General features: G+C 35.4%; 2 protein-coding genes across 2 annotated transcripts; both read right to left on the reverse strand.

Moving 5' to 3' along the window:
- Positions 1–21,221: 21,221 nt before the first annotated feature.
- LOC149851471 (bidirectional sugar transporter SWEET14-like) lies at positions 21,222–24,453 on the reverse strand. Its single transcript, XM_090008486.1, has 6 exons — positions 24,408–24,453; positions 24,230–24,266; positions 23,915–24,125; positions 23,180–23,341; positions 22,643–22,762; positions 21,222–21,515 (listed from the first exon to the last, which is right to left on the reverse strand). Exons 1-6 carry the CDS (start codon positions 24,448–24,450, stop codon positions 21,222–21,224), a joined length of 867 nt encoding a protein of 288 aa, XP_089864612.1. The 5' UTR covers positions 24,451–24,453.
- A 4,960-nt stretch (positions 24,454–29,413) lies between these two features.
- Positions 29,414–49,275, reverse strand: LOC149851472 (bidirectional sugar transporter SWEET15-like). Its single transcript, XM_090008498.1, has 8 exons — positions 49,230–49,275; positions 49,052–49,088; positions 48,737–48,947; positions 48,021–48,182; positions 47,448–47,567; positions 46,193–46,483; positions 29,567–29,702; positions 29,414–29,520 (listed from the first exon to the last, which is right to left on the reverse strand). Exons 1-8 carry the CDS (start codon positions 49,270–49,272, stop codon positions 29,414–29,416), a joined length of 1,107 nt encoding a protein of 368 aa, XP_089864624.1. The 5' UTR covers positions 49,273–49,275.
- Between the last annotated feature and the right edge of the window lie 11,673 nt (positions 49,276–60,948).

Here is a 60,948-nt window from a genome sequence, read left to right on the forward strand (position 1 = left end):
GCAGGGTAAAACTCCGTTAATATTTTTTTTTCAAAACTATCTTTTTTTTAAAAAGTTTTATATAGCTTATTTAACTAATAATCCTCAGCTCCACTATCGCTGACGAGAAGGTGTTGCGTGATCTCCTCAAACACGCACTGTAGCTACAATGCGTATTTCGGGTCCTGACTGAGCGCCACGTGAAGCTCAGTCGGGTGCACCGTACACCCGACTGAGGGCCACGCGGCACTCAGTCAGGACCCGAAATATGCACTGTAGTTACAGTGCATGTTTGGGCGGTAGGGAGGGATGGATATAACCTGCCCCCATTGCTGGCTATCCATCTCAACATTTCTCCAAATGAACAATGCACCCATACCACGTTAGATAACAGTCATGACTACCATGCATGAGTATGGGCACAAAATCGATACGCTTTAACCTTGAATTGGTTATTTTTAAAAATATAAAAAAACTAAAAAATAAATTTTAATATTATTTTAAAAATTTAAACTTTTGTCAAGTTATGATTGATACATAATATTTTTATTATTATTTTATGGTCGATATAGAACGATTCACTTGAGTATCGATAGGGATGGCAGTGGATCAGGGAAAAATGGGGTCCCATCTCGCTTCACCCTGTTTGGACTGGGGATGAAGGTGGGGATGGAGGTTAAAATCAAAACCCGTGCAAGGATGGAGGCGGGGATGGACTTATGCTTTCTGCCACCCTGCCTTGTCCCCGATTCCTGTAGTAAAATAAATAAAATTCCTTTAGAGATGGCAGTGGACCATGGAGAAATGAGACTCCGCCCCGCCTCGCTCCGTTTGGATCAGGGATGGAGGCTATGAAAAGAGGATGAATAAGTGGCCCAACTATTTAGGGTCGATACTGACTAACGTTGAAATCAACTTTCAAACCTTCTAGTTAAAACTCAGGAAAATCAGATCTGATCCCATGGATGCGTCAAAAATCAACCATTGAATATTTTTTTTGTAAAAAATATAATTTTATTATTATTAAAAAAATGATATATTGCAGGCTATTGACCTCTCCAATTTGTCAGTAACATTGTGAATCGCCCTGGATCAGCCAATTCATATCATATCGGTAGAAAATCGATACTAAACCAACCTGAATCTGTTATTTTTTAAATAAATCTGAAAATAAATAAAATATTTTATTATTATTTTTTGATGTGTCTTTTTGTAGTTAAAAGTTGACCGAATCAAAACGAATGAGCCCTGAATCAAAATCACCCAATTCCTTTAAACGATTTGAAATCAACTCAGGGTCCTAAACCATTCTTGCAAACATTTAATATTTCAACTCTCTAGAAATCCAATAATTTTTTTTGGACAGCTATAAAAGTTGGGGTTAGGCAGACCCCTACCATTTATACAGCCATACCATTTGGGGTTCGAACTTTCAACATCCCAACACAAGGTGACGTGCACTAACTGGGCCTGCCAGACAAGCGAAGCCTCAGAGGCAAACACCCATTATTCATGTTCAACTTGCCAAGCCTATTTCACAAGTTTCAATCAATTCCTTACAAGTTGAACACATGGGGAGGCTCAAGAGAAGTTGAGGCCCTAGGCATATTTGATTGGAGGCCCATATTTTTTTTATTGGACCCATCTAAGTAAAGTATCCTACTATGGTGTCTGGGTTGCCATTAATCACATAGATGGTCGGGTTTCAGATCCCAAAATATACTGGGAAGTAGAGTCAGTTTGGATCCAAGACAGCTAAATTTTTGCAAATCCTTCTTCCCGGATCCGACCCATTTGAAACCCTAGTTTTAAGTAGGGCTGTCAACGGGTTGGGTTTGGTTCGGACCCAGGTAGAACCATACTTGGACTAGATTTTTGAGTAATAGTATCAGGTCCGGACCTGGGTCTAATCAAATCCACTATAAAAGAGGCCGTACCCAGACACGATAAGAACTACATGAACCAAGCCTGGTAAAACCATATTTTTTTTTTTATCATTTTTACATTTAAAATTTGCTGATCTTAATCGAAACTCGGGTCAGGTCCGGGTCTGATATAAAATTTCACAAACTGTTCCCAAGTCCATGTATTAATCGGACCCGGGTCTTAATCTGATCTTCTTATTTATCACCATACCCCGGACCCTATAGGGTTTGGTTCGGGTCGGGTTCAGGTAAACAAGGCCCAATGATACCCCTAGTTTTAAGTGGTTGAAAATTGAAACAAACTATTTTCCCTAGAATGTCCAAAAGAAAAAAAAAACTATCAATTACAAAAGATTCATTGTTACACTTTCTCAAAGCTTTGAAATCTTTTTGGTTGGTAATTTTAGAGCTTATCAAAAGGGAACGAGTTTGAAGATAAATCCTCACAACCAGCTGCTGCCACCTATACAGGTTGCCTTTTAACTACACCAGCTGTAGATTTTCCCAGGTATTGTGATTCCCACTTATTTGCTGGTCCAATTCTTTATAGTTTGATCGTACCATATGGAAAAGTCACCAAAGAGATGAGTACGGACAGACATAGACTTCGATTGTTGAACCAAAGAGTTGTTTTTTCTCTTCCTGGCTTCCTCCTGCATAAATGTGATTCCGTTTTCAAACTATTTTTATTTTAATTTGATTCCTTTTTCAAACTATCATTATTTTTTTTCTTTTATTTTAATATGATTCCCTTTTCAAACTATCATTATTTTTTTCTTTTATTTTAATATGATTCCCTTTTCAAACTATCATTATTTTTTTCTTTTATTTTAATATGATTCCTCTTTCAAACTATCTTTTTTTTTTTATAAGTTTTATATGATTTATTTTTTAACTTGTAATGCAGCTCCACTACTGCTGACCACATTTCTTCAGATGAACAATGCACCCATATCATGCCCGCCATGCAGCGGCGCTGCATATAATGTGAAATCTTTTGAGAAAATTTTAACTACCCTTGTGGTCTCAACTTTCTAACCTTCTAGTCGAAAGTCAGGAAAGTCATTCTCACCAAATCTCATCCCATGAACTTGTTTAGCATGGTCAAAAATAGTAAGAATCAACCGTTGGATCCTTTTTTTTTGTAAAAAAATAATTTTTTGATTATTAAAAATTTGATATATTGCAGGCTATATTGACATCTCCAATTTGTCAGTAACATTGTGAATTGCTCCTGAATCAGCCGATTCATATCCTATGGGTAGAAAATCGATACTAAACCGATCCTAGATCTGAAAATAAATAAAAATATTTTTTAAATATTTTTCAACATGTGTCTTTGTGGTGATGAGCGGCTACGAGCAACATCGCTGATCATGACGTCTCGTGCGCTTTGATGGTGGGGCCCACAGTTTGCACAATGGATGGTGGAGATGGAAACAACTAATCGTGGCAATTTACGATAAAAGCGACGAACGATGACTTGGCAAATTTCCGGATTCGATCATGCATCCTCCTGTCCATGGGAATATAGGTCAGGAAAATGAGCCAAATGAATGGAACAGAGGGTGTTCAAGTTCAGCTTGTTCTTGTGGCAAGTCAAGCCAAGGGCTACCAACGGGGACTCAAGGTGGTTGGTAGGAACTGCCAGTGAATGTCTCCTTGTGGTGGGACGTTGGAGGTTCAAAAACCCAAGGGTACTTTCAATAATAACTGGTGGGGTCTGCCTAACCCCAGCTTGACTTAAAAAAAAAAAAAAGTCAAGCCAAGGGCTAGCGTCAAGCAAGTCGAGCTTGAGCTAGTTTTATTATTAAAAAATAAAACATCATTCAAAATTGAACATAATAAAATTTGAAATGTAAATCTACAGAACCAAACTCAAGCTAACACATTTACAAAATAAGTACAATATTATTCCCAAGCTTAATAAATAGGATTTGAACTCTATTCTATGATAAAAAAAGATCTAGGGTTTAGGGGTTTTGTCCCTACATTTTTTTTGTTGAGCTGAGGCAAACACCCGTTATTTGTGTTCGACTTGTTAAGCCTATTTCACTAGTTTCGATCAATTCTTTACAAGCTGAACATAATCAGAGCCACGAGCAGTCTGTTTTGTTTTTCAGCCCTAGATGGGACAATCGTTTGTATATGCAAATGACTTAGCAAACTTTCTTTTATTATTATTTTTTAATTAAATGACCTCATGGATTCTGTATACATGCTGTTTTTAGTAGAAACTGGCTTTTAAATCGCTGGAACCCGACTTGTATACAGGTTTTTTCAGGCAATACAAATCGATCGGTTGTAAGTGGATTGATTCTTTCCGACTTAAAAAAACTTGTTTTTGCATTTAAAAATCATGATCCAAGGGTTGTTTTCCCACTAAATAGAGCATGCTTTTTTGTTGATGGGAAAGTTGGGGTTAGTCAGACCCCACCAGTTATACATAGTACCATTGGGATTTGAAATTGCAACATTCCAACACAAGGTGTGCACTAACAGCTCCTACCAAACAAGTGGAGCCTCCATGGTACAATAGAACATGTTGAACACATCTACAAGGTGAGATCGAGACAAAACAGCTTCTGAGATTCCAACAAGATTGTACTTACAATCAACTGTACTAAATATAAACTCATTATATATATATATATATATATATATATATTAGTGGGCATAGTGGTAAAGTGTCCATGCTTCTGCACAAAAAACAAAAGAAGAAACTCAAATATATAGAACCAAACACGCAGATGGTACAAGAATAACACGTTTTTATAATATGATCTCCTGTCCTTCGTTCAACCTAATTTGTACTTTACTCATATACAACTTGCTGAGCTGAGTCAAACACCCATTATTCATGTTCAACTTGTGGAGCCTATTTCACAAGTTCCAATCAATTCCTTACAAATCCAACACAAGCTAAGCAACGAGCTGCTTGTTTTGTTTTCTAGTCTTAAATGGGCGGCACAATCGTTTGTATGTGCAAATGACTTAGCAAACTTTCTTTTTCTTTTTGTCCAAATGACCTCATGGATGTGTTCTACATGTGGGAACCGGTTTTTCAATCGTCTAAATCCGACTTATATATACAGTTTTTTCCAGAGATACAAAAATGGATTGTTGTAAGTGGATTGATTTTTTTTTACTTAAAAAAACATGGTTTTTAATCTAAAAAAGCATGAGTCAAAAGGGTTGTTATTCGACTAAATCGAGCATGCTGAACACATCTACAAGAAGAGATTGAGTGCATTGTGAGATTCTAATTAGGTTGCACCTACAATCGACTGTATTAATGTAAACCCATTGCTTACAGGATGTATCTCACTGCTTTCTGTAATCAGTTTCAGTACAGCATGCACTTCAGTAGATTACAGGGGGTTTATTTCGTACAAAGGTGGGCTTGTCACGTGTCCCTGGAAAAGTAAAAACTTTGCCAACACTAAGGCTGACCTACCTGTATCATCTGTTCAATCTTTTTGCAATGTATCTGATTCGATGTATTTGGTGTTTAATTACCATATTTCTCCACCACAAAGCATGAGAGTGCAGCCTTTTTTTTTTTTTTTTTGAGTTTTACTCGGAGAAACCGCCCCGGGCGCAGAGACCTAGCCGTACTGACTCGGCCTGCCGTACATACTATGATCTCTGTACATGTTGGCATAAAACTCCAAGGGCTTACCTCTCGACTCTAGGAAGTCGCCAAGCTTCGGCTTACGCAGGGGGGTGATGCCCATGAGATTTGAATCGTAAACTGTCCATATAACAGTCTAGGTACCATCTCACTACGCCAAACCCCTTGGGTCTGAGTGCGGTTAAGATGTCACAAATCTATTCATTCAACCATCACATTCATCTCCTAACAAACTTGAGAATTTCACAAAGTCAAGCACTATCATGTAAGAACAAGGGCTCCCATGCATAAGTGCTCCATATGAGGATACATGTCAAGTTGTGATTTGCTCTGTTCTTGATAGAGAAGAGGCGCTTATTCTTAACCTTATCTCCAAAAATTAGGCACTTCCAATAATCCAGCTATTAAGAGGAAGTGGAACAACTGATTAAAGACAAGTTGGTCAAGAAATCAAAAGGAAGAGGAGACAAGAATGCAATCTTACCATAACTTTTGAAAACAAGTTGGCTAAGAAAGGAAAAAGAGCAAACAATTTCAAGCATTTTCATTATCTTCTTATATAGTACTATCTGAATTATGATTGCCAACGTTATCATTTTTTATCATTATCCTTTTTTCCTGTCTAGGTAATTATCCCTTAAACTCATATATTATGATCCAAATGACTATTTTGGTGTTTTTATTATTATTCTACTCCAATATTATTGTCTTAGTTGTCTTGATCACGAAATATAATCGGCAATGGTGTAATTCTTATTGTTATCCAATTTATCAATCACCATGATATATTATCCATATTCTTTATATTATGTTGGAGACAGCTATTTACATGGATTTTTATGATTATCTTCTACCTGGAATTGCGTTTGGACAACTGCTCTTGGTAACCATCTCTCTCTCTCTCTCTCTCCAACAACAACAACAAAGTATGTTCAAAAGAGCTTATCTATGATAAAGAAATGATTCTTTCAAAAAGTAGCGTTGAGGAGGATGATTACATAAGCCCATGTTCTTGGATGAATCCATATCATGAACAGGCAACCACTAATGGGGCAAATACTCCAAATTCATAGAGTGAAACATAAGGGAGATAATGAATGTAGACTATTAATTAGTATATAAATAATGCATTTCTATATGACTCTAATCGACTAAGAGGTACAAAGTCTGTATTTTATTCTGAAGGAAGCCACCTTACTTGCCCTCAAAAGCCCCAAAATAACTAAAATATTGTGTATATAAACGGGTTGGATGCAGGCTGGGTCATGGCTGATCTGAATCCAGTTACACACTAGTTCCAATGGGTTAATTTTCCAATCCGAGTTTTTTTAGATAAGCAGGTTCAAATATTATATGGTAATACTAGATCTGATAAAACATGGCTTGAAACAAGTTTTTTTTAAAAAAAGGCAAGCTGGGGTTAGGGAGGCCCCTACCAGTTATACAACTATACCATTGGGTATGTGCACTAGCAACTACAAGGATGAGGGTCAATAGCGGCAACTCTTTTTGAGGGAGAAAAAATCACGTCGCTATTGATAAAGTAATAACAACGAGATTTTCGTCTATGCTAATTGATAGGTAATAGCAAGGACATAAATATCTTGCCGTTATTACTTTACTACGATCAAGAATCTCACTATTATTAGCTTCTCAATAATGGTGAGCTGAATATTCCCTTAAATGCCTTACCACTGCATATGTCTCCCCATTAAAGACATATATATATATATATATATATATATATATATATATATATAACAATGAGATTATCTGGCCATTAGATATTGCCATTAAAATACTTTATGGTTATTTTTAACAGCAAAAAAATTTTATTGTTATTAATCAATAATAGGGAGATCTGGATTTCACCATTATAGGGTTTTACTCTATAATGACAATAGTTATGACATGGTTATAAACATATGTATAACAACGAGATTTTCTAGAAGTTAGATATTGCCGTTAAAACACTTTAACAACTATATTTAACTGCCAGAAGATTTTGCTATTATAACTTAATAATAGCCTAATCTGAATCTCGTAGTTATAGGGTTTTACTCTGTATTGGTGACGGTTATGTCGCTATTATAGAGCTATGTCTATAAAATAGGCTCGACATACCCTTGTCATCTCTCTCTCATCCCCTTACAATACTCTCATCGTAAAGCCACCACTGTCGGCCAACCTTCACACATCAGACTACTGTCGGACTGTCGACCACCACTTCCACTCCTCCTCTAGGTTTGCTGCTTGCCTCCATCGATCTCCCTATTCCTCTATCTCGTTTGGGCACCCCCTCTGTTGTTGAGGCCCTCTGATCTTCCTGTTTCTCTCTTTCGTTCGACCACCCGCGCCAGTGTTGGAGCCTCCCCCGATCTCCCTATTGCTCTCTCGTTTGGGCATCTCCATCGACACTGAGGTCTTCTTATTCCTCTTTATTTCATTTCAATTCATGATTTTTTAAAAATTTAGGATATTGATTTGGATTCTTACAAATAACATGAGTATTTAATTAGGGTTTTAGGGTTTTTTTGTGCGATTTTGATTCCCTAGAGCATATCAACATGTTGGTATAGTTTTCTTAGGGTTATCTCTTGATTTTGATGGAGCTAAGTTATATTAACGTGGTTTCTTGTGTTACTTGTATCGAGTTGCATAGTTTGAAGATATTCTTCTTCATTTAAAGTGTGGTATGTACACCACAACAAAGCAGTGGATTAGCGACAACCATATTCCATCGCTATTCCATTGCTAATCCGTCGCTAATCGGATTAGCGACGACGAGGCGATGGTATGCTTACGTCACGAATTTTTCGACGCTAACTGGCGACAGAATAAATTCGTCGCTAGGTCCGTTGCCAATTGCGACAGATTAACGAGCGATGTATTCCGCCGCCAATCCGCCGGTACTAAACGACGACCTCGGCTTGGCGACAGATTTACGTCCGTCGCTAAGCCGTCGCTAGATTTATATGCATAGCGACAGATGGTTCCATCGCTAATCCGTCACAAACACGAAAAAAAATAAAAAAATTTATTTAAAAATTAAATACTAAGAACGGTACAATTTATATTTTTTGTATAATTTATATTTCCTATAAATAAAAAACAAACCACACAAAAAATTCCATATAAAAGGAATCTACAACAATTAATCGTTCCACCTTAAAATTAACAAGTTTAATTATCAACAATTACATTTAAGAAAAAAAAAAAAATAGAACTTCTTCAACACAGTTCTCTAATCATCGCCAAGATTTTGTGCGTCTTCTTATTCATTGCCTTTATCTGTCCCTTCAGCTCCGCTATGCTGATTATTGCTATCAGCCTACAAAAAAAAAGAACAGTCAATATTGATAAACAAAATATAATGAAATAAATTACACACTATATGTGATTCTATCATGTGCTCATATGTGTTCTAAGGCAATAAAAAAACTTTATATGTGATTCTATCATGCTCATATGTGCTATAAGGCAGGCAAAAAACTCTATATATGATTCTATCATGAATTATATGTGTTTTAAGGCATTAAATTTTTTTTATATGCGATTATATCATGCTCAGATGAGTTCTAAGGCAGCTAGAAAAACTCTATATGTGATTCTACCATGCTCATATGTGCTTTAAGGCAGACAAAAAGCTATATATGTGATTCGATTATGCTCATATGTGTGCTAAGGCAGTCAAAAAATTGAATATGTGATTATAGCATGCTCATATGTGTTTTAAGGTAGGGAGAAAACTCTATATGTGATTCTATCATGCTCATACTTGCTCTAAGGCAGGCAAAACAAAAAACTTTATATGTGAATATATCATGAATGATATATGTTCTAAGGCAGTAAAAAAACTCTATAGGTGAATATATCATGAATGATATATGTTCTAAGGCAGTAAAAAAACTCTATATGTGATTTTGGCATGCTCATATGTGTTCTCAGGCAGTCAAAAAACTGAATATGTGATTATAACATGCTCATATGTGTTCTCAGGCAGTCAAAAAACTGAATATGTGATTATAGCATGCTCATATATGTTCTAAGGCAGTCAAAAAAACTTTATATGTGATTCTATCATGCTCATATGTGCTCTAAGGCAAACAAAAAACTTTATATGTGATTATAGCATGCTCATATGTGCTCTAAGGCAGGCAAAAACTCTATATGTGATTCTATTATGCTCATATGTGATCTAAGGCAGACAAACAATTATATATGTGATTCGATTATGCTCATATGTGTTCTAAGGCAGACAAAAAACTGAATATGTGATTATATCTGATAGGGACCTGCAATCGAAGATCCCCTGTTCAGCACAAGATTGTTGATCTCATATCGGAGAAAGGGGGCGACTGTGTCATGAAAATAGTCATTCATTGTGTCCTTAATGATCTGGCGTACATCATCACTAGAAAGAATAGGCTGCTGCTTGGAGCTTATGTCGGCGAAAGAAGTCTATGAGCCGTAACTGGAAGAAGCAATAACTAGTGAAGTATTCAGATTACTCCCAAACCCGAACACGCGACCTTTTTTGGGTTCACCTGCTGCAGTCACCCATGCTGTAGGATCAAATGATGGATGCTGAGTAGCGTCATCGTCATATCGCTCTACCATCTGTTGCTCATATTCCTCCTACAAAATAATGTTTAAAGTATGCATTAATAATTAATGATAACATTATGATAACTTTCATATTGCAATGATTATTAATAGAATAAATACATACCGTTGTCGTTCTCGCCTTCTTTGATACGAAGACTCTCGTGGTCTTCCATTTATGTGTTTCAACAAATACATCCTTATATGGTACAATGCCTCCTTTTTCTGCTTTCTGCGAAGTTAAAGGACAACAGATTTAGTTTACAAGTTTAAAACAATACTTATAAAGTTAATATTATATATTGATGAGTTACCATTTTCTTCAGGTGGCTCCCAAATGTCTTAGATCCACCTGTGTGTAGATGAGCTTCGAACATTTTTGATCAATTTTGTGCAGCCTTCGCAGAGCGATTTCGAAATGCATCTTTCGCCCACTTATCACACATTTCATCCCAATAATCTCTCCTGATAGTAATAGGACCACGGCCCTTCTATTGTAGTGGATCATCTATTACGCCAGATGCTTTTTTTGCTATAGTCTTCATATTATGCAGCATGTCTGCAAATCGATTGGTAACCACCTTCTGCCACACCTTTCTTGCATCATTTTCTTCCACCGTAGTTGCGAAGCGATTTGAAGCCTACAAATATTTTTGGAAAGTTAGTAGACATTACTTAAATAAATTAAATATGAAACACATTAACTATGAGGAATAACTGTATACCGTGAATGAGGACCACAATCTGTCTAACACCTTCTTTGGGTACTCTTTTCATTGAGCAACCAGTCCTGGTAGATCTTGAAGAAGTGAATTTCTAATCTTCCGTACTACTTCTTGTGGCTCAAACCTCGTGCTACACATGAATTGTTACACAGTAAATATAAATATAAAATATTTATAAGATATACAATAATTGAAAATGAAATACTTATGGTCGATTATCGATATATACTATTCGAATGAGTCTTCTTGTGCCAGACTGAGAAGACCCTGCTTCCTGTGTTGGCTCATGACTTGTGTGATCAACTGGTGTAGGTGGGTTGTGTATAAGCGAAATATCATCTGTAAAAAAATACGTTAGACTTTCTTAGAATGCGCATTTGAACTAATCAAGCATCCAATTAGTTAAATGATATACCTATCACAGAAGCCCGTGAAGATGAAGGTTGAGCCTGACTACTACTGGATGAGCGACCACTGTAACCTCCACGAACCATATTCTAACAAATAACATATGTCATACAATACATTCAAATAATTCACATCAAGTATTATAATACATTCAAGTCATTCGCATCAAGTATTACAATAATTCAAATAATTCGCATCAAGTATTGCAATACATTCAAATGATTCATAATAAGTATTACAATATATTCAAATCATTCATATCAGGTACTGCAATGCATTCAAGTCATTCACATCAAGCATTGCAATGCATTCAAATCATTCGCATCAAGTATTACAATGCATTCAAATAATTCAAATCATTCATATCAAGTATTGCAATAATTCAAATCATTCGTTGCATAAATTACAATACATTCAAATAATTCAAATCAATTATTACAATGCATTCGAATAATTCATATCAAGTATTACAATACATTCAAATAATTCAAATAATTCATATCAAGTATTGCAATGCATTCAAATCATTTGTATCAAGTATTACAATACATTCAAATAATTCAAATCATTCACATCAAGTATTACAATGCATTCAAATAATTCGTATCAAGTATTATAATACATTCAAATAAAATTTTTAATCATTCACATCAAGTGTTGCAATACAACTCATTCATTCGCATTAAGTATTACAATATATTTAAATAATTCAAATCATTAACATCAAGTATTACAATGCATTCGAATCATTTGTATCAAGTATTATAATACATTCAAATAAAATTTTTAATCATTCATATCAAGTATTGCAATACAACTCATTCATTCGCATCAAGTATTACAATACATTCAAATAATTCAAATCATTCACATCAAGTATTGCAATGCATTTAAATAGAGGTTTGTAGTACAAGATTTTGCTCACTAGCTTAAGAATTCTTCCTCGTCATTAGTTTGACTTTCTTCTTCTTCATTGTTTGCCCATTCACTTGGTACATCATTTGGATCACATTCCCTTATGAATGTTTCATCGGCCAATTAAGATATGACATGCATATCATGCTCAACATCGTGACCATAAGCGAAGTCATAGACATCATCTGATTGATAGTAATCTCTGTCTTCAGCTAACTCATCTTCCTGTAACTGATCATACTCAGGGTATAGTTTGGACTTCACCTTGCAAACTGCCCACCATTCATTTCTATCTGACTTTTTTATACTCGGATATGAAGTATAATAAATTTGTTGAGCTTGCGAGGCTAATATGAATGGTTCATATGTTCCAAACCTGGATTTATGATTCACCTCCACAATGCCTGAAACTTTGTCGAGTCTTGTTGCAGTTGGATCAAACCAATGACACTTGAATAAAGTTACCCTGTTATTTATGCCTAAGTAAGTCAACTCTATTATTTCCTCTATAACACCATAATAATCATGTTCATTTTCACCGTAGCTGCTACCCTTGACACACACGCCACTATTCATCATTGATTTGTTTATACCAAAATCTTTTGTATGGAATCAATAACCATTTACGATGTACCCGTTGTAGCATTGCACAACTTTGGTCGGACCATTTTCTAAATCACCTATTCCTTGATCTTTAACATCACCATGGAGGACCTATGCACATATATAAACAATGATTGTGATCACGATCAATTAAGTAACTTAGTGTTGTTTATAAGTACAAAATTTATGTTAGCTTCTTTACCAACTGTTTCAACCACTCCACAAACTTAATTTCACGTTCTTTTTATACTTCTGCATCAGTGTGATGTTAAACTTCTCTTTGCAACTCTAGATCAAATCGTCTGCAAACCACAAATACTTATATTACCGAGCCATGTATCCACATATAGAACATAAAAGGATTTATAATTGTGTTGCGTCTACATATACTTACTTGATGTATGGGTCGATCACTGAGCAATTAAAAAGAATATAGATGTGTGCTACGTCTTGCTCTCGATCTGTCAAGAGCCTTGATCGACAACTACCAAATGCATGCCCAAGTGATTGAAATATTGACAGCTTGTCAGCTACGATTACTTGTTCTCCATCATCGTTACTAGGCGGGCATGTGTAACGTGCTGGAATATGAGGTTCGAAGTACGTAGATGAGAAATTTGAAATCTCTTCTAAAGTGTACGCTTCACAAATAGAACCTTCTACTCTTGCTTTATTACAAACCTTTTTTTTTAGGTCAAACATGCATCTGACAAAAATATACATTTCAAATTTTAAATATCTGTCATTAAAGAGACAAATATAAAAAAACATATACCTTTCAAATGGGTACATCCATCGATATTGCATAGGGCCACCAACCCTTAGTTCATATGAAAGATGTATGATCAAATGTTTCATAACATTGAAAAATGCTGGCGGAAATATATTTTCTAGCAAACAAACAGTGGTGATGACAGAGTCCTCGAGATTCTTTACATCTGATACTACGACCTCCGATGCGCACAATGTTCTGAAAAATCCGCTCAACTCAGACAATACCCCCCCATATAGGTTTGTCTAACATATCATGGAATGCTAGGGGTATCAATCGTTGCATAAAGACATGACAATCATGACTCTTCAACCCATATAACTGTCCATCGTCAATCTTCACAGCCCGAGCAATGTTAGAGACATATCCATCTGAAAATCTCAATTGTCTCAACCATTGACATACATGTTTTATTTGATCAGGTCCAAGCACGTACTTTGCTTTTGGTTTCAGTACTTTGCCATTATACTCTTTGAGTTCCAATTCTGGTCTTTTACATATTAATTTTAAATTCATACGGGCCATTGGATTATCCTTCGTTTTTCCTTTAACATTCATTACTGTATTGAACACATTATCAAACACATTTTTCTCCACATGCATCACATCCAAATTATGTCGTATCAATAGGGTCAGCCAATATGGTAGTTCCCCAAAAATAGATTTCTTCGTCCAATTGTGATCCTTCCCAAATCCACGGAAGGGTGTAGGACTGCGGGCATCTGTTAATACATCTGGAAAGTATCACAATCTTCTTAGAATCTCTATGCCAGACAATCTTGAGGATGGACCTTCCGTTTCAGTTGTGCCTGCTTTAAACACATTCTTTTGTCGTCAGAATGGATAATCGTTAGGTTGAAATCGACGATGGCACTCAAACCAGCAAGGCTTCCTTCCATGCCTCAATCTAAAAGCTTTGGAATCCTCCATACAGTACGGACATGCCAACCTCCCATGTGTGCTCCAACCAGATAGCATACCATATGTAGAGAAGTCACTGATTGTCTATAGAACAACGACCTTCATGTTGTAATTTTGTTTTTTATGGGCATCATACGTGGTAACACCATCATCCCACAGTACTTTTAGTTCATCAATCAATGACCTTAAATATACATCAAGATTTTGGCCAGGTAAGGTCAGACCAGGGATCAACAAAGACAAGAAAAGATTTGGACGTTTCATACACAAGCTTGGTGGAAGGTTGTATGGAGTTACAAATACTGGCTAACATGAGTATGGAGTTGATCTACCCCCAAATGGATTAAATCCATTTGTACATAGACCGAGTCTAACATTTCGCACTTCCATTGCGAAGTTCTAATGAATACGATCAAAGTGCTTCCAAGCTTCAGCGTCAACAATATGCGTGATCTTGTTTTCATTGTGTCAAACTTTATTTGCATGCCATCTCATGTGTTTAGCTGTCCTTGAAGACATATACAATCGCTGCAATCTAAAAATGATAGGAAAGTGGCATAGCAACTTGTATGAAACTTCCTTTGATCTCGTGCTACCATTGCCTCTTGTCTTTGGCTTGAACCGAGGATGCCCACATGACGGGCATGATATGTTGTTTTCATCCTCCTTGAAATACAACATGCAGTGATTTGGACAAGCATCAATCTTTTTGTAACCCATACCTAGAGCGTTGACCATAACTTTCGCACAATAGAAATTTTGTGTCAATTTCTCATCTTTGGGCAACATACTCTTCACAATCATGCACAAACGGTCAAAACATGATTGACTCAAATTATACTCAGACTTCAAATTCATTAGTTGAAGAACTGCAGACAAGATAGTGTGACTCTCGCAACCGTTCCAAAGTGGCTCATCAACATCTCTAAGTAAATCATAAAATCTACTAGCTGCATCGTTTGATGATTCTTCATCTACGACAGTTCTTACATCACTAGAACTCATTGCAGAACCCAGTTCTGTTCCTGCGACATCAAATATCAAATCCGTATATGAATTATTGTGCACCATATTCACCCGTGCATCAAAATCGTTTCTAAATTCTTCTCCATGAAACGTCTAGTTCTGATAATCACTCACAAAACCTTTTCTGTATAGGTGATGTCTAACACTATGAGGTTCTACAAATCGATTATTCTTACAAATCTTGCACAGACACCTAATCTGACCTGTGTGATCCACTGTACTGACACTTGCTGTTGCAAATTCAATAAAACTGTCAACACCATCCATATATTCATGCGATAACTCATTTTCCACTATCCTACGATACATCCATTCACGGTTTGCAGTCATTTTCTTATGATGTTACGAATAATAGCCTAACGAATTAAAAGAGAATAATCAGAATGCTACGATGAAGAAAATATCAAATTTATCATGCAATATATGATGTCATACAATAACAAGAATTTTGATGCATGCATTGATAACTTAATATTTTCATGTGAAAACTATTAATGACACGATACAATCATTTGAAACATGCTTTCAATATACAATTTCACATGGAAGTCATAATCAAATTGAAAGTAACTACATGCAAGAATGAATACAATTAAATCAAACATTGCAATACATCATAATCATTCATATCAAACAAATGACAAACATGTACCTGCAACAAACACACTTTAATATCTCACTAACTACTACCATGCCTAGCATGAACTCCATACTCCAAAAATAAGAACACTTCAATATTCATACATTAAAATCATGCTCAGCATGATCTCCGAACTCCAACAAACCTAAATATCAACAACTAAGTGAGTGTGTGAACAATAAAGTGTTACATCTAATAAATTAAATAACATGTGATACGCTTGCATCACTTACTCACCACGGGTATTTACCCGATTTGCATTATTTTTGACACTTACTTACCACAGGTGGCTAAGCACGAGCTGGTTCCGTTGAAAAATCTGCACAAAAAAATACTATTTTAAAATAAAGTCACCACGAAAAAAAAGGCTGTTTCGACAAGGGGTCGAATCCCCTGCTGTTCCGGCAGAGGGTCGACCCCCTTACGAAACATAGGGGGTTAACCCCCTTACAGAACATAAGGGGTTAACTGACCCCCTGTTCGGGCAGGGGGTCGACCCCCAACCTTTTCGCCAGTGAGTCGACCCCCTGCCGGAACAACAGGGGGTCGCCCCTCTGCCTGAGCAGGCAGAGGGTTAACCCCCTACCCGGATCGACCCCCTGTCTGTTCCGGCAAGGAGTTAACCCCTTGCCGGAAATGCAGGGGGCCCCCTATCGAAAAATGCAGGGGGTCGACCCCCTGCCGGAAAACGCAGGGGGGGGGCGTCCTTTACCTGTCTCCGGGCGGTGGGTCCTGCCGACGATGGAACCGGCGGACGGTGGGACCGACGAACAGTGGGAGTGGGACCGGTGAACAACGGGAGCGGCGAGAGCAACGAAAGAAGAAAAGGAAAAGCTGCCTAGAATTAGGGTTATTCGAAACTTAGCGACAGAATTAATCCGTCACTAAGCCCATGTAAATCAAATTTATGAAACGAGCGACAGACTATATTCCGTCGCCAAGTCCGTCGCTAATTAGCGTCGGACTAGAGTTTATCGCAAGAGTCGTCGGCAAATGGTGCGGTCGTAACGACAAAATAGTATGTCGCAAAATCCGTCGCTAAGTAGCGACGGACTGAGCGACCGACTATATTTCGTCGCTATTTTCGTATGTTTCATTAATTATAGCGACGGATGTTTGTCACTCGTTAATCCGTCGTTAACTAGCGACAAAAATATTCCGTTGCTAACAACGTATTTTCTTGTAGTGGTATTTCTATTTGGTTTATCTAGTTCCATTTAGTAGGATACATGGTAATTATGAAGTGTGCTTCTATGGCTGAGGTATCACATTAGGCTTATTGAAAGTTCATCCTTCAGTATGGTTAATAAACTTAATTGAGAAAGTATTGATCTCATGTGACCCTTTCCTCCCACATCTCCCTGCATATGAAAAGCTGTCTAGATGCTATGGTTTCCTACTTAGAAAGAATGTTAGGTGAAACTCATATTGGGTATAAAAAGAAATCTTGTGGTCCAATATTTGCCATGGTATATTACATTTAATGTAGTTAATGGAGAAGCAAAATGGTAGTGGTGTAGCAATTTTGTCATGGAAAATGGAGTTCATAGTAGTATAGCTTTTTTTCCCATTTCATGGGAACAATATGGTAAGCTGGTTGGCTTTGATCAACAATGTATTATGGCGGTGTGGTGCATGAAGCATGTGAAACATTTATTTTTGCTCTATTGATTTGATTGATATTATAATTTCTTCCTTTAATTGGACTGCTCATCTTGATTTTGAAATTTAAGTTACAAGTTCTTTTCTTTTTTTCTTTTTTTATGTAGAGTTTATGCGATCATCTATAAAACAACCATTTAAGATTCAGGGGTACATCTCTTTTACTTGTCAATTTAAATTATATGGTTTCCTGTGTGATCATCATTGTCCGTAAGTCTCAAAGAAAGAGAAATGTGATGTAGATTTAACCTAGCAGATGGAGGCTGTTGATTTAACTAAACGGCTGAATCGTACAACTAAACAATTAGCCATTTCATAACTGAGTTGAACCAATAACATTTTTGTCAAATATCTATCTTGCAGGGATTTTTGTATAGTTAATTACTCATGAATTGGAATGTGGTTATCCTTGCTAGTTTCATGTTACATTTGTAATATGGAGAAATGCTACTGAGATGCTCAATACATTATCTTTTCTTTCAAAATTCATGTTGTTTTATTTCTTTCTTGCTCTTCTTTCCATTTCAATATTCTTCAATGTGTATCCTATGAAACCAGAAAGTAGTCAATATATTTCCAAAATTTGATGGGGTGCTTTTCAAAAGTTCAGTTGAAGTGTAACTTTCTTGGATTTTCAACGTACTTTCAGCTTACAACCTTCATGGTTTCAATGGATTCCCCCCCAAAACCCAAAATCCCCAAATCCAAAAAATTTGGCCAAAACGAGTGCAAGTTTATGCAGACTAATAAGAGCTCTTCTCCAAGCATGTTTAGCCTCGTCATTGTCACTAGATGCCATCACTGTTTGCACATTAATCAAACAATCATATGATGCTTAATGGCACCAATGGTGTTATATCATGTCAAGACTGGTGTGCAAGTCTAAATGAGGTATTCTTTAACATAGGATGCGTATTCCTTTTGGGATCACATGGTAACAATGGTTACTTTCTTTCACGAGTATTTTGAATATTATGTCAATTATTTGATTTGGAAGGTGACCATAACTCTGTCGTCTGGAATTGACCAAAACTCACACAACTTGTAAGCTTGGACAAACCTTAGAGTTTTAGTTTCATGCGAGATGAACCATGTAACTATTGTCTATTATATGTTTTTGGAGTTGGTGTTATATTCTCAACATGTCTCACCGAGCATACCAAGAGGATAGTAAATATTTTTGTATGATTCAATTTTAGTGTAGTATGATATAATATTGTTTGCATAAAATTAACAGATATCGACGTATTCACGGCGAGAACAGGGCATTTTTTTTCCCTCAAGATTGATTCACCACCTACCAACCAAGGTGAACATGTAGACTAGATCGACTTCAGATCATAGATGGGTGATAGTTCAATGGAGGAAGATGTGCTCTCCCACACACCACATGCCACTGTAGTTTTAGAGCAGTTCACAACGACTTTAGGTAAATATTTCAATAATTTTTTAGTATAATTAATAATTTTATTATTGTCATTTCTATTAATAATTGTTTATTACTATAAATTAGTAATTGCATAATATTCTCAATGCAAACGTGAGAAGAACAAATGTGTAAAGTATTACAAGTAAATCAAACAACGGAAAACTTGAGTAACTATCAGGGCTAAGGCACAAGTTATTACGATTGAGGGTTTCTCTACATTCTCTAAGAAGCTTTCGTGCATCATCAATGAGCGTATCATACTCACTCATAACTCGTGAAAGAAAGTCTTAGACAATGTATTATGATAAATAAATTAATCTATAAAAATATATTATGATAAATAAATTAATCTATAAAAAAAATATTAATAACTATATATTGTTAATTTGGTACAAACCAAGTTTGATTTATACAAGGATATACCTGAATAACTAATTTTAGCTTGCGCCAAAGGGATATGGTCCAAACCTACTACATCAAGAAACAATTTTGAAAAATAGGCGCCAAGCAGCTGTCAAATGCTTGCAAGCTATGATTAAAGTGTTTGCCTCGAACTGAGAGCTAAAAGCAGTTTACTCAGGAAAGAATTTAAAAAAAAAATACGTATGGCAAACATAAAAATTATTCATCACAGGTCTGTACAATGGTTGCAAAGCACTGTACCTGTTGCTAGTCACAAACTTATGAAATGCAAAACTGCACCGACCTCTTTGTCCAATTATAAACCCTAGTTACGACGAGCAGGAGCAACCCAATGGTCAGTTGAAAATGTCCAATAAAAAATTAGTTCTCGCAGCTATCACGCAGATGATCCTTTCATAGTCGTACTATAAATTAGGACTTCAAGTTAGTACTAACAGTAGTAAAAATGACCTTCACCACAAATTCAACTGGAAGGGAGATCGAGAATCAATTTCATTCACGTTCCCCAAAGCTGTAAAAAGCACATCGGAACCAGTATAGAAAGGGCAAGCGATACAGGTGTAACATACCGTGTGGTACCATAGTGTATCCTATTGTAAGATGCAAGCTCCATTTTAAGAATTACAAAAAAAATCAAAGGAATACACAAAATATCAGAAAAAACTCAAAAAATTAGAAAAAAACTAGGAAAATATAGGATGCAAAAAAAAAATCAAATTTATGCATTCTGATCGATTAAAAACATAGATATGCAGTACTTAAACATATGTAACGATATGCAATAACTAACAAAACAAAATATTTACTATTAAGGGCTACATTAAATTAAAAAGAAGAAGAAAAAACATTCAAATCTCCTGAATTTTGTCGATCATATAAAAAACAATAGTAAAATGGCTACAATAAAGTACGACACATCACTATATTGTACAATACAGGATGATACAGTTTGATGATCTGAACCTCGCAATACTTGATATAGTTTCATATCAGTCTGAGGCTGATATAGCAACAACTATAGCCACTCGCCATAGAGTGGTTACAATTCCCATAAACCTTTGAAACAGTGGATAGGTGTGCAGATGTCATCTGGTCATAAACGAAGACAACCAGTGATCCATGTGAAAAGCGTGCTCACTAGGACAAGGATATTGTATTGTTAGGTTGATCAGCAAGCCAGCCGTTCCCATCTCAACCTGGTTTCTTGAATAGGCCGAGCCTTTGTACCATCAATTTTTCGAGATGGAAATTGCGACCGATTCGGACCATGGGCCAAAAGTGAGCCAGGCCAGCCATCATTTCAGAGAGAGAGAGAGAGAGAGAGAGAGAGAGAGAGAGAGAGAGAGGTCCTTTTCGATTGTTGAATAACAGAGAGAGGCCAGCCAACAAAATGACCGGAAAAAAACAGAGGATCCAAGCCAACAGCACTTGCACATTGCTACATACCCAAACATCACAACCCTATAAAAAACACTCCATATCTGATTACAATATCCATCTTGGGCACCAAGGAAAGGACACCCACAGAGAGAAAAGCTCATTATATGTTAAGAATTAAACCAGGTCATCTCCTCTATGGGTAGGCACAGTTCCAGCCTCAACATCATGATCAACCTCTTCTTTATTAGTCACAATTTCAACCTCAACATCATGAGCCTCTGTCACTTTAGTATGAACAGGATGAACCTCTGAGCCTCCAGCATTAATGGTACTTAGTTTCACAATGTTTACAACTTGTTCAGGCAACTTCTGGTCTGTTGTAGTGATGGCTTCTATCTTCTTGTTCTTGTAGATTGCATATAAGATGATCTGGGCGATTGAAAGGGCGAAACCCAACACATTTGGAATCTGATTGTACACAAAAGGAAAAAAAATGATTGGTATCAAAAGAGAGTTCTTGATGCATATGAGGTAGCAGTGTGACAAATATCGGCGATATTTTGAAAATATATGTGATATTTTAGTCGTGATTTAGAACACCTAAAGTATCATGATATTATCGTTTTATAAGAAAATATTACCATATATTACATGAGTATTTTGTAGACAATGATATATATATATATATATATATATATATATATATATATATATATATATATATATATAATGCAAACGGGTCTGATTTGGTTCAGATGTAGGCTTTACTGAATTTAACCTAATAGGATCCAGCGTAATTGGCTTCAGATGGAAAAGGGCAGTATCGAGTCTGGACCTGTATTACAATAGCTAAATTGGGTATACTTTTTGACATAATCAGATTAGGATATCCGTAAGATTTGGATTCGGAATCAGTAGTAAAATCATATACTAAATCTGAATCTTAACCGAATTAAAATCTGATTAAGTAGATTTAAGTTTGGTCAGATATTTGACCCAAAACCGAATCGTAGACATCCGTACCTTTTCAGGCAGAAATTTTGTCCAAGGATTCGTACAAGTGAAGTTGGTTGCTCTATTTAGGCCAAGATGTGAAATAAAGAGCCTTGAATAGACCCAAATTTTGACTCAAGGCTCCATGTCCTTGCCAACTCAACTTGGCTTAAGTGAAGATTCAAGAGAAGTGGGCATGGACCAATTTGGTCACAAATCGCGAGATGGGTTGCCCCAATCAAATCGACCATTTTTCAATTTTACCAACAAAAATTAGTCAGACTCAAGTCAAGAAACATGTTTTTTTTTTTTCTGAAAATTGCATTAGGAGCAAATTCTTTAGAATCATAATAACCAAGTTGAAAGGATGTCGCAGATTTGAAACCCGGCCAGGGGTGTTCATCTCATGACACAAGGTCGAAGCTGGGTGTACTTGCTCGAAGATGAGAGACCTAAGGCTTGCGAGTGAGTGAGGTGGTTTTTTCTCATTATCCAAAAAACAAAAATAATTTCTGAAGGCCGAAAAGATATCACTTGGATTTCATAACCTTTTATGTTCTTGAGCAAAAGAAGGGGAAAAAATAGTAGTTTTAGGGAATTACCGCAACAAAGAGATCACTGATAAGCAAGCCATAAAAGAACCACATGACAGCACTTATGGTGAGGAATAAGGACAAGTAAAAAGGCATAAACTCCACGCTCTTAGTGCGTATCACCTGCCTCTGCAAGATTAAAAAATAATAGGTATTCCCTTCATGAGTTAAAAGGATATTGCAGGAAATCACATGCACCAAAACCCAAAAAAATATACATCTTAGTGCGCTGCTGCACCTGATAACCGTTCATTTTAAGATACATTTGTCAGCTGTTGGGCCCAAGCAATGATGGAGGGAGATCAGGTGCAGCAGTACACTTAAAGTGTGAACAGAACATTACACGTGTTCCTATGTATATATATGAACGTGCACGCACACCGCACGCACCAAAAATACATGAAAGATACTATTTTGTCGGCCCAAAGATAAGTACCTTTCTCACGTACGGACAAAATAGTATATGTATATATAAAGTTTTTTACCATAAGAAAGCCAAAAATGAAAAGGGTCGCTTTCTATGTATGTATGAACATAAAAGAATACCATAATGAACAAAGGAGCTGCGGAGACGCTGACAGCGAAGGCTGAGCAAATCCATCCCAAGATCTTTAAGCGATCGGCACCTTTGGACAAGAAGAAAGTAGGAAGCAGAATGGCGCAGAAGACTCCCACGTTCAGCAACAGCAGCAACCTCACTGCCTTCACCTGAAAATTACTCACATAACCCAATCACCACAATTAGAGAGCTACTTCATCAACCACCTCTCTCTCTCTCTCTTTTGCGTTGGGTTACTTGGTGCAGTGTTGTAGAAAGTGTTGATGATATCTTTGGCAGAGAGAGATGGTGCTGACCCTTTCATCCCAGGTTCAACTCCCATTGGGTGTGCGGGTGCTTTTAAATAGCGGGTTCTATAAAAGGCTTCTGTATCGGTGACCCCCATTCAGGGTTTTCCTGGCTGGGGGCGGGCCCATTAAGTAACCTGGTTCTCAGCGCTTCATAAAAAGAAAAAGGCAGTTGATGATGGCTATGATCATTTTTTTTTAGGACGAGGAAGCCGACCGGTCACCTAATGGACCTGCACCCCTGCAAGGTAAAACCCAAATTGTGAACACGACCACCCAGCCTTACTCGCGCCATCCACGATAAAGCTGCAGAAACACCCACACTCTCTAAGGGTGTGATCCAGCGCCCTCATCTTGACAGCCTCATTCATACCCTGCTGGCCGCGTTGGGGGGGTTGATGTTTATGTTCTCATGATGATGATGATTTTAAGTACCTTAGCTTTCTTTGGTGCATAGTAGATGAACATGATGATGTATATGGACTCGATGACGCATCCCACCGTGTTGATTGTGATGAGAAGAAATGCATTGGCCTTGAGAATGGCATAGTAAATCCACAACATGGCACTAAAGAGAGCCACCACATAAGGGACTTCTTGAAACCCTGAAGTGGATTTCTTCTTGAAGATCCTGTAAAACGTTGGCCTGCATGCAAAATTCACAGCATTTCTAGTCACCCTCATTCAACTCAAACCTCCCCACCAAAAAATCATTAAAAAAAGAAGAAAAAAGTCAAAATGGTAGCTTACGCTGGAGCAAGATACACCATGAATGATATTATATTTCCTGGTTTGTAACAATTGAGAATAAAAAAGAAAAACACATTAATAAGATGCAACATGGGGTTTTAAACACAGAGAGATGTATCAAAAAAGGGGAAAAAATAAACAAAAATGGAAAAGGTAGATGAGAGCATCATTATTCTACCTAGGAGGCCAAAAGTTAAGGACAAGGGATGTGCAATGGCCATTGCTGCAACTCTCAAAAGTTATGAACCAAAAAAACTCCTACTGCTTTCTAGGGTAAGAGTAGTGCAAAGAAGCACTCTCTAAGGTCTCTATACTACAAATCCTCTTGGTGTGAGGGCTTGGTTTGGTGTAGATCTTGCTTTGTATTTATAGGCATTCTCTGCATCATGTGTAGGTGGCATACCTGTGGTGAGAGGTGACGTGTTTTGAAGTTTTTTTTTGTGTTTGGCTCTTGTTCTTTTCTTTGGGGAAACCTAATATGGCTTTCAGGAGAGTATTTTGGCATTGGCCCACACCAAATTCCTGTTTCATGCAAAAGGGAAACCCCAAAAGGTCCTCGGACGCATTTAATTGTTATGGATGCAAAGCGGCTCGGTTTGGTTGTAGCCCTGCAGGCTTTACTGAATTTGACTTAGTTAGGAATTACCTAATCAGATTCATAACCAAAACATTTTTATAATAAAATAAAATATATCCAGAATTTTGCTTAAGAGGGAGCAAAAAAATTTATAATAAAATAAAATACAAAACTAAAATATAAAAGGAGCAATAAAAATTTTATAATAAAATAATAAAGATTTCAACTAGCAAATATTTTCCCTTTGATTTCCAACTAGGGGTTCTTTACCCCGAGGGTAGCGAATGCAATGTGTGTGTGAGTAATGTGTTGTTTAGGCCGCCTTTTTTTGTTAGGTCCACTAAAAGCATCATAGTTTTAAGTATTTTTTTTCACATCTAACACCGCGGAACTCTGACCTGTATATAAGATCTAGTGATTTAAAAATCAATGGCTATGAAGACATGAAATTTTCCTGTCTCATAAAAATACATTCTTTCATTGAGAAACACGATTTAGGAGTTGATTTCAAAGTCATTGGATCCACACTAGATCTCTTTAAAAAATCATCATATTTTATGAATTTTTCTTCCTTTATCAGAGTTTAACTTGAAATTAACTTAAAATATATATCAATGGCCATAGTCAGAATATATTGAGAGTTAATTTCATTTCAAACTCTATAAAAACACCAAAATGTGTTTTATTCTTCATCTGAATTTAAATATAGATTATCTTATAATACATTTATGACCATAGTCACGAATGTATTATATCTTTAATCCTATTTTAATTCACTTAAAGAATGAAATATGATTTTCAAACCCCAATTTCAAATTCTTTTTAATTCATTCATCATTTAGGATAGAATTATATCATATTCTTAAATTATTTCAAATTATTTTAAAAAATCTAAGTGAATTTGAGATAAATTTTCAAAATATCTTCAAATCCTTTGTCAATCTCTATTTCTCAATTCAAATTCACATCTTTCAAATTCCATCTTAAATTCTCATCTCCTCCGTTCAAATGCTTTATTTCCATCTTTATTTTCAGAATTCATTTCCAGTCTTGAAATTCAAATCAATTTTAAAATTCTATCTGGATTTCTCCAAATCCAATTCCATTTCTAAAAAATCAAATCTGGATTTCTCAAATCCAATTCCATCTTCCAACTGGATTTCCAATTCTAGATTTCAAAATCAATTCCATTTTAAATTTCATTTGGATTTCTAAAATCCAATTTTCAAATTCCATTTGGATTTCTCAAATCCAATTTTGTTTTAAATTCCATCTAGATTTCTCAGATCCAATTCTATTTTTCGATTCCATTTTGAATTCCTGATTTCGAAATCCAATTCTATATTGAATTCCATTCCATTTTTGCAATCTGGATTTCTGAAATCCAATTTTATTTACAAATTCCATATGGATTTTCAAATCTAGAACTCAATTCTATTTTCAAATTTCACATTGATTTTCAATTCTAAATTTAAATTCCAACTCTATTTTTCAAAAATCTTTTTCTTCAGAGATTTCAATTCCTTCTTTTCGAATTCAATTTTAGATTTCAAATTCAATCTCAAAGTCAAGATTCATTTCCGATTTCAAATTCTATTTTTGAAATCGTTTTTCAATTCTATTTCAAAGTCTAAATTCAATATCAAATTCCAAATTCAATCTCAAATTCAATTTCAAATTTTATTTCCAAGTCCAGTTTTCAATTCTATCTCAAAGTCTAAACTTAATTCCTAAATTCAAATTCAAAGTCTCTTCTTCCAAAGCTATTTAAAATCCAACTTTTCCAAAAACCATTTCTTCAAAATATTTTCAAAATCACTTGGATAAAATCCAAAAGTTCTAAAATTATTCTTCTCAAAATCATACATTTCTGCATTTGCATTTCACAAGCATGATTTTTTGCGCATTTTAAATTTAGAATAAAGTCTTAGACAATATTTAGGCAAAAAAAAAGGTATAAATTCGATTCTTGGTTTGATTACCTCTGGTAAAGTTGCCAGGAATGGTTGCACCTCGTATCAACGAGCAAATCCCGTCTCTTCATTTTTTCCCGCAACTTTTTCAAAAATGAAGGTGAGTAATTTCAAAATATTTTCAAAATTAAGGAGAAGTGAGACCTTTGCAAAAGAGTTCCTCTCTCTTCTTTCTTTTCACTTCTCTCTTCTTTTCTATCTTTTATTCTCCTTCAAAAAGGAGAAAAAGGCTAGAAAAGCAAAGAGAAGAAAAAGAGAAACGAGTGATTTTTTTTTGCAATGATCACAATATATCAGTTAGTGTAGCATTTTTAGTTTTACAACCCAAAAAAAAAACTACGATTGTAAAAAGGTTGCAACAAGAACTATGGTAACTAACCTCACTCCAGAGTATACATGTTTCTACCTTCTCTGTTGCCTCTTGAAAGAAAAAACATAATCATCATCCCGGGCACCACTCTCATAGCCAGAATCATCGTCCTCCCATTCGTTATTGCATAGATGTCAACTTTTCGAAGCTGTGTTTCTTTTTTCACCACCCGCCTGAAGACTAATTAAATGTTGTTGATGACAATCTTGTGCTGCTATAAACCAATTTTAAAATCATATTAATGGCAAAAATCAATTTGATATCCATATTTGGGTTAAAATTCTATATTTGTGGCAAAATCCAATTAGAGATCCATATTCGGAATAAAAATCCAATTTGAAATTCATATTTGAGGCAAAAATCTAATTAGAGATTCATATTCAAGGAAAAATACATATTTCGGGCAAATATCCAATTTGAGATCCATATTCGAGGAAAAATCTAATTTGAGATCCATATTCAAGGCAAAAATACATATTGAGGGCCAATATCCAATTCAAGGCAAAAATCCATAGTTGGGCCAAAAATCCAATTCGAGATCCATATTGCGGGCAAAAATCCAATTTGAGATCCCTATTTAGAGCAAAAATTTATATTTGGGACAAAAATATCATTCAAGATCCATATTCGGTGCAAAAATTTATATTTGGGACAAAAATCCAATTCCAAATCCATATTCATGGCAAAAAATCATGATTTTTAGATATAATTTCATAATTGGATCCATATATGGGCAAAATACAATAATAAACTTGTTAAAACATGTAAAATGGTGGACAAATGGGGTCATACGATCTAAAATGAAGTAATTCAACCCATTATCCATGTCTATCTAAGTTGTTTGCACATCGTCATTAAACAAACGAACGTTTGGAATATAGCATTTGAGTATGGTCCAAACAAACGTTGAACTTAAAATAGTTGTTAGGGAACAAACAAAACTAATGTTATATTATTTATTTCATCTAACCTTGTTTAAGCGATCAAACATAGCCTCAATGAACTATTTTGAAAAACTCAGAACATGCGTACAACCACCCTCATTCGTACTGCCAGGAACAATTCAGTGAGAGTAAGATATGCTATAACTGTCAAATGCTTACAAGTCATGATTGAAGTGTTTGCCTCGAACTGAGAGCTAAAAAAGCATTTTGCTGAAAGAAGAATTTAAAAAAAAAAAATGTATGGAAAACTTGAAAATCATTAGTCACAGGTTTCTAAAATGGTTCTCACTCTGCAAAGCTCTGTACCTGATGCATAGTTAGAAACTTATGAAATGCAAAACTGCACCAACCTCCTTGTCCAATTAATGCTCTTAGTTATGACGACCAGGTGCAACCCAATGGCAATTGAAAATGTCCATTCTCGCAGCTATCCTTCTTTTATCAAACCTGTTAACTATTAACGCAGATGATCCTTTCATAGTCGTACTATAAATTAGGGCTTCAAGTTAATACTAACAGTAGTAAAAAAGGCCTTCACCACACATTCAACAGGAAGGGAGATCAAAAATCAATTTCATGCACGTTCCCCTTGTAAAAAACATATGGGAAACAGTATAGAAAGGGCTAGCGATGTGGGTGTAACATACTGTACGGTACCATAGTGTAACCTATCGTAAGATAGAAGCACCATTTTTAAGAATTACAAAAAAATCAAAGGAATACACAAAATATCAGAAAAAAACTAGGAAAAATATTTACTATTAAGGGCAGTACTTAAACATAGATATGCAGTACTATTAATGTTGCAATAAAAAATCAAATTGATGCTTTATGATCGATTAAACATAGATATGCAGTACTATTAATGTTGCAATAAAAAATCAAATTGATGCTTTATGATCGATTAAACATAGATATGCAGTACTTAAATATATGTAACGATATGTAATAACTAACAAAACAAAATATTTAATATTAAGGGCTACATTAAATTAAAAAGAAGAAGAAAAAGCATTCAAATCTCCTGAATTTTGTCGATCATATAAAAAACAATAGTAAAATGGTTACAATACAGGCTTATACAGTTTGATCCATGGGCCAAAGTGGGCCAGGCCAGCCATCATTTCAAAGAGAGAGAGAGAGAGAGAGAGAGAGAGAGAGAGAGAGAGAGAGAGAGAGAGAGAGAGAGAGGTCCTTTCCGATTGTTGAATCACCAAGAGAGGCCAGCCAATAAAAAACAGAGGAGCCAAGCCAACAGCACTTGCACATGCATTCATACCCAAACATCACAAGCCTATCAAAAACACTCCATATATGAAATTAAACCAGGTCATCTTCTCTATGGGTGGGCGAAGTTTCAGCCTCAACATCATGATCAACATCTTCTCTATGGGTAGTCACAATTTCAACCTCAACATCATGAGCCTCTGTCAGTTTAGTATCAACAGGATGAGCCTCCAGCATTAATGGTACTTAGTTTCACAATGTTTACAACTTGTTCAGGCAGCTTCTGGTCCGTTGTAATGATGGCTTCTACCTTCTTGTTCTTGTAGATTGCATATAAGATGATCTGGGTGATTGAAAGGGTGAAACCCAGCACATTTGGAATCTGATTGTATACAAAAGAAAAAAAAATGATTGGTATCAAAAGAGAACTCTCGATGCATATGATGTAGCAGTGTGACAAATATCGGCGATATTTTAAAAATATATGTGATATTTTAGTCGTGATTTAGAACACCTAAAGTATCATGATATTATCGTTTTATAAGAAAATATCACCATATATTACATGAGTATTTTGTTGACAATCACACACACACACACACACACATATTTATATATATATATATATATATATATATATATAGAGAGAGAGAGAGAGAGAGAGAGAGAGAGAGAGAGAGAGAGAGAGTGGGGCCGGTCTGGTGAAGGACTCACATGTGTACTGAGAGAGAGAGAGAGAGAGAGAGAGAGAGAGAGAGAGAGAGAGAGAGAGTGGGGCCGGTCTGGTGAAGGACTCACATGTGTACTGAGAGAGAGAGAGAGAGTGTGGGGCCGGTCTGGTGAAGGACTCACATGTGTACTGGGTCAAGACATATGCTAGTATCATGTTTTGCGTGCGGGTATGTGGGTCAAGAGCAGCCATGTAACCCTCCATATGTTACATTCTTAGGTGACCTACCCTCTTGTTTCTTATGTGATAAATGTGCTAACATCACATGCCAAACCTTTCCTTAGCAATCTCCTTTGACATCTTATTAATGGGAACACTTCCCTCATCACATTGACACCGCTGAAAGCTCACGTGACATAAGGCCCTGTTTGGAATCTGGTAGTCGGGATGGAATCATGTGAGTTTTTGCATTCTAAAAAGTGGCAGCTGCCAAATTTATCCTTTAGTGTAAATACAAAGGAAAATTTACCTCACTTCCCATCACAAATGCATAACCGACCATCCCAACTACCAGATTCGAAACAGGCCCTAATATTCTCTTGTAGATTTCCATTAACATTTGGAAAGTAAGTGTCACGACACATTAGTTAGTTGGAGTATACCAGTGAGCATTTGGTGCCACAAAAAACGTTCGCAATTCATTGGTCAGACCGCCTTCTTACACCATCATAAGACACCGATTCTCTACAGTAGATTATGTAGAATCCTTGTCGCCATCATGATTTATTATTTTCAGAGTTATTTCTTCTTTGCCCATCTAATCAAGGGATTTGAGCCACAGAGATAAATTATTGGAAAAATCATCCAATGAGAGAAAACACCCTGGTCCTACTATGCTCCTGCTTGTGTTTGCATGTCTTCCAGTTCTAGAAGCAATCCATGTCATCATTACTAGTTTCTTTGAATCCATAAGCAATAACAAAAAAAAGCTTGGTACTCTTGTAAGTCTAGTGCATGGCAAGTCAAGAGCAGTTTGGCACCCACAAAGAATTATAAGAAGAAGTTGAAAGATAAGAACAATATAGGCTCAATGGGTCCTGTTTGATTGTGTACTTTACCCAACTCAATCCCTAATAGCTGGGTATGGGCATAAACAATGCTGACTAGAATATTATTTGGGTCAACCCGAACCCAACCCAGCAATATGCAGGTCCAGTTTGCATTATGAGTTTTGTCGGATACCCAACATAACCCACATTTTACATTATTATTTTATATGCATTTTTACTGAATGTGAGCCCCTCAAATTATATGGATCCGAATTTAAAATTTACATTTTCTTGACCCACAAAAACCCAAACCCAAATCTTGAAACAATCCATTTGGGTGGGTTTGGGAACACACTGATGGGCCAGATGCCCGGCCCATCAACCCATTGTCAGCCGACCCAGCCCTAGTGACATTCAGTGATTAGAAGAAAAAGGTTAAAATTATCTTATTTAACAGTTAACTATGGCAATGGGCTATTTCTTTCTTTTCTTTTCTTTTTAAAAGTCAAGCTGGGATTAGGCAGAAACCTACAAGAACAACAGCCGCCCCCATGTGACAGATATATTCGATCCTGGGCCTTCACTATGATATTTTGTATTGAAAAGATAAGCCACCGGATTGGTTTCGCGCTTCGGGATGATCACTTGTAATGTTTAAATTCTTTATTAATAGAATCAGGAGCACAGCCAGCCAGTGGTGCATATTTTATGAAAAAAAGAAAAAAAAAGAAACTGAATACAAAGGTAACTCTTGGTTTCTTCATGCATTTTCCTCGAAGGGTCGGTGTTAATACGTTATTATCTGTTGTTCTTCAAGCCTTGGCAGTGTTCTTGATTGGCCATTGTTGCTGTGGACAGGGCAATCACATAAAACTAAACCAAAAAATATCCCATTTTGCAATCACGTTGCACGTTGCATGTTGTTGCACACACCAAACATTGAAAATTTTCGATAAGCTGGCATTCTTTATTGACAAATTTCCGGTGGGATCTGCTAATAAGTCTAAGTTGGTCATGAGTGTCTAATTGAATCCTGGCCCACTTTGTTTCTCACTGCTTTCTTTTGATTGCCAACTTTGGCATCTAGAAGAGTTGAATCTTTGTGGCACAAAAACAATTCTGTTTCACTCAGACTGGGGCCTACTCAAAGGTTAGGACCCATCTTATTCATTTTTTGCCGGTTATTTTACCCTAATCCATTATTAATTTCTTAATTGAAATCTCATTCAATCCATCTTCTTAATTCAAATTCATTCACATTGCTGATGCTTTCATGGCTGCTGCAAGCTTAGAAACTGACAAAGTATTGTATGAAGAATTTGGCTACCAAATTTTTCCGAGAACAGTTGCAAGAAGTATGACATGCCTTAACAACCACATGATCAATGCAATCACATGCTCCGTTCCCTTCTACAAAAGGACAGGCAACACCATTGAGAGTATTCAGATTTGTGGTCTTGTTGTATGACTCACGTCTGCTTAACTGTCAGAAACTACTCTTCTAGGTCACAAGTACGAGCGAGACACAAAGTCTTTGGTGAACAAATGACATACTTCCATAAGGACCATTTAAAGCTTGTCTGCTCAAATGCTTATATTCATAGTGACACAAAAGTTTAAAACGGCAATTTCTATGCAGTGATTTTTTTCGGAAGATTTTCAACTTTTTTAATATTTTTCAGTTTTTTTTGGCAAATCTCAGGAAAAAAAATCAAATAAATTCTCAAAAAATATAAAAAAATTAAAAAATCAAATAAAAATAAACTAATTTAATTTTACATGAAAAAAACTATAAAATCTATTTCCAATCCCACTAACCATATCTAAGAAGTATCAAACATCAAATATATGAAAAGTATCAACTAAACCATCAAACACCAAGTATCAACTAAACCAACAAACATCATATATACGCAAATATCAACTAAACTAACAAACATCAAATATGTAAGAAGTATCAACTAAACCATCAAAGATCAAATAGGTAAGAAGCATCAATTAAATCATCAAACGTTAAGTATCAATAATCAAATATCAAAGACAAAAAGAGAAGCATTTCGTGCATACACATCATTGTCCTTCATCGTATGCCTGATTATACATGAATTTTCACAGCCAGACACCAAAACATACACCTCTTCATCGTAAGCCTGATTATACAAATAGAACATGGGAAGAAAAACATACACATCTCCTCTATTTTTTTTAGCTTTTCTTTTTAATCATCTTAAGCCTAATTATTCAAGCAAACAAATATCTAATGATCCTACGACAACAAAACATACAAACATCAAATGAGTCACACATTGAACATCTAACTAAACATACAAATATCAAACACAAATTATATTGTTTATGCTCTAACTACCAAAAAAATTTCTAAATGCATTGCTGAAACACCAAAATCATTGATGTTGGTGGCCGAAACCCCTCTCTCTATAAAACCTCCTTCACTGACTGACTGACTCACTGCTGGTAAGACACCAGTAGCCAAAACTGATGACTGTGTGAGTTAGGGAAGAGAGAGAGAGAGAGAGAGAGAGAGAGAGAGAGAGAGAGAGAGAGAGAGAGAGAGAGAGAGAGAGAGAGAGAGAGAGACAAAAATGAGGAGGAGAAGGGAAGAGGGAGATAGAGAGAGAGACACACCGGTCCATTCGCAGATCACCACTCGATGCTCACCAGAACTGCTTCATGTCAACAAATGGAAATAAGAGAAGCTCAGTAGGGAAACTGGGTAAAGGCCTAAGTGGGTAGGTTTCTACAAAGCAAAATGAGTAATACTCGATTTTGACATTTTGCTTGAAAGAATCATCGAAATCCAAAAGAAAAACATGAAAAGTGATCCAGAAAATGGTGATATATAGCGATATTTACTAAATCTTGCAAGATTTTTTAAATATGAATGAGATTTAGCCATTTTTAACTTTTAAAGTTTTTATCACATTTTTTCATGAGATTTTAGTAAATCTTGCGATATTTCTCAGCAAGAGTATACTCTTTGTTTTCACCTAAACATGGTACTAATGTTTCATTAGTAATTTCCTGCATAATTTCTCCAACTGCTTGACAAAGTTGTGCTTGACACTATAGTGCATTAGGTATTATGCACGTAACTTAGACATATGTGCTATGAGTAAAGCATATAACAACCACAAATTCTACATTGTTTTTCTCACATAAAAAACTACCAAGAAGTGATAGTCTTGAGATTTCTTGAGCTACATCCTATAACTTTTGTAGAAATCAGATGCATCTTGTTTATCTAGGCTTTTAGGAGTTATTTCTCAGTCATTATACCGCCCCTTTAGGATTATGATTCAAATAGTCATTTGGGGTATTAAAACACTCATGCATAATAAACCCTTGAATGGTCTCATATGTCTCTACATATTAGAACTATGCATACCCATGGGGGGTTAATAAAATGAAACATAAATTTTAAGTGTACAACTTTACTTTTCTGTAATTAGTTGCTTGTGTGTGCACTTAATTAATTTGATGCACTGTGATTGATTTAAATGTGTTTCAAGACATATTCTGACATTAACTATACTTGTCTTGAATGAATAAGATGTTAAATTCTAACATGCTCTTATATGCTTGGCACTTTACTTGCGTACCTTGGGAAGATATTTTCCAATGAGACTTGTGAAGTCTAAACCCTAATATTAATAATTTTTAAATCAGGATGAATGTTCAACGGGATCTGTTACAAAAGTTTTGGTTGGAGTTGAGAGGATCACATCTTTCCTTGTCGATATTGGATTTTGTTTTGCTTGTTCTTAACATTTTTTATTAGTTTTATTTTGAGGGATATAATGACTCTTTGAATTTCAGTTCAATAATATTTATATCAGTGCTTTGTCAAACATGAGATTATTTGTAATTGCCCAAGATTTTTTCCATCTTTCCTATGAATATTTTCGACATGTGTTGAAAAAATTTGCCTAAAAATTTGAAGAAATTTTGGGGCATTACAAAAGTTAACTTTCAGCTCACTATTTGCTTATTTTTGACAATACAAAAGATACATATTGAGCCATTAAATGATGCCTTTTGATTTTGGAGTAAAAAAATTATGTGAATTACAAGGACCAATGGTTATCTTAGCTAATGTTCAAGTCCTTGGAGGTTTAATATGGTTAAGCATCTTGGTAAATGAAAAGATGGATCACCATTAGTATATATTTGATTGATTTTTGTGGCATTTTCATTAATCAATCTTGTTTACTGTGAATGGTAAGAGGGAGCTATCTTGCATCTTGAGTAATATATATATATATATATATATATATATATATATATATATATATATATATATATATATATATTATCACCGCTAGTAATTTCTCTAGCAACATTTATTATCACTGCTAAAGGTCCTTGCTGAGACCTTTAGTGGTGACTTTTGTCTTCGCTAAAAGCCTTTTAAAGAAAACAGTGTGATTGAGCATCCATCGTATGCATGATGGATGCTCAACGCTTGTTCATTTTGGTCATGTTCGGAAGTGGTCATGCATATATGCACTACTCTCTCTCTATATATGTATATGTATGTATGTATATGAACCCAAATAGTAAATATGGAGGATATTAATAATTTAAGAAAAAAAGGGTGCAACCTCTTTAATAAATAATATAATTTTTATGTACAATAAAAAAAAACTAGGGCCTCATTTGGAGTTTTTGCCTAGGGTCTCAACTTCGCTTTTGCCACCCCTAGTTGTATGTGAGTGATTACTACTTGTAGTATTATAGTTGTTTTATCTACCTTTATGAATGTTTCTTCTTCACTATGCTCGATTTGTTGCAATTCACATGTTACTGTAGAAGTTAAATTTTAGCTTGTTTCCATATTTGCATGTATATGTAGCTCATGTTTGATTTTTATTAAAATATTAAGTGATATATATATATATATATATATATATATATATATATATATATATATATATATATATATATATATATATATATATATATATATATATATATATATATATATATCAAAAGTGCCAACTTCCTTTAGAGCAAAAATACTATTTATACATGTTTAAGAGAGACAACTAGAAATGGCCAGGCACATCCACACATGTTCAAATGGCAATAATGAAAACTGTAGAGACTGGAGTAACAACATAGAATAGTTCTTGGCAAATTAACCATTTTCCTTTTGATGAAAGAAACCCAACATTCTCAACACTAACATGTGCATAATGTGATATGTTATATAATGATTACATTATCAAATTAGATTGAAATTTTGATGCAAACTATCTTTTAAACAAACAACAGTCAGACATGTGAACAAGCTATGATTTGAAAACAATGACAGATGAAACATTTGTTGCCCATGACTTCATGCTTGTGTCTTTTTCTTACATAGATAAAGAAAACACTATGGCCATAATATATTTTTCATTAGAATCCATCATGATGAATATCCATTTGAAAGCATGTGTACATATAAGTTCATTTATGTACATAAGTACATGTAGTGGGTGGTCGCCACAAACACCATTTGACATGTCTAGACTGCCCTTGATCTGAGATTTATAAACTTGAAAAAGAAAAAGGAGTATCACAAGTTGTTCAGTCACCTAGTGCTTTGCTGAAGTAAATCAAACTAGTTTCACAACTAATATTGTCTGTAATGCCTCATGGATCTGAATGCATAAGCACAAGCCAAAAGGTTTTAGTGACAAGTAACTACTAATGCAATCTTACATCACATGTGAATGTAGTTGAGGAAGTAAACTAGTACATTAGTGACAATAATTTCTAAGCAAAGGAAGGGAAGAAAAAAGGGCATCAGTCAACTACTCACATATAATATGAATACAACAACTACTATCATTATTATGTTGGCATAAATCAAAATGTAAAAACCAAAACCACATACCGGTAGCTTCCATGGATGAAAGTGAGCAAATAAATCATTGATGTGGGTGTTCAACGTTCTCCTCAGCCTATTGATGCCATCAATGAGCCCAAGCCTTGAAGTTGAGAGAATGGCAGAACCCTTGTACCCGAGAGAGTGAAAAATAATATTATGTGTAGTATTGTTGTGTGACACTCATCACACTACCATAGGTCTTTATAGACTTTTGAGAGAAGCCTGTAGTAGGACACTGTAGTGGAAGGTTACCACAATAAGTGGTAGTTAATACATGGTTTTGTATCTATAAAATCAAGGGATCCAAGAATTCTTTTTTTTGTCTTTGGACTCGCTTTTGAGATGTCTCCTAACCTTTGATACCAAAGAAAATAGGATTGGTCCTCTTTTAGGCCATGTTTATTGCCAATCATTATGTTTCCAATAGAGTGAGATTCTTAGATTTGTAATTTGGTTTTCAAATTATACAAACCATCACACACATATGCAGAACCTATAAAAATAGAATTTTTAATAATAATAAGTTTTTAATTTAAAAACAAAACCAAACTTATGAAGTTTTAAAATCGAAATAAGGTTTCAACTAAAGAATATAACATAAAATATATCAACCCAATTCAAAATGAATTCTGACTCCAACACAACTCTATAAGTCCCAACATTCTTGATATGCGAACACATCTTATTTATTGAAAAGATGTTTCCTTTTTGCTTTATTGGTTTTCTTTTGTTCAGAAATGCCATCGGAAAAAAGAGAAGAACCTATATTTTATTGTTGCAAAACATGAAAAGAATAGAAGAAGAAGAAGAAGAAGAAGGTGACAACCTTCTCTTTATCTCTTTCTCTTTCTCTATTTTTCCTCTCCCTCTCACTTTCTCTCTTTTCTTTTCCTCTCTCTCTATCTTTCTCTCTCTTATTTTTTTTCAAACAGTTTTGAGAGAGAGTGGCTTAGCCTCGCTATTTATAGAAGAAGGATTCTTCTTCGGGGTGACACCCCCTCCCCTTTCGAATTATGTTTGGGTTAGCATTCTATTTGACATAGAACTCTTCCCTTACTTAACTACCCCGATTTTAAAACACACACATTATATATATATATATATATATATATATATATATATATATATATATATATGTGTGTGTGTGTGTGTGTGTGTGTGTGTGTGTGTGTGTGTGTGTGTGTGTGTGTGTTAAAGTTTTAAATTCATTCTTTTGTTTTAAGGATTTATGGATGGGCTATGGGTCTGGGCTGGACCCATGACCCAAATCCACTCGAATTTTAGGCCATATATACGTATTTATATTCGTGGGTGTTGATTAATATGAATCCTGGACTATGTCCAGATCCATATTGACGTCAACCTCTTATATATATATATATATATATATATAGATACATGGGTTTTTAATTGATATGAATCCTAGACTAGGTCCAAATCTATATTGATATCAACCTATATATATATATACACACACACACACACATGGGCTTTTTAGTCGATATAGATCCCGAACCATGTCTAGATCCATATTGATGTCAACCTATATATATATATATATATATATATATATATATATATATATATATATATATATATATATATATATATATATATATATATATATATATATATATATATATATATATATATATATCATGAATGGGCCTTGAACCATGTCATGACCCATATTGACATCAACCCATATATAATAATTTATTATTTTTAATTTTAGACATATTAAATATAATTATTTAATTAAAAATTATATTTACAAGCTTGAAAATATAGAAAATTTTTATGAGAACTCTGTAACGACTGATGTAACTTTTTTTGAAGGTATTTTAAAAAAGATTTTTCATTAAAATTGTTTATATAAACCATACATCAAATTTTAAATTATCGGTTCACACTAGTGGTAAAGTCCGAGTCGAACACAAGAAACATGTTTAAAACTTTTGTACTTCACATAATAACAAACTTTATTTCCTTAAATTAAATGTAAATAAATCATTCTACCCTATTACAAAAGGTCGAGCAAAAATAAAAGTTATTACAACCCCAATGAATTAAATTGGCAAGTGGCCCTAAAAAAATTAAAAATAAAGAAAAAAAATCTATAGAGCTCTTTTTCTCGCAATCTAGCCTTCCTCGTTCACACGGGTATGACCCTCGCTATCACGCTTTCAACACCAATTGCCAAATGCTTGCAAGCTATGATTGAAGTATTTGCCTGGAACTGAGAGCTAAAAAAGCAGATTGCTTGCTGAAAGAAGAATATTAAAAAATTAATAGGTATGGAAAACTTGAAAATCATTCATCACAGCTTTGTACACTGGTTCTCACTTTGCAAAGCTCTGTACTTGATGCATATTCACAAACTTATGAAATGCAAAACTGCACCAACCTCCTTTTCCAATTAATGCCCCTAGTTATGACGACCAGGAGCAACCCAATGGTCAATTGAAAATGTCCAATCAAAAATTAGTTCTCGCAGCAATCCTTCTTTTATCAAACCTGTTAACTATTAACGCAGATAATCCTTTCATAGTCGTACTGTAAATTAGGGCTTCAAGTTAATACTAACAGTAGTAAAAAAGGCCTTCACCACACATTCAACAGGAAGGGAGATCAAAAATCAATTTCATGCACGTTCCGCTTGTAAAAAACATATCGGAACCAGTATAGAAAGGGATGTGGGTGTAACATACCGTATGGTACCATAGTGTAACCTATCGTAAGATACAAGCTCCATTTTAAGAATTGTCAGTAGAATCGCCGTTGTTGGTGGCCGCCTGAAGTGGGGGTCGATGTGGTTTGAGAAACCGAACATGTATTCAATTTTTGAGTAAAACCAAAGGCGTCGAGTGGCCCGATCTGATCCCAGTCCGTGTGGATCGAATATTGGATCTAAGTTCGGGAGACCCGATCCAAACCCAGATTCTCTATTTCGGGTGGATCGGGTCTCTGCCCCTCTCGAGGTGGACCCAGATCCATTAAGGATTGGGTATGGACCTGATCCCGAGAATCAGACTGTACCTTGACCCATTTGGGGTTCTAGGTTTGGGTCTGACCAGATCTGAACTGGACCTAAGATCCAGATCTAACCCAAATCCATTATAGATAAGGTCTAGATCTGGATTGAGTCGAGGACCGGATTCGATCTGGGTCTTTTATGAATCAGGTCTAGAGCAGTATGAGGATCCTGGGTTTTACGCATAAGAGCATATTTTGTTATTTTTTCATTCTTTATAGGTGTTTATTATCATGGAAGCATGTCTTTTGCATGCTTTATACATTCATTTTATGTTATTTAAGTTATGTATGATATTTACGAATAAATTATGAATAAATTCATGACATATGTGATGCGTTTTCATCAAAAATTATTTATGCATATACATTGAAGCATGAATGTGTATTTTTTGATGATATAATACATATTTTGTCATGAATATACATGCATTATCATGTGTGCTTGAAAATGCTCCATAATACAAATATGTTCATGGTAAAAGATTTCGATTAACTGACTCATGTAATCACCAAAGTGATCTGGGTTGGGTTAATTGAGGATTCTTTGGACCGTGTTAAGATTTAGTATTATGATTCTATGTGACTTTATGAAATAATGATTCTACTCAAAGGTAGGTCATTGTGTTCTAAATTCACGCAGGTTGTAATAGTAGATATGTATACCAGTCCATGAAGTATGTTTGTACCCAAAGGTACAATGTTGAATTGCCTCTATGTACATGATTTACTAGTTTCACCAATTGAATTCAATTCATTGTTAATTGAGAAGATGAAGCAACAATGAGTATTATCGTTTTCACCAAAGTGGAATGATAATGACCCAATTATGTTTATCTCAGAAAAGATGAATAATAAAGAGTATCAATTTTTACCTTTTCAACATGAGTCACGTTTGAGCAATTATAAGTTCTTTTCCTTAAGTTTCTTGCAGTGCTAGGTTCTTTGATCATTGACAGTTCTAGTAACATTTTCATCTTGGACAAATCAAATTTGTCGGATTAAAAAAAATAATATTATTATTACTCGGGATTACATGGACCTAGATTTAGCTATTAGAATTGATGAACCTCATGCTATTACCGAGCATATTACAGCTGAGCAAAAGGCTATCATTGAGAAGTGGGAGCGCTCGAATAAACTTAGCTTATTGTTTTTGCAATCTTGAGTGGAAAAGAACATTCGAAGCACCATCCATCAGTGCATGACAGTGAATAAATCCCTAAGATCCATTGAGGCTTAGTTCATCAATTCTAATAAGGTTATAGCCAGAATATTGATGTCCAAGTTAGTGTCTATGAAATATTCGGGTGATAGTCGCATTCGACAATACATCTTGGTTATAAGAAATATTGCATCTCAACCGAGTGATATGAAGTTTGACATTTCAAACTTCTTTCTGGTCTATCCGATTTTGATCTCGTTGCCTATTAAATATAGACCCTTAAAGATCTCCTACAATACACATAACGATGAGTAGACTTTTAATGACCTCTTGACTAAGTGTGTTGAAGATGAAAAAAGACTGAAGGGTAAGAGGGTGTCGAGTGTACATATGGCCTTTGATCAGTCAAAACATAGGTCAAGGGCAAAAACAAGTTTTTTCAAGAAGAAAACCTCTAGAGAGAATTTTAACTCTCAAGCAAAAGCCAAATTCCAGGCAAAAAGAAAAGACATAAAAAGGTAGACTGCCTAAAGCATAAGAAATGACTCGAGAATAAAGGTAATGAGTCCATTTAATTCATGTTTTATTGCATAATTGGTGGATTGATTCTAGTGCCACAATACATATTATGAACTCTTTGCAATTATCAACACTTTGTAGGCATTTCTGAACAAAAGGGAACCAACAAAGCATGAAAGAAGCATGTTCTCAATAAATAAGATGTGTTTTCATGTCAAGAACGTTGGGACCTGCAGAGTTGTATTGGAGTCAGGATTCATTTTGAATTTAGTTGATATATTTTATGTTCTATCCTATAGTCGGAACCTTATTTCGATTTCAAAACTTGCTAAATTTGAAAACTCAAAGCTTATTATTGTTAAAAAAATTATTTTTATAGGTTCTGCATATGTGTGTGATGGTTTGTTTTATTTGAAAACCAAATTTCAAATTCAAGAATCTCACTCTATTGAGAACATAATGATTGACAATAAACATGGCCTAAAGGAAGACCAATCCTATTTGCTTTGGTATCAAAGGTTAGGACACATCTCGAAAGAGTCCAAAGACTTGTTAAACGAAATGTCTTATGAGTCATTCATTTCAAGCATTTGAACATAAAGCATTTAAAAACATTCCATCACTTAATATTATATTCAACATTAACTCACATGATAAGGCATAATCTATATGTATTGAAGTCATACAAGTCATCACACACACACAATATATATATATATATATATATATATATATATATATATATATATATATATATATATATATATATATATATATATATATATATATAAGGCATTCAGACCATTGCATCATTTTTATATGCATTCATAATTCTTATAAACAATAAGTCAAAACACATTTGACCATTCCAGCGTAAACCACATGCATATACCTTTTAAGTAATTTAGTTAGATATTCATGATACACATCAATCATGATACATAGGTATGATATATTCACTCAGATAATCATAATGCAAGCATTTGCAGTGAAACTATGTAGGCGTGATGTATCATTCACTTCATAAGTCAAAACTAGTCATTTATAGGCATGATGTGCCATTCACCTATATGCTAACATAAGCGTCACAATCATAACTTTATATCAAAATATAAAATCAATACGGATCTCATTATCACATGTGAGTTCAGTATATAATCATGCTACAACAAAAAAGCCAAATATATAGATTCATAACTAGCTATCACAATCAACTTAGAAGATCATCACAATTCATTATAACATTTCATTTAATCATATAAATATTTACAAGATCAACGCCAGATCACCTTGTTTGAAATATGTACAACCTCACAAGGAGTTACCACCCTAGACTGATGGTCTGTCGGGTCTTGGACAAAGCATTTACTCAAAAGAATATACCGTCTTTGCGAGCTACCCACTCTTGGTCAATACATTTTCTCAAAAAGACTTACCGCTCTAGTTGGATTACCTGATCTGGTCATGCACACTCTTACAGAGAATTCTTTGAGAATAGTTATTCAGCGGGTACTATATCCAATGAAAACTATTGTGATACATGCATCAATATGATTGACCACTCTCAGGGTCGATAGCCACCAACACAGACATAAGCATGTATACAATCATTATGCATCAGATCATACATCACTTTATATGACACTTAAATCATAAAATCACACATTTAACCAATAAGGTTTCATAAACCATAGTTCACTATTGAACTTAAACATTTATCACATGCATTTATAATTTCATATCACCTGACATTTAAATCATATCATCATATAAAAGCATATTATCTTACGCATTATATCATTGCCACAAGAAACATTGTATTTTGTAAATTGAATCTCGAAGCGTGCATATACAAAACATGAGTTCTATGCATGCATACGTGAACATACATATTTCATAATATGAAGCAACTAAACTTCAACATACATAACTCCTACGTAGTTCGAGTTATACATATAGGATTCAAGTCATATATGCACTGTTTCACCACATGAATCAATATGCAAAGCAAACATTTCATGCATAATGTGTCTCACACATAAAATATATATATATATATATATTAATAACATTCACAAAAATTATAGTTCGTTTATGAGAGCATGCACGGAATGTATCAGTTCATGCATAATAGCATTTGCATAATCCTATCATGAACATAATTCTATCGTTCATCCTTTCATGCATGATTACACAATTATTATTTCACACTAGCATTTAATATGGTCATGTCAAATACATCAATTTATGTAATATTCATATACATAAATGCATGCTCAAACATATACTTACAACAAACACACTCCATATTCTGTTATCTGAAATCATGACGAACATGATCTCCAAACTATGACAAGAAAATCACTTCTATTCACATGTATTCAATTCATGCTTAACATGATCTCCAAACTACAATCTCAACAGACCTAGTTATCCACAACTAAGTGGTGTGTGTGAGCAAGAAAATATTATATACAATAAAAATAAATTTATTGGGTAATGCATTTGCTCAACGTACTTACCATAGACATTTACCCGATTTGCATTTCGCATTGCATTGCTTTCAATGCATATTAGCTTATAATTGTTTTGATACTTAAAGTAAGTATAACATTTTTAGTATATCCTACACTTAAATTAGTTAAACATATAGGCAACCATAGCACCCTTAGGTATCCACAACTACGTGCGGTGTGTGTGCATAACTTGTATTTGCAATTCAGTAAAGTATTTAGCACAACAATATTATGCTTACACAATTAGTGCCTAAGCATAATCTGTACAAGTTTAGTTAATAAAACTTACTTTAATAATGTGAAGAACAACAAATCGAAACCCAAAAGACTGAGGGGTTTTGAAATCCGCAAAAACTGCTCAAGCAACGATGCACCAAACACTTGGTGCGCAGTCAAAAATGCTAAAAACTCTAAAATTATAAAATTTCCAAATAATCAAGAAAGATAGGGTGAACTACCTATAAATATTAACTGCTGAGCAGAAAATACTGCATATACCAACAACTTCATCTTACCGAATTTGGTTACTGCAAAACATAGATTAAATATTTTAAATAGTACTTTTGATTAAAATGATCAAAATGCACCTTGGTTAAAAATTAAGATTTTTAACTTGCTAAATTCATCTAGTAAATTCTAAAATTTAATTATATCACACAAATATTTTACAAAACTCTTAAAAACATATTTTTGATCAGAAGTAATATAATTGATTGTTAAATATCTATTTTATAAAACACTTAAAAATATGTTCTTGATTAGAAGTAATATAATTGATTGTTAAATATCTAAAATAGTTTTAAAAATATTAATTTTACCCTTGTTAGCCAAAAATGAGTAATCAAACATTTAAACACCAATAAATCAGATTTAAATGATAGAAACACATTTTTAACTCGAAGATAAAGATGAATTATTTATTTGTTAATAATATCCAAAATTTACAGTTTTGATTGAAGTATTTGCCTTAATTGTCAAATGCTTGCAAGCTATGATTGAAGTATTTGCCTTCAACTGAGAGCTAAAAAAGCAGATTGCTTGCTGAAAGAAGAATATAAAAAAGTTATTAGGTATGTAAAACTTGAAAATCATTCATCACAGGTTTGGACAATGGTTCTCACTTTGCAAAGCTCTGTATTTGACGCATATTCACGAACTTATGAAATGCAAAACTGCACCAACCTCCTTTATCAATTAATGCCCCTAGTTATGACGACCAGGAGCAACCCAATGGTCAATTGAAAATGTCCAATCAAAAATTAGTTCTCGCAGCAATCCTTCTTTTATCAAACCTGTTAACTATTAACGCAGATGATCCTTTCATAGTCGTACAGTAAATTAGGGCTTCAAGTTAATACTAACAGTAGTAAAAAAAGGCCTTCACCACAAATTCAACAAGATGGGAGATCAAGAATCAATTTCATGCACGTTCTCCTTGTAAAAAACATATCGGAACCAGTATAGAAAGGGCTAGCGATGTGGGTGTAACATACCGTATGGTACCATAGTGTAACCTATCGTAAGATACAAGCTCCATTTTAAGAATTGCAAAAAAAATCAAAGGAATATACAAAATATCAGAAAAAAATATGAAAACAAAATATTTAATATTAAGGGCTACATTAAATTAAAAAGAAGAAGAAAAAACATTAAAATCTCCTGAATTTTGTCGATCATATAAAAAACAGTAGTAAAATGGTTACAACACAGTAGAACGCATCACTATATTGTACAATACAGGCTGATACAGTTTGATGATCTGAACCTCGCAATACTTGATATAGTTTCATATCAGTATGAGCCTGGTACCATTATTACAGAGAGAGAGAGAGAGAGAGAGAGAGAGAGAGAGAGAGAGAGAGAGAGAGAGAGAGAGAGGTCCTTTCCGATTGTTGAATCACCAAGAGATGCCAGCCAACAAAATGACAAGAAAAAACAGAGGAGCCAAGCCAACAGCACTTGCACATGCATTCATACCCAAACATCACAAGCCTATCAAAAACACTCAATATCTGAAATTAAACCAGGTCATCTACTCTGTGGGTAGGCACAGTTCCAGCCTCAACATCATGAGCAACCTCTTTTTTATGGGTAGTCACAATTTCAACCTCAACATCATGAGCCTCCGTCACTTTAGTATCAACAGGATGAACCTCTGAGCCTCCAGCATTAATGGTACTTAGTTTCACAATGTTTACAACTTGTTCAGGCAGCTTCGAGTCTGTTGTAGCGATGGCTTCTACCTTCTTGTTCTTGTAGATTGCATATAAGATGATCTGGGCGATTGAAAGGGTGAAACCCAGCACATTTGGAATCTGATTGTACACAAAAGGAAAAAAAAAATGATTGGTATCAAAAGAGATGTCTTGATGCATATGAGGTAGCAGTGTGAAAAATATCGGCCATATTTTGAAATTATATGTGATGTTTTAGTGGTAATTTAGAACACCTAAAGTATCATGATATTATCATTTTATAAGAAAATATCACCATATATTACATGAGTATTTTGTTTATATATATATATATATAATGCAAACGGGTCTGATTTGGTTCAGATGTAGGCTTTACTGAATTTGACCTAATGGGATCCAGCGTAATTGGTTTCAGATGGAAAAGGGCAGTATCGAGCCTGGGCCTGTATTACAATATAGCTAAATTGGGTATACTTTTTGACATAATCAGATTCGGATATCCGTAAGATTTGGATTCGGAATCAGTAGTAAAATCATATACTAAATCTGAATCTTAACCGATTTGAAATGTGATTAAGTAGATTTAGGTTTGGTCAGATATAACTGGTCCGAGGATTCGTACAAGTGAATTTGGTTGCTCTATTTAGGCCAAGATGTGGAATAAGAGCCTTGAGTAGACCCAAATTTTGACTCAAGGCTCCATGTCCTTGCCAACTCAACTTGGCTTAAGTGAAGATTCAAGAGAAGTGGGCATGGACCAATTTGGTCAAATCGATGAGCAAATCGCGAGATGGGTTTCCCCCAATCAAATCGACCATTTTTCAATTTTACCAACAAAAAATTAGTCCGACCCAAGTCAATAAACATGTTTTTTTTTTCTTCTGAAAATTGCATCAAGAGCAAATTCTTTAGAGATGTCACTGGTTTGAAACCCATGGGTGTTCATCTCAAGACACAAGGTCGATGCTGGGTGTACTCTCGAGAAGATGAGAAACCTAAGGTGGTTTTTATAACCCGTGGATTTCATAACTTTTTATGTCCTTGAGAAAAAGAAGGGGAAAAAATAGTAGTTTTAGGGAATTACCGCAACAAAGAGATCACTGATAAGCAAGCCATAAAAGAACCACATGACAGCACTTGTGGTGAGGAATAAGGACAAGTAAAAAGGCATAAACTCCACGCTCTTAGTGCGTATCACCTGCCTCTGCAAGATTAAAAAACAAAAAGGCATTAGATTCATGAGTTGAAAAGATACTGCAGGAAATCACATACACCTGATAACCGTTCTCGCATTTGTAATTGTACACTTTTAGTCGGCTGCAATGGTAATTGTATGAGAGAAAATTTATGTCTCGCGTAAGATCATGTGCAATAGTAATTGTACACTTTTAGTGCGCTGCTGCACTGATAACCGTTCATTTTAAGATACATTTGTCAGCTGTTGGGCCCAAACAATGATGGAGGGAGATCAGGTGCAGCAGTACACTTAAAGTGTGAACTGAACATTACACTTGTTCCTATGTATATACATTAACGTACACGCACCAAAAATACAATGCAAGATACTATTTTGTCGGCCCAAAGATAAGTAGCTTTCTCGCATACGCACAAAATGAAAAGGGTCGGTTTCTATGTATATATGAACTGAAAAGAATACCATGATGAACAAAGGAGCTGCGGAGACGCTGACAGCGAAGGCTGAGCAAATCCATCCCAAGATCTTTAAACGATCCGCACCTTTGGACAAGAAGAAAGTAGGAAGGAGAATGGCGCAGAAGACCCCCACGTTCAGCAACAGCAGCAACCTCACTGCCTTCACCTGAAAAGTACTCACATAACCTCACTGCCTTCACCTCTACTCTCTCTCTCTCTCTTGCGTTGGGTAATTTGGTGCAGTGTTGCAGAAAGTGTTGATGATATCTTTAGCAGAGAAGGTGCTGACCCCTTTCATCCCAGGTTCAACTCTCATTGGGTGTGAGGGTGATTTTAACTGGTGGATTCTGTAAAAGGCTTCGGTATCGGTGACCCCATTCAGGGTTTACTACCTGGCAGGGGGCGGGCCCATTAAGTGACCTGGTTCTCTGCGCGTCATAAAAAAAAAAGGCAGTTGAAACCCCTGCACGGTAAAACCCCTGCAGGGTATGAAAGTGTTTATTTTTTTTTTTTTATGACGAGGAAGCCGACCGGTCACCTAATGGACCTGTACCCCTGCACGGTAAAACCCCAGTTGAGGATACGACCACCCTGCCTTACGTGCGCCATCCACGATAAAGCTGCGGAAACACCCTCATTCATACCCTGCTGGCCGCGGGGGCGAACCCCCCGGTGGTGCTATGATGTTTATGTTCTCATGATGATGATGATGTTAAGTACCTTAGCTTTCTTTGGTGCATAGTAGATGAACATGATGATGTATATGGACTCGATGACGCATCCCACCGTGTTGATTGTGATGAGAAGAAATGCATTGGCCTTGAGAATGGCATAGTAAATCCACAACATGGCACTAAAGAGAGCCACCACATAAGGGACTTCTTGAAACCCTGAAGTGGATTTCTTCTTGAAGATCTTGTAAAACGTTGGCCTGCATGCAAAATTCACAGCATTTCTAGTCACCCTCATTCAACTCAAACCTCCCCACCAAAAAATCATTAAAAAAAGAAGAAAAAAATCAGAATGGTAGCTTACGCTGGAGCAAGATACACCATGAATGATATTATATTTCCTGGTTTGTAACAATTGAGAATAAAAAAGAAAAACACATTAATAAGATGCAACATGGGGTTTTAAACACAGAGAGATGTATCAGAAAAGGGGAAAAAATAAACAAAAATGGAAAAGGTAGATGAGAGCATCATTATTCTACCTAGGAGGCCAAAAGTTAAGGACAAGGGATGTGCAATGGCCATTGCTGCAACTCTCAAAAGTTATGAACCTAAAAAACTCCTACTGTTTGTTAGGGTAAGAGTAGTGCAAAGAAGCACTCTCTAAGGTCTCTATACTACAAATCCCCTTGGTGTGAGGGCTTGGTTTGGTGTGAATCTTGCTTTGTATTTATAGGCATTCTCTACATCATGTGTAGGTGGCATGCCTGTGGTGAGAGGTGACGTGTTTTGAAGTTTTTTATTTATTTATTTGTCTCTTGTTCTTTTCTGTGGGAAAACCTAACATGGCTTTCAGGAGAGTATTTTGGCATTGGCCCACACCAAATTCCTGTTTCATGCAAAAGGGAAAACCCAAAAGGTCCTCGGACGCATTTAATTGTTCGGTTTGGTTGTAGCCCTGTAGGCTTTACTGAATTTGACTTAGTTAGGTATCACCTAATCAGATCTAGACCACGTTTGGAAGTGGGAAAATGATAAGAAAAAATGCGAGTAGGAAAGAGAAAAGTGCAGTCGTTTCAATTCTTCCAAACGAGAGAAAAATAATTCTTATAATTTTTTTAAAGTTTGAGTTATTTGTATGAAGATTTTTGCCTATCTTTTGAGATGAAATAGTGAATAATATTTTCCTATGGCCAGTGGCGGATCCAGGATATTGCTTAAAGGGGGGAGGGGGGTGGAAAATTTGTATAAAAAAAATAAAATATAAAACAAAAATATAAAAGGAGCAATATAAATTTTTATAATAGAATAATAAAAAGTTTCAACTAGCAAATATTTTACCTATGAGTTCCAACTAGGGGGTTCTTTACCCCGAGGGTAGCAAATGCTATGTGTGTAGAGTAATGTGCTCTTTAGGCCCCTTTTTTTCGTTAGGTCTTGTTAGGCTCATTAAAAACATCTTAGTTTTAAGTATTTTTTTCTCACAGCTTATATATATATATATTCAATCGATAGAACAAGTGTGGGTCCGGTCAGGTGAAGGACCCACATGTGTACTGGGTCAAGACATTCGATATAGAACAAGTGTGGGGCATGTCAGGTGAAGGACCCATATGTGTACTGGGTCAACACATTCGATAGAACAAGTGTGGGGCCGGTTAGGTGAAGGACCCACATGTGGACTGGGTCAAGACATATATATGTTAGTATCATGTTTTGCGTGAGGGTATGTGGGTCAAGAGCAGCCATGTAACCCTCCATATGTTACATTAATTCTTAGGTGACCTACCCTCTTGTTTCTTTATGTGATAAATGTGCTAACATCACTTGCCAAATTAACCTCTCCTTAGCAATCTCTTTTGACATCTTATTAATGGGAACACTTCCCTCATCACATAAGGCCCGGTTTGGAATCTGGTAGTCGGGATGCAATAGTGTGCGTTTATGCATTCTAAGAAGTGGCAGCTGCCAATTCCATTCTTTAGTGCAAATACAAAGAAGAATGGATCTCACTTCCCATCGCAAATGCATAACCGACCATCCCAACTACCGGATGCCAAACAGAACCACCAAGGTAGTTTGTGACCAAGATTAATTTTACCTCGGGAATACCAAATGCATAAACGCCCATCCCAGCTACCAGATTCCAAACATGCCCTAATATTGTCTTGTAGCTTTCAATTAACATTTGGACGGTAAGGGTCACGAGACTAACGACACATTAGTTGGTTGGAATATCCCAGTGAGGTTAGCTCCTAGTGAGCATTTGGTGCCACCAAAAACGGCCGCAATTCATTGGTCAGACCACCTACTTAGACCATCATAACACACCCATTGTCTAGTGTAGATCACGTAGAATCCTTGTCGCCATCAGATCCATTGTAAGAGAAATCATACCTGGATCCTATAAGGATTACATGAACCAGACTTGGACCAAACGTTAGGAGTGTCAATGGGTTGGGTTTGGTACGGACCCAGGTGGAACCAGACTTGGACCTGATTTTTGGGTATGGTATCGGGTTCAGACCCGGGCCTATTATAAGAGAAACCATACCCAGACCCGATAAGAACTACATGAACTATACCTGGACCGTACCCGATAAAATAATATTTTTTATACTGAAAAATTGCAGTCTTAATCGAAACTCAGGTCAGATCCGGGTCTGGTATAAAATTTCACAAACTATACCTGGGTCCATGTATTAATCGGACCTTCGGGTCCGAACCCGAGTCTTAATCTGCTTTTCTTATTTGTCACCATACCCGGACCCTATAGGGTTTGGTCTGGGTCGAGTCTGGGTACACCAAGCCCGTTGACACCCCTATCATATATACCCGGTAAAATAATATTTTTAACCTTTCTACATTGAAAATTTGTGGATCTTAGTCAGAACTCGCGTCTAACCTGGGTTTGGTATGAAATTTCACAAACCTTACCTGGCTCCATATATTAATTGGACCTTTTTGGTCCGACCCGAATTCTAATCGGACATTCTTATTTATCACCAAACCCTGACCTTGTAGGGTTTGGTACGGGTCGGGTCCGGGTCTAATCTGACCCATTGACACCTGTAGTTGGAGTCCTCGTCGAATCTAGTTAGTTGGGTTTGTTATTGTGGGCCATATATGGAATAAGGCACATAATGTAATGGGTATGTTGGAATTAATGTAATTGGATTTTGATTATTTGGTTTAGCTTTATTAGTTTGAATAGGGTCGATGAGACTCCGGGTTCATTAAGGTCCATTAGAGTTTATAAATTTATCTCATAACGAGATTTAAAATAAGCAAATAAAGTATTTTCTAGTCAAGCAATTGTTTATGGAGGTCAGTTTTACTTCAAAATGTTGGACATTTTGGGTTACGGGTCCAACCCACAGTCTGACCCGATTTGACACCTACTAGTGGGTCACAAAAGTGGCCAAGTAATGGAGATAGTGGGTGGGAGTTACGTGAATGTGGAGAGACCACATTCACGTAACTGCCTAATCTCCCATTACAAATAAGGGGTTAGGAGCCACGAAGATGATGAGTGTTCGTAGCATTTTCCTGCCAAAATATTGTTCCGCATTCGGACGCTGCGGAAAGGGTCCTGCTCACCGTCGACTTAAGGCCTGGGCTCATTGTGGGCGTCGATCGGCTGAGGAGAACGCCGAAACTTCCTACACGAACTATGGCAAATTCAGGTACGCTCCCTGTCTATGCTGTTTTTGCAGGGTATTCGCCGACACAAAACCCTAAATCTCTTTTCTATACGTTCTTTCTTTCGCGTTATGATTAGGACTGGAAAACAAGACCAGCCGCGCGCTCATGTTTCAGCCTATGTTCGGCTAGTAAATACTTGGTTCAAAATTGTAAAATAAGCTCGGCAACCTGAATATGAACAATAGGTACTGGGCTCAGCTCAGCTCAACTCGTAGAAGCTTATTAGGTAGTAGGCAATATATTTTAGATATATGTTACAACAAAAAGTCATAGTTTTAATTGTTTGATGTTGAATCTGAACTGTTGGATGTGTTTATCATTAAGAAATAAGCTTTTTTTTTTCACTTGATTTGATGTAAAAATGTGAAAATTATATCATCGAATTTTATAACAATATCAACCATTGATTTTTTTCTCTCTAAAATATATACACACATCACAAAAACATCTTTTCTATGAGTAAACAATGATAAACACATTTGATGGTTTAGTTAAAGTATAAAACACCTAAAACTTTGATTTTTAGATGGTCCTAATCGTGATCTAACGGAAAAGGGAGCAGCAAACATTGATTTGAAAAGTTATTATTTTCAGAGTTAATTATTTCTTCTTTGCCCATCTAATCAAGGGATTTGGGCCATACAGAGAAATTATTGGAAAAAAATCCTCCAATGAGAGAAGATACTCTCGTCCTATGCTCTTGCGTGTGTGTGTTTGCATGTCTTCCAGTTCTAGAAGCAATCCATGTCATCATTACTAATTTCTTTGAATCCATAAGCAATAACCAAAAAAAACTTGGTGCTCTAGTAAGTCTAGTGCATGGCAAGTCAAGAGCAGTTTGGCACAAACAAAGAATTATAAGAAGTTAGAAAGATAAGAACATGCATAGATCCCTGCCTAACCTCAAGCTTTGTGTGAGAGGTGTGAGACTACAAGGAACCTGCATGATATGAAACCTTCACTAACCGTCTAGCAGCCAAGGCCCCACCTCACTATGCCAACCACCCCCCTTGGGCACACACTATGCCTGGGGAAGCAACTTTCCACGAAGGGCACCAGTCCTCTGAAATCCCCCTTTGTACGAGCAGGTGAGACGTGTCCTAATGAAATTTTACATGCCTTGATAAATTTTCACATGCATTCACATAAAGCAATGAAATTTTGCATAAGATCCCAGAGTTTTGCTGTTTCTATCATTACCCCATAGATGGCACTCCTTCTTTCAAGGGGAAGGGGATATTTTCTCATTTCCATACCAAACTCAATCCCGAATACCTGGATATGGGCATAAACAATGCTGACTAGAATATTATTTGGGTCAACCCTAACCCAACCCAGCAACATGCAGGTCAAGTTTGCATTATGATTTTTGTGGGATATCCAACATGACTCACATTTGACCTTATTATTTTATATGCATTTTTACTGAATGTGAGCCCCTCAAATTATATGGATCCGACTTTAAAATTTCGTTTTCTTGACCCACAAAAACCCAAACCCAAATCTTGAAACTATCCATTTGGGTGGGTTTGGGTATACCCTGATGGGCCAGATACCCGGCCCATTAACCTATTGTCAGCAGACTCAGCCCTAGTGACATTCAGTGATTAGAAGAAAAATGTTAAAATTATCTTATTTAAGAGTTAACTATGGAAATGGGCTATTTCTTTTCTTTTCATTTCTTTTCTTTTTGAAAGGCAAGCTGGGGTTAGGCGGACCCATACCAGAACAACAGCCGCCCCATGTGGCAGAGGGATTCGATCCTGAGTTTTCAGCTTGACACAGGACCCCGCTTACCACATGGGATACCACCTCAGTGGTAATGGGCTATGTCCTTATTGCTTAGTAACTTTGATATTTTGTATTGGAAAGATAAGCCACCAGATTCGTTTCTGGCTTCTGAATGATCACTTGTAATGTTTAATTCTTTATTAATAGAATCAGGAGCACAGCCCGCGGCGCATATTTTATGAAAAAGAAAAAGAAAAGAAACTGAATACAAAGGTAACTCTTGGTTTCTTTATGCATTTCCCTCGAGGGGTCGGTGTTAATACGTTATTATATGTTGTTCTTCAAGCCTTGGCAGTGTTCTTGATTGGCCATTGCTGCTGTGGAATCACATAAAACTAAACCACAAAATATCCCATTTTGCAATCATGTTGCATGTTGTTACACACACCAAACATTGAAAATTTTGTAGTTGAGCCCAATGTATAAGTTGGTCATGAGTGTCTAATTGAATACTGCCACACTTTGTTTCTCACTACTTTGTTTTGACTGCCAACTTTGGCATCTGTAAGAGTTGAATCTTTGTGGCATAAAAACAATTCTGTTTCACTCAGACTGTGGGGCCTACTCAAATGTTAGGACCCATCTTATTCATTTTTCGCCAGTTATTTTACCGCTAATTCATCATTAATTTCTTAATTGAAATTCATTCACATTGATGATGCTTTCATTGCTGCTGTAAGCTTAGAAACTGACAAAATATGGTACGAAGAATTTGGCTACCAAAATTTTCCTAGCACAGTTGCAAGAAGTATGACATGCCTTAACAACCACAGGATCAATGCAATCTTATGCTCCGTTGCCTTCTACAACAGGACAGGCAACACCATTGAGGCAATCTTATGCTCTGCGTAACTGTCAGAAACTACTACTGCTCTTCTAAGTCACAAGTACGAGCCAGACACAAAGTCTTTGGTGGACAAATGACATACTTCCATAAGGACCATTTAAAGCTTGTCTGCTCAAAATGCTTATACTCATAGTGACAAAAGTTTTAAACGGCAATTTCTCCTCAGTGAATTTCTCAGGAGATTTTCAACTTTTTGAATATTTTTTGAGTTTTTTTCTGCAAAATCTCAAAAAACAATTAAAAAAATCAAATAAATTTTCAAAAAGTCTAAAAGAAATTAAAAAATCAAATAAAAATATACTAATTTAATTTTACATGCAAAAAAATATAAATTCTATTTTCAATCTCACTAACCGTATCTAAGAAGTATCATACATCAACTATGTGAAAAGTATATATCAACTAAACCATCAAACACCAAATATATATCTAACAACTAACAAGTTTCAACTATCAACTAAACCAACAAACATCATGTATCTGAGTATCAAAGAAACCAACAAACATCAAATATGTAAAAAGTATCAACTAAACCATCAAAGATCTAATACGTAAGAAGTACCAACTAAACCATCAAAGATCAAATACGTAAGAGACAAAGAGATAGACGCACCTGGTCGCAGATCGCCACTCGTTGCTCGCCAAAACTCCTTCAGGCCAGCAAATAGAAAGGAGAAAAGCTCGGTAGGGCAACTGGGTAAGTGCCTAAGTCGGTAGGTTTTGGTAAAGCAAAACAACTAATACTCGATTTTGGCTTTTTGCTTGAAAGAATTGTTGAAATCCAAAAGAAAAACATGAAAAGTGATCCAAAAAAATGGCGATATATAGCGAGATTTAGAAAATCTTGCAAGATTTTGTCACAAATAAAAATCTCGCAAGATTTTCTAAATATCGTGAGATTTACCCATTTTAAACTTTTAAAGTTTTTATCATATTTTTTTCACGAGATTTTAGTAAATCTCATGATATTTTCCACCATGCTTATACTCTTAGTTTTCACCTAAACATGCTACTAATGTTTCATTAGTAATTTCTTACATAATTTCACGTACTGCTAGACAAAGTTATGCATTAGACTATAGTACATTGGTGTACCTTGTATATTTGGTATTATGTGCATAACTTGGACATATGTGCTATGAGTAAACCATGTAACAACCACAAATTCTATATAGTTTTCCTCACATCAAGAACTACTAAGAAGTGATAGTCTTGAGATTTCTTGAGCTAGGTCCTATAACTTTTATAGAAATCAGATGCATCATGTTTATCTTGACCTTTAGGGGTTATCTCTTGGTCATTATACCATCATTTTAGGAATCTGATTCAAATAGTCATTCGGGGTATTAAAACACCCGTGCATAATAAACCCTCAAATTGTCTCATCTGTCTTGATGTATTTGAAATATGCATACCCACAAGGGTTTAATAAAGTGAAACATAAATTTTAACTGTACAATTTTAATTTTCTATAATTAGTTGCTTGTGCATGCACTTAATTAATTTGATGCACTATGATTGATTTAAACGTGCTTTAAGACATATTCTGAGATTAGCAATACTTCTCTTGAATGAATTAATAAGATGTTAAATTTCAACATGCTCTTGTATGCTTGACACTTTACTTGCATACCTTGGGAAGAAATTCTCCACTGAGACTTGTGAAGTTTGACCCCCAATATTAACAATTTTCAGATCAAGATGAATGATCAACGTGAGCTGTTACAGGAGGCTTGGTTAGAGTTGCAAAGATCAAATCTTTCCTTGCCTATCTGGGATTTTTTTTGCTTGTTCCAAGCATTTTTTATTAGTTTTATTTTAAGGGGTGTAATAACTCTTTAAATTTTAGTTCAATGATATTTATATCAATGCTTTTGTCAAACACGAGATTATCTATAATTGCCCAAGATTTTTTCCAACTTTCCTATCAATATTTTCGCTACGTGTTAAAAAAAAGTGCCCAAAAATTTAGAGAAATTTTGGGGTGTTACCAAAGTTGTTAACTTTCAGCTCACTATTTGCTTTTTTTCGGCAAAGCAGAAGACACACATTGGGCATTTAAATGATGCCTTCTGATTTTGGAGAAAAAAAAATGATCATTACAAGAAATCTGTGGATTAACGACGACCTCAATCTGTCGCTAATCTGCCATCAATCCATCACTAAACAGTTTAGCGACAGATAACTTCTATTACAAAATTCTAGTCACTAATTAATGACGAAAACTATCTGTCGCAAGTTTCGTTGCTAATTTGCGATGAATTAGTGAATGCTATGATTTGTCGCAAGGCCGTAGTTAATATGCAGAGATTTGGTTTGGCAACGTATTTTAATTCATCGCTATTGTAGCGACGAAATTAGCGATGGATTAAAATTCATCGCAAAAAATTGGCTGATTCACTTTTGCGATGGATAAATATTCGTCACTAATTCATCACTAAATTAGACACTGATACTAAATAGCGACGGATAATATCCATCATAAAAAATAAAAAAAATTTAAAAAATTTGTTTAAAACATAAATATCGAGAAAAAAATCTCGTAATACAATTTATATTTCTTGTACAATTTATATTTCTTGTGTATAAAAAATAAAGTACACATTAAAATACATATAAAAAACAACTAAAACAATTTATTGATCCACTATAATCCTCGTCAAGTTCTAATTATTTATAAGTAAACATTTACAAAGATTTTCTTTTGAAACAACAAGAAGGTACAATAAATTTAACACATGAATCTAATCATTGCCAAGATTCTGTGCGTCATCTTCTTCATTGTCTCGATCTGCCCGTTCAGCTCCTCTACGCTGATTATCTCCAGCATCCTACAAGAGAAAAGAAAGGTTAGTATTGATAAACAAAATCTAATGAAATAAATTATATGCAATGCACCTAAGTTAAGGCAATCAAAGTAACATGAGTGAATTGCACATAATCTAGCAAGCAATAAAGTGAAGGATATTAATAGAATTTATATGTGTTCTAAGACTGACATAAAAAATTCATAATGATTCAATCATGCAAATATGTGTTCTAATCATGCATATACTAGCTTAAAATCTAACGACATGAAACAAATCACATGAAACTTTCATACCTGAGAGGCACCTACAGACGGACTTTTCCTATCCCAAAAAGAACTGCACAACTCATTACGGACAACATCGGAAATTGCTTCATGTAAATAGTCACACAATGTGTCCTTAACAAGCTGATGAACACCATCCCAAGAATTAGGCAGGTCAGTCGGATGCTTGGAGCTGATGCTGATGGGAGAAGTCTGAGAGTCGTGACTAGAGGAGGCAATGACTGGTAATGTGTTCATATTACTCCCAACCCTGAACACATGACCTTTTTTGGGTTCACCTTTTGCAATCACCCATGCTGCAAGATCAAAAGGTGGATGCTGAGTAGAGTCATCGCCATATTGCTCTACCATATGTTGCTCGTATGACTCCTACAAAGTAATGATTACAATATGGATTAATAATTAATAATTACAATGTTTATGATAACTTGTATATTATAATGTTTATTAATACTATAAATACATATCGTTGTTGTTCTCGCTTTCTCTGATACGAACTCTCCAGTTGTCTTACATTTATGTGTTTCAACAAACATATCCTTGTATGGCACAATGCCTCTTTTTTCTGCTTCCTGCGAAGTTAAATGATAAAAAAATTATTTAACAGGTATGCAATAATACTTATAAAATTGACAATATATATATTGATGATTATCATTTTCTTCAGGTGGCTCCCAAAAGTCTTAAATCCACCTGTGTGCAGATGAGCATCGAGTATCTTTGCTCGGTTTTGTGCAGCCTTCGCTGAGTAGGTTCAAAATTCATGCCACGCCCACTTGTCGTACATTGCATCCCAAACATCTAACCTGATAATAGGAGGGTCATGACCCTTCCACTGCAGTGGATCATCTATCCCGCCAGATGCTTTTCTTGCTGCAGTATGCATCATTTCTGCAAATCGATTGGCAGCCACCTTCTGCCACACCTTCCCCGCGTCCTTCTCCTCCATCGCAGTCGCGAAGCGATTCGAAGCCTATAAATAATTTCAGAAAGTTAATAGAAATGACTATAACAAAAAATTAAATATAAAACACATTAACTATGAGAAATGATTATATATCATGAATGAGGACCATAATCTGTCCAACACCTCCTTTGAGTACTCTTTCTATTGAGCGATCGATCCTGGTAGATGTTGAACTAGTGAATGCCTAATCTCTCGTATTACCTCTTGTGGCTTGAACCTCACGTTGCACATCAATTGGTACACATTAACTATAAATATACAATATTTATAAGATAAGTATAAGATAAGTGAAAATGAAATACTTATGGTCAATTATCGATATACACTATTTGAATGAGTCATCGTGTGTTAGACTAAGAAGACCCAACATCTAGCGTTGTCTCATGACTTGTATGAACAACTGGTGTAGGTGGGTCATGTGCAGGCAAAGCATCATTTATAGAAAAATGAGTTACAAAATTCACACAATGCGCATTTAAATTAATCAAGTATACACTTAGTTAAATGATATACCTATCGAAGTAGCTCGTGAAGATGAAGGTTGAGACTGACTACCACTGGGTGCTCGACCATTGTAACCTCTACGAACCATATTCTAACAAATAAAAAATGTCATGCAATACATTCAAACACTGCAATACCTTCAAATCATTGTAATACATTTCAATACATTCAAATCATTCACATAAAATATTGCAATACATTAAAACATAAGATATGACATCACTTGCTAATCATGGTAACTTATCCTTAACTTGCAACACAATTTGATCAGTTACACAACTCTATATCATCATGGATACATAATCAAATCGAAAATAACTTCATGCAAGACATTCAAATATTGTAATACATTCAAATCATTCAAGTCATTGCAATGCATTTCAATACATTCAAATCATAACTCTATACATATCGAAGATACATAATCAAATCGAAAATAACTTCATGCAATACATTCAAACATTGCAATACATTCAAATCATTCAAGTCATTGCAATACATTTCAATACATTCAAATTATTCAAATCATTCACATCAAATATTGCAATATATTAAAACATAAGATATGACATCACTTGCTAATCATGTATAACTTATCCTTAACTTGCAATATAATTTGATCAGTTACACAACTCTATACCATCATGGATACATAATCAAATAAAAAATAACTTCATGCAAGACATTCAAACATTGCAATACATTCAAATAATTCAAGTCATTGCAATACATTCAAATCATAACTCTATATCTATCGAAGATACATAATCAAATCGAAAATAACTTTATGCAATACATTCAAACATTGCAATACATTCAAATCATTCAAATCATTATAATACATTTCAATACATTCAAATCATAACTCTATACCTATCGAAGATACATAATCAAATCGAAATTAACTTCATGCAATACATTCAAATATTGCAATACATTCAAATCATTCAAGTCATTGCAATACATTTCAATACATTCAAATCATTCACATCAAATAGATGTATGTATTACAAGATGTATTTTACTAGCTCGAGAATTCTTCCTCATCACTTGTTTGACTTTCATATTCCTCTTTTTTCTCCTCCTTCTCTTCGTCATCTTCTTCTTCTTCTTCATTGTGTGTCCATCCACTTGGTATATCATTTGGATCACTTTCTTTCATGCATGTGCCATCGACCAATGGAAATATGACATGCATACCATGCACGACATCGTGACCATAAGAGAAGTCATACATATCATCTGATTGATAGTAATCACTCTCTGCAGTTAACTTGTCTTCCTGTAACTGATCATACTCGAAGTATAGTTTAGACTTCACCTTGCAAACTGCCCACCATTCATTTCTATCTG

This window comes from Nuphar pumila, chromosome 1 (assembly GCF_984573655.1).
Source record: "Nuphar pumila chromosome 1, dmNupPumi1.hap1.1, whole genome shotgun sequence".
Classification (NCBI taxonomy): domain Eukaryota; kingdom Viridiplantae; phylum Streptophyta; class Magnoliopsida; order Nymphaeales; family Nymphaeaceae; genus Nuphar; species Nuphar pumila.

Excerpts from the sequence above, each read along its gene's own strand:
- LOC149851471 (XM_090008486.1), bottom strand. The coding sequence starts at position 24,450 with ATGGCCATTGCACATCCCTTGTCCTTAACTTTTGGCCTCCTAG. Across the intron at positions 23,342-23,914 it reads ATGCACCAAAGAAAGCTAAG|GTGAAGGCAGTGAGGTTGCT; the intron begins GTACTTAAAATC and ends AGTAATTTTCAG. Across the intron at positions 22,763-23,179 it reads CAGCTCCTTTGTTCATTATG|AGGCAGGTGATACGCACTAA; the intron begins GTATTCTTTTAT and ends TTAATCTTGCAG.
- LOC149851472 (XM_090008498.1), bottom strand. The coding sequence starts at position 49,272 with ATGGCCATTGCACATCCCTTGTCCTTAACTTTTGGCCTCCTAG. Across the intron at positions 46,484-47,447 it reads TCAGTGATCTCTTTGTTGCG|ATTCCAAATGTGCTGGGTTT; the intron begins GTAATTCCCTAA and ends GTGTACAATCAG. Across the intron at positions 29,521-29,566 it reads TGTAAACATTGTGAAACTAA|AGGCTCATGATGTTGAGGTT; the intron begins GTACCATTAATG and ends CTAAACTGACAG.